The sequence below is a fragment of the Anomaloglossus baeobatrachus genome, chromosome 9 (assembly GCF_048569485.1).
Source record: "Anomaloglossus baeobatrachus isolate aAnoBae1 chromosome 9, aAnoBae1.hap1, whole genome shotgun sequence".
NCBI classification, from domain to species: domain Eukaryota; kingdom Metazoa; phylum Chordata; class Amphibia; order Anura; family Aromobatidae; genus Anomaloglossus; species Anomaloglossus baeobatrachus.
The window spans coordinates 70,079,484-70,151,572 of record NC_134361.1 but is presented as its reverse complement, the minus strand read 5'-3'; positions in this window follow the sequence as shown (position 1 = coordinate 70,151,572).

The window sequence follows — 72,089 nt, the reverse complement described above, 5'->3', positions numbered from 1 at the left end:
ACGGGGAACATAACCACCCAAAAGGACAGAGGTCCCTATGTAGCTTCAAGTCACAAGGACTCACACAACAGAGTGCAGGGAGGAAGGACTCATAAGGTATCCCTCCGGTACCGGCCCCCGAACTATCCGGGATCATCTGTAGCCCATCACAGTGGAGTCTGGCAGTCCAACGGCTGGAAAAACTCAGTGAGTAAACATCTTAAATTACAACTGCTGTGTCATCTGATCCTTACTGCGAATGCGCTTCCACACTGGGGTGGACTATTACTCTCAACATCCTACCTAAGGCCTAGCTCTACCTGTGAAGAGCTGCAACATCTAAGCTGCATTACCATCCATCCCAGCAGAGATTGACCCACCGCAGCAGCAACTCTTATATCCGCATACCACAGGTGGCGTCATGAAAGACAATTACTCCCAATGTCACCACCATCCCCTCCATCATTTTGGTTGACACCGCGGGATCACGGAGCCGGGCCAGGCCACTGTGACAACCCAAACCAGCCCAGTGATGAGTAATTCCCCAAGACCCCGTGGGTGCCTCATAAGTGCCAGACATAGAAATGCCCACACTAACACATTGGCTAACAAAAAAAGACAGTTGCACTCTGAAATGCTAAAGCATGCAAACAATGAATGCCTAAATATAGATATGCATTACTGCTTATGGAAATCTAAGAAAAAATTGAGATGTTTAGCATACAAAAATGGCCATTTCATTATCTGTCCAGTAGCCACATAAAGGCATAGCTCGTTAGTGGAAAATTCACTGAACTGAATTCTCTCTCTGGGTTACAAATGTGTATGGGCATGTAGAATTTCCTTAAGCAGTAATGCATATCTATACTCTTGCATTCATTGTTTGTATGCTTAGCATTACAGAGTGCAACTGTCTTTTTTTGTTATTATATGTCATGCTCAGTTTTGCACCTGTTCAGACTGCATTTTGGGAGTGCCGTCAGCCTTTTTATCTAACACATTGGCTGCTATCAATGAGATTATGGTCATCTAGGGAACTTTCCACCCCAGTGAATACACTTCAGCATACTAATCATCAAAATCCACTGCTGGAAGTTCCATTTGCAGTTGCCCAACAATGATGACCCAGACAAGCTTAAAAGGAAACAAGCCAGCCAACACTAGAGGCCATACATGCATGCTCAAGCTATGCAGGTTGCTTACAGTTGCACAAGCAGCATGTAGCTTGAGGTAATCACGTTGCTCCAGAGACACTTTTGAGAAATGACTATACCACTAGATTCATGACTAAACCAATGTAATGCAGAGCTGTATTACACCTGTAAAGAAGACCTAAGAGGTCCAGCTCAATCCTAGAAGAAGGATGGGTGTTTGCCTATTGAAGGTATCTTCTTGTTGTTTCCCATATGTTTTCCCTATCATTTCATCCAAGACGAAAGTAGATCTCAGCACTTAAGAGGACAGATCTGAATTCCAGCCTCCATAGTCAACTTACCCTGCATCACAATAGCCTTTGAGAGCAGTGGCATGAAGTGAATGTGTGACGCCCTGGGCAAGCCAGGGGTCACAGGTCACAACACCACACGCACCCCACATTCCCTGCAGGTACACCGAAGTCAAAACTAAAATCCTTGTTGCCTTCCTCCAGGGGCTGGTGTCCACACCAGGGGGTGGGCCAGGCGGTTGGCTCCACCCACCGAGGAGTTCACAGCTCTGGAGGCGGGAAAACCAGGCAGTTGAGTCTAGTGAAGAGTTGAGAGTAGAAGGAAATGGTAAAGGAGCAAGTGACAGTAGTGGAAGTGACAAGAGAAAAGAGACAGCAAGAAGCCTGAAGTTGGTCCGGGTGTGTGCCCCAGACTGAGACAGCAAGGTTGACAGACGGCGGTGACCGTCTGCAGGAGAGATTGCGCGGAGGTTGCCGAAAGGACCGTGGGCAGGTGGTGACCCGGCGGTACCAGAGCGGTATACAAAGAACACTCAGCATCAGGGCAGGGGCCTTTCGGATCCCGGCAAGGCTAGGAGTCGCCATAATTTGCCAAATCCGTCAGTGAAGGGGACCTCTGTCTCCCAACAACCAAGTCCCGTTTGAAGGCAACAGTCCGACCGTTAAGGGGAGACACCGCCACCGCCAAGGCACCAGTTTCCCAGGGCCAGCGCCTGCGGGCAAGAGAGGGGCTCCTCCGGCTCATATCCAAGCTGGGGAGCGGGTTACCGGTGGGAATCCATCGCTACCAACAGACTACACATAGGTGCAGGGAAGAGACCGTCACCGTCAACTGCAGGGAATATCAGCACCGTGGCCGTCCGAGGGACCCGTCCAACCAGCCGTTTGTTTACCGAGAACTGAGAACTGTGTCGTGTTTACTGGCTGAGTGAGTACCTCCGTGCCATGCGGCACAGCGCTGCCCCTGCGCCCCTGCACTTCCACAGGCCCCATAACCCGCCTGTCCGCCATCCCAACCCCATCACTGGGCCCCGGGACCACCAAACCCCCTACCCACGGAGGGGCAAATCAACAACTGGCTGCTCCATACCACCACTCCCGAGATCCCCAGCCAGAGCAGCGGTGGTGTCCACATAATCACCACAACCGTGGGTGGCGTCACGGACAATAAACAATCCCCACAACCAAACCCCTTTCACTCACGGGCGAGGAGCGCCGCTCGAGTCCCCGGGATCCGGCCCATCGCTCGAGCCACCGAGCAGCAGCAGGCCGCAGCCGCAGCCGCAGCCGGACCCGAGCAGTGGGAGAGCGCGGCGTCCCCTCCTCCGCCCGCGACAACTGGAACATCTGTAACTCAATGTCTTGCTCATAGGCAATATCATTAAATGTCCTGTGATGATTTGATAGGTTTGCAAGGGTTAAATGGTATGAAAAGTAAGAGGTGATTTTTATACAATTTCAATCGCTGAACTCAGTAAAAATCCCCTCATGTAAAGTTTCTTGACAAACATTGGCTCCGTAGGCCCACGAGCCACAACTCTGTCACAGCTCAAATTAAACAATTGGACATAGACCTTCCTAAATATCCTGCAGAACTTTTAGGTTCTAGACTAGAGGAAAAGAACCTATTAGCTCCTTGTACCTGTTTTTCATGGTACAGAAGTAGAAAAAAGGAATTCCTTCCACACTTTTCTCATGACGGGCTCTAGTGTATTGCAGTGATGTTCCTGGGCGGATGTAAACATTTTATATCAAGTACAATGTTTGTGAGTGGAGACTCTTTATTGATTCATCCAAAAAAAGTCTGAAAGCTGCTGCTGACAAAGCATAAATAAAATACATAAGAATCAATCACTAGGTCTTAATACATTTTCATTAATCCAAATTTTGCCTACCTTTGTTATTGCAGACATGATTTTGACACCTTGGATTTCTATGGGATGTCCAATTTAACCCCTTCACGACCTTGGACGGATCTATCCGTCCAGGATCGTGTCCCGTTAAGCCCCGCCCCCTGCCGCGGGCAGGCGGCGTGGATCGGCACATATATCAGCTGTTTTCAACAGCTGACATGTGTGCCTGCTAGCCGCGGGTGGAATCGCTTCCACCCGCGGCCATTAACCCCTTAAATCTTGCTGCCAAAGTCTGGCAGCAAGATTTAAATGCGCGCGGCCATGTTTGATACTCACCGCAGCCCCCACCGGAAGTCACGTGTGTTATCACGTGACTATCGGTGGTTGCCATCGTAGCATAGGGTCATGTGATGACGCCTGCTGCTACGATGTTTCACTTTCATTTTCCCTCGGCCGAGAGCAGAGGGAAAACCAAAGTGACTGAATCTGCTGATTACAGCGGTATAGCTGTGATCAGCAGATAGCGATCAGCAATCGGATTGCTGATCGCTATAGCCCCCTAGGGGGACTAGTAAAATAAAAAAAAAAAGTAAAAAAAAAAGTTTTAAAAAATAAAAAAAAAAACAAAAAACCTAAAAGTTCAAATCACCCACCTTTCCCCCCATTGAAAATTAAAGGGTTAAAAAATAAATAAATATACACATATTTGGTATCGCCACGTTCAGAAATGCCCGATCTATCAAAATATAAAATCAATTAATCTGACTGGTAAACGGCGTAGTCGCAAAAAAATTCCAAACGCCAAAATTACGTTTTTTGGTCGCCGCAAGTTTTACGCAAAATGCAATAACAGGCGATCAAAACGTAGCATCTGCGCAAAAATAGTACCATTATAAACGTCAGCTCGAGACGCAAAAAATAAGCCATCACTGAGCCATAGATACTTAAAAATAAGAACGCTACGTGTTTCGGAAAATGGCGCAAAACGTGCGCCACTTTTATTGGACAAACTTGTGAATTTTTTTTAGCCCCTTAAATACAAGTAAACCTATACATGTTTGGTGTCTACAAACTCGCACCGACCTGAGGCATCACATAGATACCTCAGTTTTACCATATAGTAAACACAGTGAATAAAATATCCCAAAAACTATTGTACGATCACACTTTTTTTGCAATTTTTCCGCACTTGGAATTTTTTTGCCGTTTTCCAGTACACTATATGGTAAAACTTATGGTTTCATTTAAAAGTACAACTCGTCCCGCAAAAAACAAGCCCTCATATGGCAAGATTGATGGAAAAATAAAAATGTTACGCCTCTCAGAAGAAGGGGAGCAAAAAACAAAAACGCAAAAACGGAAAGTGCCCGGGGGCTGAAGGGGTTAACTTGCAACGCAAAAGGAAGCATTCATAGAGCCAATGGTATAGCCATTTCTCCTAAGTAGTCTAAGAGCCAATTTTCATCATGACAATGTCAGCAGGTTTTAAGATCCCAAAGATACCTCATCAGAGTAAAGTATGTGTACAGTGATGATAATTACAGTACTTCCCTTCTTCTTTATTATTAGTCTGTGTCTCTGTTGTCCCATAAATTATGAGTCATATTCCATAAGCAAATTCTTACACTAATGAGTTCACAAGTGTAGAGGCTTGAGCTGAGCTTACAAATCTCTAGCCTACTTGTAAAACTTCAGTTTTCTTCTGGCAGCCACCTGCCAGTGATTGACAGGTTACTCCTTTCTTTGACCTGCACCTACAGCTAACATCTTACAGGGGGTGTCATCATTCCCAAGGGTGGTATCTGTGCAGTAGCTTCTTCATGATGTTGCAATAGCCGGATTATGCATGTCTATTAGTCCCCCTTCACATGTCAGTGATTCCGGTACATATGGCGTCTTGTTTATATGTACCAGAATCATGGACATACGCAGACCCATTAAAATCAATGGGTCTGCGCATACATCAGTGATTTATCATGGACCATGTGTCTGTGTGGCACACATGTGTTTTGCATGGAGACAGGTCCGTTTTTCTCTGGCAGCACTGATGTCACATGGACAACACAGTGGTGTGATCCATGTGACACATACCGGAGAAAACACGTCTTTGAAATAAACTGAACTTCTATACTCACCTGACTCCAGCAATGCTATCTTCGGTGCTCCTGTCACTTGCTTCAGGGCCTGCTCATTATGCTCATTGCATATGCACTGCACCGCATTGCTGGGGACATCACAACCATGGACAGCAGCACTGGGGACAGGTAAGGAAAAAGTTCCTGATCTCCATGTGCTATCATGAATAGCATACAGAAAACACGTGTGCCAAAATAATGGCACACGGAAGGCCATACGCACCTTCAATATGTCTGTGAAAAAAATGTCTGTTTGCCATGGAGGTACTTTATTGGGATTATGTCACTATGGGGACCAAAAAGCAAATGACAGGTTTTCTTAAAAGTGGATGGAATTGCTTTAAAAAAGTAATTGCAGTAATGTCTCTCTCTTTCCCAATATTGTGCATTTTTCCTCTTTTCTTATTCATTAAAGAGGCATTGTCATGCTCCGTCTTGTGCCATCCCCGACCTTGGACCCCACTGGCCATGGGGACCGGGGGCGTCTTCGCAGTGTCACCAGGGCTGGAACAGGTTCTGTTTGTTCTGTACTTACCATTTCCGGTAAGCTGACACAGCCCACGTGCGCGCCCTGCTTTCATATATCCACAGTGGCACTGATGAGCCCTGCATGCACTAGGGATCATGTGATCTCTGACTCCTCCCCTCCCTCTGACATCATTGCAGGTCCTGTTAGTACAGTGCTGTTTTGAGTGCAATTCCATCTTAGCCTATTACTGAGCAGCTCTGTGTATATAAAGCACCCTCCCCTTATGGGAAGTGCTTGGGCAACATTTCCTATCTGTAGGTATGTTGTCAGTGTAGAGGTCGCGCTGCGTACCTCTTCCGGTGCCTCTTACTAATGTGTCCTTTCCTAACCTTAGGTTTCCTCTTGTTTGCTGAGCCTCTGGAGCTGCTGCTTCTGTGTTGCCAAAGGGACCCGCAAGCTGTGCCTCCTTCCTGGTCTCCAGCTCCACTCTTGGTTCCACATCTACTGAGCCTTGTTGTAACAGCGGTGTCACATCCGGAGGAGCCACTTCCACTTCCTTCACATTTGCTGTGTCTTCGCACATTGTGCAGTGCCAATGCCGGGTTACACTAACCTGAGACTTTGCTATTTTCTTGTGACGCGGTGAGTCATTACCACTGTCTGGGAGATCATGTATTTAGGCCCCCTGGGGTTGGACCAGACAGCCCCTGTATAGGGGTTTGCTCTCGGTTGCTCCTCCAGGGGAGTCCGGTGCATGGTCCGGTGGAGCCTCACTCTGTCACCTTCGCACTCCTTTTCTATTTAAGGATTGTCAATAAACCCAGTCTATTGCTCACCATCTATGCTCTATCGTGTCCTGCTTGTGGTCAACTACCGCAGCTCCGCTGTGGTCTAGTGGGTTCACACGTCCACGCTCACTGTGAGCGTTATAGGCATCTGCAAAAGTCATTTAGTGCTCTTGTCTCCATGTCTCTGTTATTGATTACTTTAGTGTACCCATTTAGTAATAATAGCATGTGTAGCCACCTTTTACAATAGTTGCATCAGCTGCCCTACACAAAAAAGTGCTTAAACATAAGTGTTGTGCGAGCGTTATCACCATAGCTCGTTACTTAATCGAGCTTTGAGCATGTGAGTTTGAAAAAGCTTGAGTTTAACATTGATTTTAATTAGGCTCGGTGCTCGAGTTGCGTTGGAGAAACCCGATGCTCAAACGAGTAATGAGCAGTCTCGAGCATGTCTACTCATCACTTGTTATATAAGAAAAAAAGGAATTTATACAAAATGTAAATTTTGAATTTAAGCTTCAGCCCTTGCATGAGCCATACTGTGATAGTGCATATTGTAATTCTGAATTTATAGCAGGGAATTAACAAGACAATCACTGTTAATTAGCAACTAAGAATTATGTTGTAGTGCTCTGGAGATGACAGCAGACTCAGAAGACAACACATTTTATCTGCTTAATATGAAGAAAGTTGACAGAATGTGGAAAAGTAATTCTTCTCTGGATAAGGACTCATGCAGAAGAAAGTACAGTCTTTTCTATTAATTTGATGAAGCACTCATCAGAAACGGGTTAGAACTCAAGAACTGACATGTATGTGAACCTTAAAGAGGCTTTCCACATTTGGCAAAATGTTCAGCAAATGTTTTCTGCAATATAACTTAGCAAAGCCAAATGGTTCTCACCCTACCCCGATTCTGCATTGTTTCCACACTGCTGCTACTGTTTCTATGTTTTTTTATGTCATAATGGCTGAACCCATCATAATTGCAACTAATCACTGAACTTGGTGGCTTGTACCGCTCAGCTCAGTGATTGACTGCAGCCATATTCCCTCTGTGGGCGGTGCTGGTTATAGAGGAGTTGTCGAAACCCAAAGCACTAGATGATGCAGGCTATGTCCATCCATAGAGGTTAGAGTGGCTGGGTCCTGCAGTGCAGTCCAGTCTGACCTTGTGGGTGTGTGCAATGCAACTCAAGTCATCAGCTCCATGCTTCAACCAATTAGAAAGCACCACATCCCCCTGCCAGTTATACTTTTGTACTTCTGAACCTTGTCGTACGCCCAAACAGTAGTTTAACACTGCATATGTGGTACTGGCATACTCAGTAGAATTTGCACAACAAACTGGTTTATTTTCTCCTGTTACCCTTGTGAAAATGCAAAAAATGGGGCTAAAAAAATAATTTTTATGTGAAAATGTAGATTTATTTTTATTTTCTCCACTTAATCTTACAGTTAAAAAATCTGCGTCTGTGATTATGATTAAACCTTCTTTCCTCTAGACATAGTGGATGCTCCCTTGTCCTTGTCACAGGCCTAGGTGTAAAAAATCAATAGAGAGCGCTCTCTACGGTCCCCTCATAATTTCTACATTGCAATAAGATTGTCCCTAAATCTTCATTTTCTCAAATGGAATAACCCCAAGTTTAATAACCTATCTTGGTATTAAAGTCCATCCATTCCTTTAATAAGCTCTTCTAGAGCTCTTCTTCTCTTCACCCGCTCTAGTTCAGCTTTGTCCTTCTTATAATTTAGGTCTTTTAAGACCAATATTGTACACAGTATTCTTAGTGTGGTCTCACTAGTAACTTGTATAGGAGTAAAAATATTTTCTTCTCATGAGCATATATGCTTCTTTTAATGTGTCCAGTTATTTTATGAGCTTTGGCAGCAGCTGCACGACACTGGTCAATAAAGTTGAGTTTCTCATCCACCCATACCCCCAAGTCTTTTCAGTGATCGTTTTGCCCAGTGTTTTACAATTAAATACATAGTTCTAAATGTTATTACCTCTACGCAAATGTCTGACTTTACATTTCTCCACATTAAACTTCAATTGCCATCTCTCAGCCTTAGCCATCAGTGTATACACATCCTTCTGTAATGCTAAATTATCATCCTCTGTATTGCTTACTTGGCAGAGTTTTGTTCGATGATCACTGTCTTTGCAATAGATTGCCCTATCTGTTCCCCTATGGAGTCCCCCACTACCTGCACCTGTCTGGCTTTCCATGCACTCCTGTTGTCCCCCTTACTGAAGCAGACACTCTTCTGACTTTCGGAGGAGGTGTCTTGCTGCAGCTGTGCTATACCTGTACTGACACCCCCTCATCTGCAAACTTAGCCAACTTACTAGGGTGTGCCAAATCAGAACTAGCCTTCCTGGCGCTCTTCCCTCTACCCCACATTCTTACTGTGATTTAGCTAGCGGTCTCACCGGCAGCTCCATACTACTATCCTCACCCACATCTACCCCAGTGAGCACCTGCTCATTGAGCAGCAAATTCCTTTCTATATTGTCAATGGATCTCAGTGTTCCAGTTGCTCATATAGATCCAGTTCCTGGGCTTCCAAATGCACACCATGAACACATCACACTCAGCAGTATGCACTGGAAAACAATTGTTCCAGGATTGTATACATGCAACAAGATGTATACTGGAAGGCATTGTCAATAATGGAGTGCATTTTCCCAATGTGGATTGCACAAAATCCCTCCCATTAAAGGCTCCATTACACGCAATGACGTATCTAACGATATATCGCCGGGATCACGGATTCCGTGATGCACATCCGGCATCGTTAGCGATGTCGTTGCGTGTGATACCAACGAGCGGCCGTTAACAATGGAAAATACTCACCAAATCGTCCATCGTTGACACGTCGTTCATTTTTAAAAAATCGTTGATTGTTGAGGACGCAGGTTGTTTGTTGTTCCTGAGGCAGCACACATCGCTATGTGTGACACCTCGGGAATGACGAAATACAGCTTACTAGGTGGTGGGCGGGATGTTACGGCCGCTCATTTCCACCCCTCCGCTTCTATTGGGTGGCCGCTCAGTAATGCCTCTGTGACGCCGCACGAACCGCCCCTTTAGAAAGGAGGCGGTTTGCCGGCCACAACGACGTCGCTAGGCAGGTAAGTCCGTGTGACGGCTCCAAACGATATTGAGCGCCACAGGCAGCAATTTGCCCATGATGCACAAACAATGAATCAGTGATGGTAGGAAGAGGCTTGTTATTTGAGAATTCACAGCTAAAAAAAGTCCATTTTTTTGAGAGAACATTCAGAATGAGATAGACATAAATAAACGATAAATTTTATCAAAATTCTCTTGTCTATGACTTTTAAACCCTGAATTCAGATCTTAAATACTTTATTATTAACAGCCGCATTTAGGGTTCAAACTTTCCATCTATATTTACCACTTTAATCGACTTGGAGATTGTCTCTGCATTGCACCTATTATGCTGTATAACTTTTGAAATACTTGTAAACTGATTATATTATTTTTTGACAATGCATCCATAACAGTGCTATTATCAGCTCATATGTATCATCTCACATTGTCCTTCACATTGCCTATATAACAATAATTGCTGAGGTATAAATCATGCATCAGATTTATTTGCAATAATGGAAAAGAACCAGTTCACCCCTTCTAAGATACAGTGATCATCAGCACGAAATGGAGCCCTCCTGATAAAATTTCCACTGCAGGTATCCAATAGAAAATTCCTCCAGCCATATCTCCAGGTAAAAAAAAAATATAGCTTTAATTCAAAGTAATTCTAAGAGAAAAATACATCTTCAAAAAAACATCTGTGAAAAAAGTATGAGTGTCCTACAAGATTAAAGAAGAACTCTCATCAAAGTTTTTATCCTCTTAACCCCTCCACAACCGCAGACAGTAAAATAACACCCTATTTGTATGTGACTTAACGATCAAAGACGTAATTTTACTACCTAAAATTAATTTAATTGCTGTGGCCATAACAACAGCTTTCAAATGATGCCCCCTGCTGTTTCTTACAAAAGGGGACCTTTGCATCGCCACCCCCCCATCAATGATTGCTGTGATTGGTTGTTCAAATCTACACAGCCAATCATAGGGATAGTAGGTTTTTGGCTAAAAACATGCCCCAAGCAGTGAGATCCATGGAAATCCAGCTATGATTTGCTGTAGCAGCAGCAGATCATAGGTTTGAGGCCAGCAAACACGGTGCCCCCCTTAAAGCACTGATTGGAGCGATCATGCTATGACGCGCAATCGTTCCAATCAGCATGTAGGAGGAGCGATGTGATCTGGCAGTGATTGCCCTCCCCAGGTTTGTTTTGGCCTAGAGAGCCCTCCCACAGCATGTCTGCACCGTGCCCTGCTGATACTTGTAGTACCATGCCACCACCGCTGTCCAATCGGTGCTCCTGCATCCTGCTGCCACTGTGAGTATTGCGTGCTGCCCCTGAACACTCCCGTACTGCCCCTGCATGCTTCCATGCTGCCTCTGCATGCTCCTATGCTGCCCCTTGCCAAACTGCGATCTATCCACCCATGACCTCTCTATCTGCCCCCACCTGCATGCCTTGCACCTGCTGGTACTTGTAATACCACGCCACCCCCGCTGTCCAACTGCTGCCCCTGCATCCTGCTGCCCCTGCGCACACCCGTGCTTCCCCCTGCCAATCTGATATCTCTCTATCTCCCTCACGATCTGCAATCTCTCTATCTTCCTCTGTCCCCCCCTCGGCATCTGCTGTCCCCCTCTGACATCCCGTACCTGCTGCCACTGGGTAGTCTGAGGTCTTCATTAGTCCAATCGCATCTGCCTCCATTGCAGAATCCTTCTTGAGTCCTCGGTGAGCTGTCCATCTTACTGCCTGCTGCTGCGTCCTGTAATAAGCTGCCCATCTTTCTGCCTGCTTTTTCTTCTGCAATTGCTCTTATCAGTAATCCTCCTGCTGCTCCTCTGGTCCTTTGAGTATCATTTTTTTTCCCTCATTCTCTGTCCATATTTGGACCTTATCCGTTTGTGTGTCCTGCGAGTGGCAATCCGTGACGCACATCACGCATCGGCGTCTGTGTTCAATTTTTGGCAGGATTTTTCTTTTCTTTGTCCTTATTCCCCTTTTTGCACTCATCTGTGTGTGCATCCTGCAGCGGTCAATCAGTGATGCACATCACTGATCGGCATCCGTGCATTTGAAAAGTCAAATGATGCTCTTTGCCTTCTGAGCTCTACCGTGCACTTAAACAGTTGATTTCTACCATATATGAGTTATCTGCGTACTCAGGAGAAGTTATACAATAAATTTTATGTTGCATTTTTCCTGATACCCTTGTGAAAAAAGGCTACCGTGTTGAAATAACAATTTTGTGGTAAAATATTTTTTTTATTTTCATGGCTTATGAACTTCTGGGAGGCCCCCAGGGGTTCAAGGTGCTCTACCTCCAGATAAATTCCTTGAGGGGCTTAGTTTCCAAAATGGGGTGACTTGTTGGGGAGATTGATTGTTTAGTCACCTCAAGGGTCTCCAAACGCGACAGTGCGTCCGCTAATGAGTCCAGCTAATTTTGCTTTCAAAAATTTGAATGGCACTCCTTCCCTTCCTAAATTTTATGGTGCATTTTTTCATGATACCCTTGTAAAGATGCAAAATTTTATGGCTAAATTAATATTTTTGTGTAAAAAAGTAAAATTTTCATTTTTTTTCCTTCCACATTGCTTTGGTTCTTGTGAAGAACCTAAAGGGTTAATTAACTTCTTGGATGTGGTTTTGAGCAGTTTGGGGGGTGCAGTTTTAGAGGGGTGTCACTTTGAGGTATTTTCTGTCACCTAGGCCTCTCAAAGTATTTCAAATGTGATGTGGTCCCTAAAAAAATGGTTTTGTAAATTTTGTTGGAAAAATGAGAAATTGCTGATGAACTTTGACCCCCTTCTAACATCCTAACGAAAAAAAAAATTGTTTCCAAAATTGAGCTGGTGTAAAGTAGACATGTTGGAAATGTTATTTATTAATTATTTTGTGTGACATAACTCTCAGATTTATGAGCATACAATTTTAAAGTTTGAAAATGACAAGATTTTCAAAACTTTTGCCAAATTTCCAAAATGTTCACAAGTAAAAGTAAAAACCAATGGCCTACATTTATCCCTATCATGAAGTACAATATGTCATGAAAAAACAATGTTAGAATCATTGGGATCCCTTGATGTGCTCCAGAGTTATAACCTGTCAAAATGATACTGGTCAGAATTGCCAAAAATGGCCTGGTCATTAGGGTGTTTTAGTGGCCGGGGGTGAAGGGGTTAATATATTGCAGTCTTAATATTGTATAGCACTGTTAACTTTCAATTGCTCAATTTGCATTGCTACCATGTTAATGCTTCTCTTTTCTCTTCTCTTTGTTCTATGAACAAACATGAAGTCATTTTTTGCTCATGAGTCATCCCTCTCTTGAACTCCTGACCCAGCTGCTGTGCTTCTCCCTCTTCCTTTGAGCTTGTTTTAAGTCCCGTGATATCATTGAACTAATGAAAAAGAGAAGAATTAACTGGTTATGAGGGAAAAATGAGTAATTTTAAGTACAAAACGCTATATACAGTAACATGATGACCACAATATAGTTAGAGGATAAAAATTTTGATGGGAGTGCTTCCTTACAGACTGATTTACAGTCTGAAATATGTAGGAAATTCATACACTGTTGAAGTATGTATTTGGGAAATATCTTTTCCTCTTTTAATCACTTCGGAATAAAGTTCTATTTTTTTTCCAGGTCATATGGCTGGAGAAGTTTTGCATTGAATCACACTAAGGCTGCTTCCACTCTACGTTTTTTTAGCATGCGTCATGAACGTTTTTTTGCTGCAAAAGCGGATCCTGTTTTTGCAAAGACAAACGCATGCAAACGCATGTGTTACTTTGTAGGATCCTGTCACTTTAAGTTTATGGGCGGGCATTGGAGTCATGTAATCGGGAGTGAGGGGAACTGAACGGGAAATACTGGGAGCCGACATCTGACAGCTGTTGAGGCTCGTAACCAAGGTAAACATCGGGTAACTTGCTTGGATACCCGATATTTACATTGGTTAGAAGCGTCTGCAGCTGCTAGGAGCCGGTTCCCTGCACACGTAACCAAGATAAACATCGGGTAACTAAGACCGCGGTTACCTGATGTTTACCTTGGTTATGAGCGTCCTCCGCTCTCAGGCAGGGGACAGTGGAGAGAGGGAGAGGGAGGGAGGGAGAGACTGATCACCCGAGGCTGGTTTCTGTACATGCTCAGTAGAGCAAGCAGGATCCTGTCTATCAGCATGCCAGCGTTCACATGCGTTTGCATGCTGTTTAGTCAGGATCTAGCAATTTGCAGTATTTGGACGCAGCTCAAAAACGCTACAAGTAGCGTTTTTGAAAAAAGTTAAAAAACGGCAAGTCGCTAGATCCTTACTATAACGCACGCAAACGCAGGTGAACGCATGTTGACGCGAGTCCATTGCAAATGCATTGAGATGAAAACGCATTTGCACTGGATCTGTTCTTGCGTTAAAAAAACGTTCATGACGGATGTTAAAAAAACGTAGTGTGAAAGCAGCCTTAACGCTACTTTAACCACTGCGATATCGGTCCCGATATCGCTAGTGTGGGTACCCGCCCCCATCTGTTGCGCGACACGGGCAAATCGCTGCCCGTGTCGCACAACAGCCGTCACACATACTTACCTGTCCGGCGACGTCGCTGTGACGGGCGAACCACCTCCTTTCTAAGGGGGCGGTCCGTGCGGCGTCACAGCGACGTCACTGAAGCGTCACTGAATCGCCGCCCAATAGCAGCGGAGGGGCGGAGCTGAGCGGGACGTAACATCTCGCCCACCTCCTTCCTTCCGCATAGCGGCCGGGAGGCAGGTAAGGGGAGCTTCCTCGTTCCTGCGGTGTCACACGCAGCGATGTGTGCTGCCGCAGGAACGAGGAACAACTTCGTTACTGCTGCAGTAACGATTTTTAAGAATGGACCCCCATGTCGCCGATTAGCGATTTTGCACGTTTTTGCAATGAGGCAAAATCGCTTATCGGTGTCACATGCAGCAACATCGCTAATGCGGCCGGATGTGCGTCACAAATTCCGTGACCCCAACAACTCCGCATTAGCGATGTCGCAGCGTGTAAAGCCCGCTTTACTGTATTTTTTTTTGTTTTATAAGATGCAGCAGATTATAAGACGCACCCCAAATTTGAAGGAGGAAAATAGGACAAAAATAATGTTTACTGTTAAAATGAGGTCTTATAATCCAGGTGCCTCTTATTTTAACTCCCCAGGGGGAGTGGCGGTGGTGGAGCGGCTCAGGAAGTTCACAGGAGGCAGGGTAGGTGATTATGCAGGCTTGGCTGAGGGGGTGTCGTGGCTCCAGTGGGTCAGTGTGTGGCAGCGGAGGGTCGGCGATACTGCCGGCTCTTGGGGTGTCGCAGCGGCGAGCACCATTGATCTGCGAGCAGACTGCGAGCTTTATTGACTGACCGGCCATTGACGAGATGAACTTCAAGAAAATGGCTGCGGAGGCGGCGTGTGCGCAGATCGGACTCGACAGCAATTTTCTTGAAGTCAATCGCATCAACTGCTGGCAATTCAAAGCAACCCAGAGATCAATGGCACCTGCCGTCGTGACACCTCATGAGCCCACAGTATCAGCGACCATCCACTGCCACAAACTAACCCTCCTGAGTTGCTCCACTGAAGTGACACCCCCTCCGAGCCCTCCATATCGCTGACCCTGTGCCAGCACTACCGCCCTAATAAGCCATATTCGGTTTGTAAGACACACCCCCATTTCCCCCCCAGTTTTGAGGGAAAGAAGTGCATCTTACAAACTGGAAAATATGATATTTGCCCAACGTTTTTTTATATAGTGTAATTTCTTTAAATCCATGTTCATGTCAAGAAGTAACTAATATCTTACAATTTCCCAAAAACTTTATAAAAATCTAATGTGTCTAAAATGTATAAATATTTATTCTGGGAATTAATTTACTATTATGAATCTTTTTCTGTACACGGTATATTTGGATATCATTAATGATTTATGATGAAAGGTTGCAAAATGTTTTGTGAGTTGGGCTATAATAAAGCAGCTTTTAGTATTTAGAGGGCAAAAGGAAATGTTTAGCCTATAGCAAGACAACTCTTCCTAACAAGCATGCCTTTAGGCTCATCACTTATCACTTACCTAGTCAGTAAAAGTACATCATAACAAGGAGAGGAAATAGAACAGAAATGAGAAATAAAACCCATAGAAAATACATAACGAAAATCAGATCCATCAGGTCTTTATCCACCTCTTGATGAACAGTTAAGCCTCTCAGTTTTTAATTATATTACTAGCTTAAATAACCGCTAGGTTTCTGTTCTAATTCTGCATATATATTGCAGTCTGCTGTTGTAGGAATGTATGTACTATCAGGAATATGAAACTCTTTATTGTACTCTCCTGACATGTCCCTCAAAGTCTTTCTATAATAAATGGGGGCAATTGAAGAATAGCCCAAACTGTAAGGACTTGAAGCCGCCATAATAACTCTGAGCATGTCTTTCCAACAGATGTTTGCTATCCACATGAATGCACACTTTTTTCAAATCCGACAAGAACCAAATCTAAATTTCCACTCAATGTTTCTCTGCTGGATCTGATACACCAGTAATGGTTATTTATGTTTGTAGCAGCACAAAACAGTCTTCAAGAAATATCCCTGCCCACCGGCACACTTTGTGCAGTCAAAGGCGAGTGGACTGTCAAAGGTTGTAAATGTTTTAACTTGCGGCTTTCATCTGACAAATCAAACCTTGCTTGTTCTTGAAAAGCCCTCGTTTTGTCATTCTAGCAATGAAGGCTCCATGTCAACACTTTAGAAACTATATATACAAGGGAAACAAAACAGCAGATACATCTATCTGTATCACAACTTTTCCATTTTTTTCCTTTATGGCTCCTAGTAATAGTTAAAAAAAACAATACCATACATATTCTCAGCATTTATTTTGTTAACTCCTACATAACCACTTTACATAAAGACATTAGTGACTTTAAAAGTGCATTACATACAGATCCAGACTAGCACATTCAAGGAGATTCCGGGTGGGTTGCCCACTCCATCCCCACAACTCCTGGTCCATTAACATTGCCAAAGACCACTTCTATAGTGAATACAATACTCTACTTTGGAACCACCTGACATAGTGCATCAAAATGTTTGGTTGGGTTGGTTTCACCCTTTGCCTAGAGACTCTGCCAATTAGTGCAGTCAATACCAGTGAACAGTCTATGCAGCTGCTCATGGGTCTATAGGTTGAAGGGGTGACTGATGAACCTACAGAAAGACATTTGAAAAAAAAATGCTTTGAATCCACTGGAATAGGGACAATTGCATAGTTACATTTTTATGCAGAGCCTATAGATTGGGTCAGAGCATACTACTGACATGACCTCCTTACTAACCAGAATCACACAATGTCTGTCTGCTATTTTATCCTTTTTTTCTGCTCAATTTCTAAAACTGAATATGGACAAAGCAGAATTCATTATCTTTTCTCCTCCTCACTCAACCCCCCCTACTGATCTATCCATCAAAGTCAATGGGTGCTCATTTTCCCCTGTTCCACATGTTTGCTGCCTTGGAGTAACTCTAGATCTGCTCTCTCTTTCAAGCCACACATCCAAGCCCTTTTCACCTTCTGCCACCTCCAACTCAAAAATATTTCTCAGATTCTTACATTCTTTTCCCAACAAGCTTCGAAAACTCTACTGCATACCCTTATTATCTCCCGCCTGGACTATTGCAACCTCCTGCTCTATGACCTTTCTTCTAACAGTCTTGCACCCCTACAATCTGTTCTAAACTATACTGTCCAACTAATCCACCTGTCCCCCCACTACTCCCTGACCATTCCTCTTTGCCAATCCCTTCACTGGCTTCCCATTGCCCAACGATTCCAGTTCAAAACCCTAACCATGACCTTCAATACTATCCACAACCTGTCTCCTCCATACATCTATGACTTAATCTCCAGGTACTTACCCGCACGTAACCTTCGATCCTCACAAAATCTCCTTCTCTACTCCTCTCTCATCTCTTCTTCCCACCACTGAATACACGATTTCTCATGTGCATCCCCCATACTCTGAAATGCTCTGCCACAACATATCACACACTCGCCTACCTTGACAAGCTTCAAAAAGAACCTGAAGACACACCTCTTCCAGCAAGCCTACAACCTGCAGTAACCCTCAGTCTACTATAGCACTGCACTATCAGCTCTACCCTCACCTACTGTATCCTCACCCATCCCTTGTAGACTGTGAGCCCTCGCGGGCAGAGTCCTGTCTCTTCCTGTACCTGTTTTGTGTATTATTCTTGCGTATGTCTCTACTATGTCTACCCCTTTTCACATGTAAATCGACATGGAATACAGTAAATGGCGCTATAATAATTAATAATAATATTATCTGAAAAATGGAGCTGGTTAGAGATTAGCAGTGGATGTGGTAATTATTCATAACATAATTGACATCTGTGGTTTGGGCAGTAATATTTTGGTGTTTGCTGTGTTATATTATGTGACGTGTGCATGATGTTTGTGTGACAAGTGTGCTGCACATGTGTGGTGTGTGCTGTGCTTGTGTGACGTGTGCACTATGCATGTGTGAGATTTGCATGGTGCTTGTGTGATGTGCACTGTGATTGTGTGACGGGCATTTGCATGGCCGAAACTCATGTTATGCTGCTGTTATAATGCACTGTAAAGTTAGTTAATGATATACAATTGCAGAACCAAAGCATAAAAGAGGAAAAACATAATTATTTGGATTTATCTCAATCTCAATTATAGTATTCACTTATTTTCTAGAGCATTGTATAAGCAGCATAACACCATATTCTGAAGTGTGATATCTTACACTAAAATAGTATTTCCCCCTTCTGACAAGAAAGTCATCATAACCAAAAATGCCATGGTGGTGGGTACGTACATGCCTAGAATAGAAGATGACATTCTTGTTAGGTGTACGGTTGCTAAAATGGACTAGTAAAACTAGTATTCAATAAGTTAAAGTTTTTAATTTTAAACACTATTCCCCTCCCACCTTCTCGCTTGACAAAAAAAGCCATAAACAAGAATGCTACAGTATATTGCTTGATAAGTAAATGCTTGGAAACGAAGATGTGGCAACAGCCCGCATTATTGTTCACTTGTGTATAGTTGCAAACAAGTATGCAAAATGTTAAAAAGGTTATCCTTGTTATTCTGCTTATTCTTATGATTTCACTGTTGGGCTACATTGGGGCATGTAAGTAGATAGTAACTACCCACCTGCCCTGCTGTCAGAACCTCTCCCCCGGCTCAGAGCGGTCATATGACTTCTCCTGCCAGGATTTTGCTGCTTCCTGTGATGTCATGTCTCCAGGGACAGGAGCTTTTGCTCGCCTTGTAGATGGGCATTACAGCCGACGTCATGTAGCCTCCCTGCTGGCCAGGTACAGTGTGCCAGAGTCCCCACCCCTCCTCCTCCGCACCCTCCCCACATTTCGTGCTCTCCCAACAACCTCCCACACCACTGCTGTTGGGCCCATGAGCTGGGGGAGGGGCCTGGCGGTGGCAGTCACCGCTAGCACCGAGCCCCCTGTTCAGGATCACAAGTTCAAATGTATCGACATCACAGATGCCAATATATTTGAAAGCAAGATGGGAGGCAGCGCTGTGGTGCTTCTCATGATGGTCCTGCTGTCTGTGCTCTTTGACAGTTCAGTACAGCGGTGACGTCACTACTGTGCTGATATGGCCAGAGCATAGACAGCGAGAGAACAAGGAGCAGCGGCGGGGACCGAGGAAAGATGCGTATGTATTCCCTACATGGTGGTGGCTGTAATGGGCTGCAGAGCGATGTGTGGGGGGTTGCAGAGTGATTTCTGTGGGGGGGTGCAGAGCGATGTGTGAGGGGTGTGTACAGCATGATGTGTATTTAGGGGGGTACAGAGCCCTGTGTGAGGGGTGCAAAGCGATGTGGGGAGGTGCAGAGCTCTATGTGGTGGGGTCTGCAGAGCCCTATGTGGTGGGGTCTGCTAAGCCCTATGTGGTGGGGTCTGCAGAGCCCTATGTGGTGGGGTGCAGAGCCCTATGTGGTGGGGTGCAGAGCTCTATGTGGTGGGGTGCAGAGCTCTATGTAGGGCTGTTTTTTCCAATGCTGTAGTGATGAGAGGTCAGTCCTGGGCAGAATACTGACAGCCAATGAGTGTGCAGAGGGCGGGGCTAGACACTGAGGCTGGGCGGTGCAAGCTCTGACTGTGAGGTTTCGCATAGGAAGATTTCATGTTTGGTTGAACTGCAGGTAAATAAAGTGTCTGGAGAGAATAAAGGGATAATTCAAGAGAAACAAAAGTTAGAAAACAAAAAAACAAAGAAAAATAATGTAGGGGTGTTTTATATGACAATACAGCACAGAATAGCTTAAAAAAACATTTGGAGTTTATGTTGGACAACTCCTTTAAACTTTTTTTTCTAATATTATGGGTTTTTTTTGTTTTTGTGAGTTTATATTAGGATTGTATGTGAAATACGAACACAAAGTTGCATGTATTTGTAAAGTGTAAAGGAACTGATACAGGGTTTTCTAAAAAGTTCTGCTTGGGTCTTATATTACCAGAGGATCTTCTTCCACATGACATGTAGGGGACACAGCTAGAATATGGAAGAAGGTGTTCTAGTCAGATAAGACAAAAGTAGAACTTCTCATGCTAAATGCAAAATGCTAAATGGGGTAGAAAACGAACACTGCACATTGCCCTGGAAACACCATCACCACTGTCAAACATGGTGGTGGCAACATTATGCTTTAAGAAGGCTTTTCTATAGCAGGGATAAGATAACTGGTCAGAGTAGATGGGAAGATACATATAGCTAAATACAGGGCAATTCTGGAAGAAAACATGTTAGATGCTGCCAAAGACTTGAGACTGGGACTTAGATTTACCTTCCAGCAGGAAAATAACCCTGAACATACTGCCAGAGCTACAATGGAATGTTTTAGATAAAAGCATTTTCATGTATTTGAATGGCCCAATCACAGCACAGACCTAAATCTCTTTGAGAATCTGTGACAAGACTTGAAAATTGCTTTTCACAGATGCCACCATACAATCTAACTGAGCTAGAGTTATTTTACAAAGAAGCATGGGCAGACATTTTAGCCTCTAGATGTTGAAATCTGTTAGAGTGACCCCAAAACACTTGCAGCAGTAATTACAGCAAAAGGTGGTCTTAAAAAGTATTGACTCCGAGAGTCTGAATGCAAATGCATGGCACAAAACTCATATGCGGATTTGAGTCCGGTAAGGATGAGCCAACACAGTCTCTGCAGGTTCAGGGTGTAGTTTACTCAAAACTTCAGGTGCCAACCCAGTCGCACTGGTCACCACCGTTATGGGCTCCAGTCAATCTTTGGCAGTAAGGGCCAACACTGGTGTTTTGAGAGAGAAGGAGAGTGAGTCCTTTTTCTAGGGTTTCCCCCTTCGCCGTTAGATATTCTGGCTAAGCTCCTGATCCAAGTCCCGGGCCTAATAAAGTCCAAATTTTCCAGAGAAGTGTTGTCAGAACTATGGTCCTGACAGATCTGTTTTTGATGTGAGTGTGTTGCGCCTATTTCTACCCCCAGGTGGAACCCACCCCCCAGGTGACTGGCTTCAGTGACCGGGGAAGTTCCATGATCGTGATGGCCACCCTTCTGCCTACCCTGAGCCATCCCACTCTGTGTGAAGGCTCCTAAGCTGTACGTAGTGTGTGAATGTGGAACACTGGTGATTAAACCCCCCTTACCTGAGATAGATACCGCACCTTAATTGAGGTGCAGTACCTTGTGGCGACCAGAGCCTCAGGGGTGCTACACTAGCCTCACCTCTGCACTAATATGATACCAGGAAAGGTAAGACAAACAGGCGGAAACAGCAACAATAAAGGATGAAATCTGACTTCTGGAACACTCCTAGACAGGACCTTCCACCAAGGTGGCCAGAATACAAAGGGTTTGCATCTTCAGAAAGGATTGCTGGGAAACACCACTACTTAAAGCTGACGGGGCATGGCTACAAAGCAGCTGCAGGTGAAACAATCAGTTAGGAACTGCTGGACAATAAAACTGACATTAACTCATAATTCATTGAAGGAAATGAAACCACATTTAAACGTAGAGTCCCAGATATAAATGAGGGATTCCAACCCTGAATTGGTCACAAGTCTCCAAAAATATGACAGGCAGTTTAGCAATGAAAAAAAATGGTGTAATTAAATTGACAGGCAGCTGAAAAAAGTACTGATATATCACAAATGAATCAATTTATAGTCACACAGAATCTGCAGCTCCTGCACCTCTCATGCCTCAATCTTCCTTAATTAGTTGAATCTGTCTTATCATTCACAGACAATCACATCCATTTTTCTATATTTCCCAGTACTGTAGTAGTACACTACACTGTTTACAATAGTTCTTTATTTTTTATGTCTTTCTTTCCCCACTTCTAATGATGAGCTATGCTCTCTAATCTTCACTCTCGTGGTTGTAAAACTCCAATGTCATGCTGTACAAAGGGCTAGTAAGATGTAGTACAGCGTATTCCCCACTAGGTGGAAGCAGAGTAATGAAGGAGAGACCAAGTCTTATTGTAACAGAAAGGCAGCTGAAGTACAGCAGAGTAACTTCAGCAGGCAGTTAACAGGCGAATCATCGGGGGCAATAGAGTAGTCAAACAGTCAGGGTCTAGCCAGAAAAGTCAAGTCACTGCAAAGGGAGTATCACAATCAAGTGAGAAAACAAAACCGAATCAGAAGCGAGGAGAGCAGGTATACAGAGGGAAACACAAACAACTGACAGGAGAGGGAAGTCAGGGCCCGGGACAGGCAGATGAATGCGGAAGGGTATAAGTCAGGACATAGGAGCAGTGAGGCAGGACAGATCGGGAACACTCACCAGAGCCAGTATACAAAGGCAGAAATATCACTGGCACTGAACCATAGGTAGAGAGGCAAGATATAGCATTCTGGAATCCAGAATCAGGCAAGGGAAGTTAACCCCTGATATTACCAGGCCAGAGCTGGGTGTAACCACAGCAGAGAAAAGCCAGTCTGGATCACGACACCTAATAGCCACACTTAATTAGTAAGAATTTATTATTTTTTCTAATTAATATTGATAAATTTTCAAAAGTACTGCCAAAAATGGTTTTATTTTTTATATATACAGTACATATTGTAAGCGTTTGCCTGCTCACGTGATGGGGGACACTCACTTGGCTGCATTTCCGAGGTAACATAGGAACACAAAGTTTTAAAAAGTCCAAACGGTTTATTAAAAAAATCCAGCATAAACCGCTTCTTCAAACAAAATAACAAACAATATACAGTCAACCCGGAAACCAGTCCGTTATCTCCAGAGAGGTTTCTGTGCCTCATTCTCTGAGTCCAACAGCCCCTTTACCTCTTGCCAGCTGTTCCCCCAGGAGCACAGATTTCAGGTCCGTCTTTTTTGCGGACCACCCGCTCAAGTTTGGACATTTCCAGTGTCAGAGTGGAGCTCCCTCAGCCTCCACTCACTCAGTTCAAAATGGTTGAAGGCAACCCACGCTTCCTTAGGTGAGTTCCTTCCAGACGCCAACCTCTCTGAGAAAAACAGCCTCTTTACCTGTCAGAGGCTGCTTCTCATGCAGTGCTGTTCCACACACTGCTTCACACTCACTGACTCCATGTACCAAACAAGCTAATTAGGACCTGTGTCAGACACACCCATAGGCAGGGGTATGTGGATGGGCACTCCCACCAATCTCTTAGCCGTCCATAATCCTGGCCCATTCAATACTATAGGAAGTTGTGGTACTACATGTACCAGAAAGAACTCCCAGGATTACACCACTTCCGTGGTACATACCTGTCATTCACAATATAACCGGTTGCCTTGTCACAATATATACAGTGTGTCCACCCATATCCTGTTCACCACCGTTAACTTGAGAACGGTGGCATCTATAGGCATAGAAGTGGTGTCTAGGTATAGTAAAGTAGCCATGCGCTACACAATGAAACCATCTATAGCGCCACCTGGTGGAAAACAACGGAGTTAGCATTTTTATCTCAAAAATGGAACAAGACAGACAAAAAAAGTGAATTAAAAAATTGTAGGGCATCATCAATTCAATACAAATCGACACCTTGCATACAGAAATGCTATGATATGAAACCCATGACCCCCCAAAACATTGAATGCTGGTCATGCATATGGCACTCATTTAACTTTGATGCTGAAAGTGGCCACCGTCAGCTGCAATGCACATCTAGACTCTGGACAGCATACTGTATCTTGCTGCACGTTGTGCAATGTGGTAGGTGACACGTTTGCACAAGCATCTGTGATACGTCGTCGTAGGTCCTGCAATGTTGGATGAGGGGTCGCATACACCTGCTGTTTGATGTGACCTCACAGAAAGAAGTCCAATGGGGTCAGGTCAGGTGAGCATGGAGGCCACTCCACGCAGCCACCATACCCAATGACTTGTAGGAAGGTCTCCATGAAGTATCGCTTCACATCCGCAGCCTTGTGAGTTTTACACGCTCCAATCATAGCATTTCTGTATGCAAGGTGTCAAGTCGTATTGAATTGATGATGCCCAACAACTTTGTAATTCCCTTTTTTTCTCTATCTTGTTCCATTTTCTGCCTTGTTACATTTTTGAGATAAAAATACTAACTCCGTTGTTTTCTACCAGGTGGCGCTATAGGTGGTTTCATTGCATAGCGCATGGCCACTGTACTATACCTAGACACCACTTCTATGCTCATAGCTGCCACCGTTCTCAAGTAAATGGTGATGAACAGGATATGGGTAGACACACTAATATATATATATATATATATATATATATATATATATTTATATATTTATATATATTTATTTATCATGGAAGCGCCAATCGACTGGTATAGTGGTTATTTTTATGGAAGTACAAGGTAAACATACTCTTGTAAAATTAATATCACGAATATGAAAGTAGATTCAATTATATAACAAATATCAAAGAAAATTATCTATTTAAGATATTAAGTGTGAATTTCAAAAATGAATCTATCCTTTTTACTTTTATGTATGTTCCACAAATACCTAGTCTCCTATCCTCAAAGGAGTTAATTAGTGACTGACATTTTTTTGCTTAGAGCATTAAACTTACAACACACTATTTCTAGCTCTAGGGATCTGCCCCAACTATGTGTTTTTGGAACATTTGCAAGATTTTCAGTTATTTTCTTGGAAATATACAAAACTAGAAGAACAAATATGTTCCCTGCAATAATGCTTTTACTTTGCCTTACCATTTATTACTTAAAAACAACTATTAGTTAACCTTATATTGTTGTGATAAACGTAACTAATTTTTTTTAACAGCAATAATATAGGATGTTATACATACCTACAAGTGATGAGAATCAGGGTGCTAGGCCATCTTTGTTACTTGGCCAAGTATAGCAAGTGCTAGAGTGCTATGCTCGATTCCCCGCCCCTCATGTTTAGTGGTTGTTAGGTAGCTAATACACTTATGGGGAAATGCCTGTTTGCTACTGCCATTACCAAGATTGGCCAGCCACATTGCATCATCGGGTCTTATATGAAATTCGGGAGTGCAATGCTTGGAGTACTGTCCTCTGGAAGCAATTTAAGGAGAGTTGATGTAAGAGAAAAAGCTTTGATTACAGGAAGGTCTGTACATTTGCACCCTTTAGATCCTTTCATTTGGCATTATAGGGTGTTTTTAGACTTGTTTAATTTAATAAATAATTAGAAAAAGACTGCTTAGAGTTCCATCTATTTTTGATAACCAGCCAAGGTAAAGCAGACAGGTGTGGACTGATATTATCAGACTGGGAAGGTCCATGGATATTGGCCCCCTACTAGCTTAAAAATAGCAGCCTGCAGCTGTCCCAGAATTGGCCCATCACATTAGATGTGTCAATTCTGGTATTTTGCCCAGGTCTTCCTGATTGCCCTGGTGCATTGGTGCATTATAAGTAAATATATTGTGTTTTGCCTAACAGTAAAACAGTAGAAATAGTTAGAGTTAATATTTGGGACTAGCCCAGAGTGGAAGGGGTTAAAGTGAAGGGATCAAAGCAGTTTCCTGTCAGCAGACCTAAACTCTGGCCAGTGAGGAGAGCCAAATGATTTGGGTGTCTCTGATGTGAGAGGAGACCAAGACCATGGATAGCGTGATCCTGAGTAATTAGAGAAAATTGACCGAAGGACAGAATGATTGACTGGAGATGGGTCCTGGAATGTGGCAATGTGGCACCAAGCGGGATAACTCCGAGTTTACAAGTTACAAAGGTAACGGGCCAGGAGGGAACAGGTAACGTGAGATGAAGAGACTGCCCTGAGTTGGAATTGTAAAGTGTCAGGAAAAGAGAATTTTTTTTCATACATATTGATAAAATAATATCTTCAAAAGGAAGAATTGTTGGTTGACAATGGGACACTCACTAACTGGACTGTAATACTAAGCTGGGTTGTGGTGAAGGAACGCCAATTCATTAAGGTAGTGACAAGGGGAACGGAGGAAGTAAAGAGATTGTGTATTGAGAAGTAAAAAGACTGTGCATGAAAATGATCCATGTTGCAAGGGAAGCATTTGTGAAGCTTTTCATCTAGTATGTACTGTATATAATCCCCACCAAGTTGCCGCTTGATAAAAATACTTTATTTTTGACGTTTCTCTCATTGAACTGTGTAACATCTGTCTTGACCAGCTGAAGTCACCGGCATCATGTGGCCTGCATAGGCATAGTGCCAACATAGCAAAAATCCTCACACCCAACCAGGACCCCCACCTTCATGTAATGTTCCAGGATTTAAGAGATGAGCACCTCATCCATGCTTACCAGCCATGCAATAGTGCTAAAACAGAGATGCCCCAACACTCACGGAAGGTAAAAACTTATATCTTTATTACATCACACTGATACTGATCCAACTGAATGTTTCAGCCCATTCTGAGCTTTACAAAGACAAATCACATACTGGTGTGGAGAGCTCAGGATGAGCTGCAACATTTAATTTGATCAGCGTTATGTAATAAGGATAAAAGGTTATAGCTCCGTGAGTGCCAGGACAACTCTGATTTTGCTAATTTAAATGACAAACTCTTGCACATTAATTTTCTTCTTTTTATTTAGAAAGAAGGGAGTAAGGTTTTGAAACTGTAATTTTAATGTTTTGGTGTCTGTTCAATGCAGTTATGTGATTAAATACTATTCTCCTGTTCAAAGATTTGTATGAGAAAAGTGGTTTCTGGATTCCACAGTGATTGCGTGGGTTACAAAAGATATTATTTGGTGCCACAAGGGCTAAAATGGGGTTGAAAATAGGTGAATATGCCAACAGATGAGTATATAACTACCGTATTTTTCAGATTATAAGACGCACTTTTCCTTCCAAAAAGCTGCCAGCACTGACCTGCCACTGCCAGCACTGACCCACAACCACTGTGAACACTGACCCGCCACCGTTGCGAGCACTGACCCGCCATCACTGTGAGCACAGCCTCTGCCTCCTGTGACCCCGCTCTGCCACCGCTGCCGCCCCCCTCTGGTAAGACAACACTGAAGTATGAGATGGATCCCATTTTTTTTTTTTAAAATCTCTAAAGTTGAGGTGTGTCTTATAATCCGGTACGTCTTATAAAAGGAAAAATACGGTTATATGTATCACCCTTATATTATTTTTGATCCCTAACAAAGGGATAGAAAAAAAAAGATAATTTGGAGTGTTACTTTAAAGTACACTTCACCATACTTATCTCTATGTCAAAGGTGGCAATTTTTTGGGGGGGAGGGAGTGTGGCCTGAAGGTTCAGAGAGATGGACACACCCTTCTGAAGCTCTAGTGCCATTAAGCCTGGAATGTCCTATTAAAGATTTACTAGATAACCTTATTGTAACCTTTCATGCCTTAGACCTTCAAGAACCTTCCTGAATTATTGTGGAAAAAATTGGACACCATTGGATTTCAAAATGTCTAAAAGCAGGAAGAAAGGAAAGAAGACCTCCTCTTTGTCACCGCTGAGAGACTCCAGCTATGCAAACACTATCTCCTTTCATAAAGCAGCAATGTCTACAAGTGATGAACCAAACCACCAAACTGCTGCAGGGACATACCCCAAAGACTCAAAGGGACTCCCCACCAGATGTGAGTAGAAAAGAGACACCCTTTGGGAGAAGAGACACAGTGATAGCCACAAGTGATGAAGGAGCTGCAGCGGAGAGTACAATTCTTCTACCTAAGTCCAGCTCATCACAATCTAAAAGTAGCACAGGCAGCTCTGATGTCACTCAAAAGAAGGTCTCCTCACATTGCCCAGAGGAGTCCCTGCAGTTAGGCAAACCCTTTGAGGGGTCAGTGAGTGGCACATCATATGCGGGCTTCACTATAGATGTGGTCCTGGCAACTAAAAACAGCTCTCAGACATGTATGGAAACTGGTTTAAAGGAACATTAGAGATACTGATGATACTAGATTAACAGCTAAAATGTGTATAAGCCATACAGATCTCAACATGACAATCTTATCTGAGGACTCTACAATCAGAAATTTCATAACATTTAAGCAATGTTCCAGACTTGATATAATGAGCCCACCTAGCTTGATCTCAAATCTCACAACACATGTCAGTGACAAAAATGTCCAATTCAAACTAACAACCAGGGAATCTATCCATCCCAGAGAAATATGTATCACACCTTTTCACCTTTCCAATTCAATAATTAAGCATAAATATAAATACAAAGTCTCATGCTCTGTAGACCTCCCTGGATGAAATTAACCAAAAAATTACTAATATGGATAAAAAAAAGTTGAATCTGTGTCTTCTAAAACTGTCTTAGAAAAATATGGCTAACAAAGACAGCAACATTTGAGATCTAGAGTTATCTCTTTAAAAATACAGGCTTGAGTTATAATAATTCAAAAATCTAGCCAAAAATTTTGCAACCTTTTAGTCATCATTATGTAATTTAAAGAAGGAGTCAAATACCCCCAAACCCAATCTTGAAGAAATACACTAACGTTTATCAAATGTTAACCTGCCTGATTTAAATGAAGACTACATTAATTTTTTTAAATGTTTCCTTTTCTGTAGATAAAACAGAAGCAACAATTCAAAAACCAAAAGAAAAGAAATCACCTGGCCTTCCTAACATAGACTGCGGAAAGACCACTTCTCTCTTTCCTTGAAGACTATGTTTAGCTATGCTACTAATGAAACTTCCTTTCCAAAATAATCATTACACATGACTACACATAGCGATCTGGAAATGACCTCGAACTATAGACCTCTTTCACTCTTAAAATCGGATGTGAAATTTTTTTCAAGACTGATTTTGAAGAGGTTATTAAAGATTATCCTACAACTAGTATAGTCAGACCAAGATGGTTTTGTCAAAAGATAACAGGTCTCAGATGGAAAAAAGAGAATTCTGAATTAGATAACATCTGTAGAAAAAGAAAAGACTGCCTCTATAATTCTGTTCACAAAAAAGGCATTCAACTGAATTAATTGGAACTTCTTGTTTGCTAAATTAACAAAGCTTGGATTCCATGGGAAGGTATTGAAATGCAATATCCACTTTATACTTTCATCCATCAGCAAATGTTTCAGTTAAGGTCCAGTCACACTAAACAACTTACCAGCGATCCCAACAATGATAGGGATCGCTGGTAAGTTGCTAGAAGGTTGCTGGTGAGATGTCACACTGTGACGCTCCAGCGATCCCACCAGCAACCTGACCTGGCAGGGATCGCTGGAGCGTCGCTGCACGAGTTGCTGGTGAGCTCTCCAGCAACCAGTGACCAGCCCCCAGCGCCGCGTGGAAGATGCTGCGCTTGGTAACTAAGGTAAATATCGGGTAACCAACCCGATATTTACCTTGGTTACCAGCGCACGCAGCTACACGTGCAGAGAGCAGGGAGCAGCGCACACTGAGCGCTGGCTCCCTGCTCTCCTAGTTACAGAACACATCGGGTTAATTACCCGATGTGTGCTGCAGCTAAATGTGCACAGAGCAGGGAGCAGCGCACACCGGGTGCAGCTGCACAGGGTACATATATAGGGTAAAGGGTACAGGGTGCAGCTGCACAGAGCAGGGAGCAGCGCACACCGCTTAGCGCTGGCTCCTTGCTCTCCTAGTTACAGCACACATCGGGTTAATTAACCCGATGTGTACTGCAGCTAAATGTGCACAGAGCAGGGAGCAGCGCCCAATGCTTTGCGCTGGCTCCCTGCTCTCCTAGCTACAGCACACATCGGGTTAATTAACCCGATGTGTCCTGCAGCTACATGTGCACAGAGCAGGAGCCGGCACTGACAGTGAGAGCGGCGGAGGCTGGTAACAAAGGTAAATATCGGGTAACCAAGGACAGGGCTTCTTGGTTACCCGATGTTTACTGTGGTTACCAGCCTCCGCAGAAGCCGGCTCCTGCTGCCTGCACATTTAGTTGTTGCTGTCTCGCTGTCACACACAGCGATCTGTGCTTCACAGCGGGGGAGCAACAACTAAAAAATGGCCCAGGACATTCAGCAACAACCAACGACCTCACTGCAGGGGCCAGGTTGTTGCTGGATGTCACACACAGCGACATCACTAGCAACATCGCTGCTACGTCACAAACGTTCGTTAACAGCGATGTTGCTAGCGATGTTGCTTAGTGTGACGGGGCCTTTAACAACCAATTGTACAATAACTTGAATTTTAACGGTATCCACCAAAGCTGCTTGTGTTATAGTAAGTTAGTAAACTGCAGTATAAATCCTCCGACATCAGAGGTCACTATAGACTCATGTAAAGATTCTGTTAGCATGAAATGAAATTCTGATAAAAGTAGATGGAACTTGGAGGCGGGTTACTCTCTGAGATGGAAATGATTGACAGGAAGTAGGAGGTTGGCCAAAGTGTGTGGGGGCAGAGTACGTGGAGTTTTGTTATCCAGTGCCATCCTTGGAGAAAGTAGCCCTTGGTCACCATGAAACTATTACGTGAGTAGCTGTTCCTGTTCCAGTTTGGTTTGTTTCTGAGAGAGAGAGCTTCATTGGGGATGACTATGGTGGAAGCAGAGTTGGATTCCCCAGAATCCATCCGCTGTGACTCATTTGGAGAGACTCTGTTAGTCTCACGGCCAATCCACCCTTCTGTTGAAAAGTGGATTATTTTCTGCTTGGCTTCTCTGCTGCACTCCTTAACCCTCCGTCACATACAATATCAGTTCTAACGAGTTCACATACAATGTGACTGTCAGGCGCAGGCTAGAAAAATACCTATATTATCTAATGTTTGCAATTTCAGTGCTCTAAAAGTGATCAGTGACCTTCATAGGGATGTAATAAAAGAGACTACACATAATCAGGTGCAAAAAAAAACCCCATTTACTTAACATAAAACTAATAACTCTGAAATACAAACATTTCAAAACTCCCACCAAATAGTCCCCAGTTTGACTCTGTCAAAAAACTCTACAAAGAAAATTTATGGAAACAAACTTAATTTTAAGGTACTTTAAGTGCTATTAAACACATATTCAATCAGAATTAGATCCTGAAGTTTCCCCAGAAAAATTACACTTGCAGAGCATGTGATGAATAAAAACATAAAATACCAACCTTATTGAGTGTGACGTGTTCACATACAATGAGCCTGACAGATTAGCGCAGTTATATCTGTCCTCCTGAAGCTGTGCAATCCAACTGTGGTATGAGGTTTCACAGAGCTGCTAGAGACAGGAGACTACCTGGAGGGAGGGGATTTCCTCACAATCTGGTGAGGAAGGAGAAATGAAAGTAAAAGAGATGTGCCTGTCAGGCCTATTGTATGTGACGGAGGGTTAAGAAAGATCACCCTTTCTCTTCAGTGACCAGGTTGCAGTCCGTAAGTCCTGAGCTTAGGCCCCACTAAAGTGATCATGGTGGCAGCATGTACACAGACTTAGTGAGTTTGGTGCCAAAGTCTTTCAAGAATAGACATTGTGTGATAATAGTATTCTATGAACTTAGCTTATGGAGCTCACAGTCTTATTGAGACTGAAACATATATAGTTTCCAAGACCCTTCATTTGGAGAATTACCATTGGGGTGGGAGAAAAGGAAAGTAGAGTTTTGATAAGTTTGTGAGCTGCTGTGCTGTACCACTAAAGTTGGCTCTTGTACTTAGTTATTGCATTGTTTTCATCTTGGATTAGATCTCAGCTACAGCATTAGGCAGAAGCATCGGTAGGCTAATTATAATAGCTTTGATAGAACATCTTGGCCTTTAAGGTTGCGCCGCACAGAGGGTCTAATCGTCTCTGACTAGGTGTATATGAAATTCTTTTGTGTTCTTGTACATATTGTTTATGAAGTATTCTACAGTCAACTTTTAGTAAAGAAACATATTTTGGCACGTTATATCTGGTCATGTTCCTATCCATGGTCTGCTGTATTCTGGGCAGCTTATCCTGGCACATAGGTTATATGCAATACAATACAGAATTGCAATATTTGCTGACAATATTTTAATTACAATTACAGACCCCAGTAACTCATTGAGAGCAGTCTCATCAGTAATTAATGCCTTTACTTCAGTTTCTTACTACAAAGTCAATGTTATGAAATCAAAGATATTATGTTTTTTCCTGGACTCTCTTTTTTTAAATTATTCAATAAAGAGATAATTCCCTTTTTTTATGATAAACGTCTCCATGTCTTATTTGGTTATTAGTATTACAAACTTGATAAATACAATTTTAGATCAGAATCTTTCTAGCATCCTTAAATTGATCCAAAAAACTAATGACAAATTTAATAAAATAATGTTTTGTGAGTGAGCAGAACAATTATTTACAATATGATTATCCTACCCAAATGACAATGCATATTCAGTAGAGATGAGCTATCCTTATCGGCAAAGATCTGAAAATGTTAAAATCATACGATCTTTGGCCAGATTGGATTGGGATCGGATATCCGATCATTTACCGCAAAAGTCCGTGATCTTGCTAAGGTAAATGTTTAAATGTCAAAAACCATCGTCTTCCTGCACATCACAGCTATGTCAAGTATTGTATGGCTGTGACTGACCACTGTAAAAAAAAAAAAAGAAGAAAAAGGGTTAAATCAGTACATACTCACTGAGTGTCCCTGTAACTGCTCCCATGGCTGTAACTGCTCCCCAGGCTGTACTTCTGGGGCCAATAATTATTCCTTATCAAAATTCCCTGCTTTCTCCATTCACTGGTGTCTCAGATTGGCTGCTGTCAGATCCCATCTCCAGACAGCGTCTGTGATTGGTTGGAATCACAGGCGCTGTATGCGGGTCTCTATTGTGGTATAAAATAAATAAATAAAACAATTGTTGCAGGGTCCCCATCTATTTGAACCAGCAGAGATAAAGCTCATGTTTACAGGCTGCTGCCCCCAGCCGTACGCTTATCTTGGCTATGTATCTAAATAAAAGGAACTGCATGCAGTTTTTTTTTTTAATTATTTAAATAAATAATTTTTAAAAAATGATGTGCACCCCTCAATTTTTATACCCAGCCATGATAAAGCCTGACAGCTGAAGGCTGGCGTTCCATGGCTTGGCGGACTGATGCTTATTTGGTCCCACAGCCTAAAAAAAGTAGCCTGCAATCACCCAAGATTACCGCATCTATTAGATGTGACTATCCAGAACTTTACCTGGCTCTTTTCAATAGTTCTGATACAGTGGCAACTCAGGTAATAAGAGGTTCATGGCAGCTCACAGCTACCACTAAGCCTTAGATTAGTTATGGTAGGTGTTTATGAGACACCCCCCATTACTAATCTGTAAGTGAAAAGAAATAAATACAAATACTGAAAATTCCTTTATTTGAAATAAAATACAAAAAAACTGCCTCTTTCATCACTTTATTAACTCCCAAAACATTCGGTCTGACATAATCTACGCAAGGTCCCACAATAATTGCAGCTCTGCTACATCTGAACTAACAGTGTGCGGCATTTTTAGGCAGAGACTAAAGGTGGCTTTAAATGCTACAATTTCGCTAAAGCGATCTCTTTGGGGTCACGGAATTTGTGACGCACATCCAGCCGCTTTAGCGATGTCGTTGTGTGTGACACCTATGAGCGATTTTGAATCATCGTAAAAACGTTCAAAATCACTCATCGGTGACATGGCCTCCTCTTCGCAATTATCGCTGCTAGTGCAGTAACGATGTTGTTTGTCATTCCTGTGGCAGCACACATCGATATGTGTGACACCACTGGAACGACATATAATTCTAGTGAGTTTTAGATCAAGGAGATATCAAAGCTTAATGCTTCAAGCCTGGAATTATTTCTGTGCTTGTATTTCTTAGGTATGGTTAGTGTTTCCTTAACGTCAGTTCGGCTGTATAGTTTGTCGGTGATTGGACTCTAGTCATGGGTTCCATTTGGTGAGGTACTTGGTTTGAGTATTTTTTTATGGCATATTAGTGCTCTAAAGTATAATGTAGAGTTAGTTTCTCCTTAGCTTTTTGAATATTAGCAGCTTTCTCACTTTTCCATTTGTATGCAATGAGATTAGTGGAAACTAGTAGAATATGTATTACTATTGGCCTAAAGTGTTTAGGTATCACTTCAATGTTTAAGAGAAGAGGAACTTATTCTGGAGTTAGAGTTACATCTAGCTGTGTTATGGACCTTATAAATGATTGAATGTCTCTCCAGAATTTCTTAATTTTTGGACTTGACCAAAATATGTGAGTTATGTTACCTGAATTTCCACAGTTTCTCAAGGATTTGTTTGAGTTATCTGGGTTAATTAAATGCAATTTATGGGGTGTGTAATACCAGCGAGTTATTATCTTATAATTGGTTTCTATAAGAGCAACGCAAGGTATATTTTTGTAGACAGTGGCCAATGACTTTTGAAATCTTTCTTCGAATTGATTTTCTGGGATTTTTAACTCGATTTTCCACTTTTCCAAGTGTTTTAAATTAAGGAGATTTGTGTCTTCGTTATAAATTTGGTGGATATATTTGGTTCTCCAAGTGTTTTGATTTGGAGAAATTTCCAATCATAATATTCCAAGCAGTTTTACCTAATTTCCCATTGGAGAAATGGGAAAAATCTTGGTATTCTTAACTGTTCTTGACTCATTAAAGGTACCAAATGAGATACTATTATTAATTTAAAACTGTTGAAATACTCTTATAACTTAACGAATAAGGAATTTTACAATTTTCTACATCTCAGGAAATAAATCAGGAATAAATTATCTATTTCGCTTGTTCTTCCAAAAGCTATAATTATACTTTTAGAGAATGTCACAAATGACCTTATATGGAAGGAAGACAAAAAATGTATATGCTTTATTTAATTTGCATGTAACCTTTGAAAACTCAAACCATTTGTCAAAATGAGAAGAGGATTTAAATATGTCTTTTGGGTTAGTAAAATGGGAAAAATATATAGATTTAACTTACAAATTTAATTATAAGGATAACTTGCATGAAAATTATTTCAAGTTTTTAACCCGATGAATTTTTCTCCAGGTAGACTTAGAGTAATTTTTGCACACCAATCCGATCTATGCTGAAGAAATTGTGGAGAAAGTGGCAATCTCTTACAGATTTTTTGAGCATGTCCAAAAATAACCCCTCTTTGGAGAGATATTGTTTTATTGTTGAAAAAAAATCAATATCTCACTATTAAAAATTTTCCCTCATCTACTTCTCCTATCACTTGATGCAGAATTGCTCTCCAAGGAAATTGAATATATTTCCTTACACATATTCGCAGTTACGAAATCTGTTATTGCATCAAAGTGAAAATCAGTAGATGTTCCTTCCCTTTCAGATGTTATTGATAAAATATTCACTCTAAATCCTTTTGCCCTGAGAAATATGACTCTGAAAAATTATCATTCTCAATGGTCCTCTTGGAACTCAATCTATACCTCGAACAGAAATAGCCTTGTTACATTAATGTTTGGTTTTTCTAATAGTCAGAATTCCTTACAATTTCTTGTTATTATTACATAGTGTTTGAAACTATTCTTCCCATGGTCTTACAAAATAAGATGATCTTTGTCTGTACCCTTTCCAACCTGCCTTTATACTTCCCCTCATTTTATTTCCTTCATTTTCTTTCCCCTGCTTTTTTCTATTGTTTTTCTCTCACCCTGTTCTATTTCCCTTCCTTTACTCCTTTGTCCCTTCCCCCAATTCCTTTTGCCTACCCTATTCACCCTTGTCCATCCCCTTTCTCTTTTGCTGGGACTCTTTCTAGTTAGTTCCCCACTCCTTTCTATACTTTCCTTTCTTCAGCTTTATATTTAGAGCTGATCACACATGTTGCAATATTTTATTATCTTCCCCATTGCTTCTCTTGCTTTACTCCTTTGTCACCTCCCCATCTCCTTTTGCCTACCCTATTAACCCTTCTCCCTCCCCTTACCTTTTTGCTGGGACTCTTTCTAGTTAGTTCCCCACTCCTTTCTTCTCTTTCCTTTCTTGAGCTTTATATTTAGAGCTGATCACACATGTTGCAATATTTTATTCTCTTTCCCATTGTTTCTCTTCCTTTACTCCTTTGTCACCTCCCCATCTCCTTTTGTCTACCATATGCACCCTTCTTTCTCCCCTTCCCCTTTTGCTTGGTCTCTTTCTGGATAATTTCCTACTCCCTTCTTCCTTTTTCTTTCTTTATTTTTATATTTAGACCTGATCACACATGTGTAATATTGTATTCTTTTCTTTCATTGTTTCTCTTCATTTACTCCTTTTTCCCCTCCACATCTCCTTTTGCCTACCCTATTCATCCTTCTCCCTTCCCTTCCCCTTTTGTTTGTACTCTTTCTGGATAATTCCCCACTCCCTTTTTCCCTTTTCTTTCTTTCTTTTTATATTTAGACCTGATCACACATGTGTAATATTTTATTCTTGTTGCCCTTCCCCCATTGTAAAAATCCCTTAATAAAGATATATAGAAATAAAAGTGGCAGTTTTCACTCTTATTTTTTTTTCTGATGTTCCCCGGAGTATATTTTTTAAAGTTCACTGAATAATGTTTAAAGAAATATAAACCTTTTTATATTGTGCACTGAATATCCCGATATTTAAAGTTTTTTCAAAGAGGGCATTTCTCAAAGAATAATTATACAGAGGAGCAAAAAGATATGAACCCAAAGAATACTGTTAGTATTGTCCCCTAGTAAGGTCTCTAAAAATTAGAAAAGGCCATAGCTCTGGAACTGTATGATGGATTATAGAGAAAAAAATAGGTTGAAAAATAGCAAGAATAAAATGGGAGCAAAAATTGGCCACTTTTAATTTAAAGAAAGGTACTCTTTAAAGCCTCCTTCACACGTCAGTGATTCTGGTACATATGTTGCAGTTTTTATATGTACCAGAATCACGGACATACACAGACCCATTAAAATCAATGGGTCTGCACACACATCAGTGATTTCTCACTTATGTGTTTCTATGCGATGCACACACGTATCCGTGTGTTCCGCACAGAGACAAGTCCATATTTTTTTTGGCATCTCTGATGTCCCATGGACCACACCAGAAAAAACACGTACATTTAAAATAAGCTTTTTAAACTCACCCGTCTCCAGCGATGCTGTCTCCGGCCGCTGCTGTCTCCTGCTTCCATGCCGGCTAATTAGGCTCATACATATGCACTGTAAAGCCGACCCAGAAGTAACAGCAGAGGGGAGACAGCGGTGGCCAGACACAGCATCACGGGAGATATCAGCAGGAGTGTGGACAGGTGAGTATAAGTGCCTGATTTCCATGTATTATCATAGATAGCACATGGAGATCAAACGTGTGCCAAAATCACAGTGCAAAGGGGGTCGTACGCACTTTTATCAGATCAGTGAAAAATGTGTGTGTTTTTCACTGATCTGTGAAAGAGGCCTAAATAATTAATGCCTCCTTCACATAAGGATACAGTATGTGGATTTGTCTACTTTTGTCATAACTCAAGAATGCTGGTAGGGAGATGATATCAGAACTGATACAGCTTTCCTACAAAAAATTGTAATAAATTATTTCCGGCTCAAGAATTTAACTGGTGGCGGGAAACTTCAGATACATGTTAAACTAGACTGACATAACATAACTTTTTCATCTTAGGCTCATATATTTCTATAACAAATAAGGACACATTTTCAGGAAGTAATTCATTGATGCCGCATTTGCTTTTCTATAGAGTTAATGTTTTCAAATAAACTTTTCATCTTAGGCTGATATCTGAATGTAGCAAATAAGGACACATTTTTCAGAAAGTAATTTATTGATACAGCATTTTACTTTCTAAAGAGTTAATGGATTGCAAAGTTCATATGAGTATCAAAGCTTGCACCACAAATCAATTTTTTAAGATTGCTAACGTACTTATCTCTAATGCACATAGTGTATAAGAACAAAGGGCTAAGTCCTTGGAGATATATAAAAGAACAACACAATATTCTCAGTAGAACTAGTGTTATATGAGGTAACCATTTTTTCATGTCCAGAGGAACATTTGGGATGAAATTGTACATAGCAGAATTATTATTATTATTATTGCAGAATTGCAGAATTGTTGCAGCTGACTGCAATTCAGATCCATTTATCTAAATAGAGTTGTTTTAGTGACAAACACATTGGTTCCCTCAAGTCTTGTACAGATGATTTAGTAACAGAACTCTCTGCAATTAATACACAAATCAAGAAAGGCTAAAGCCATTGCAGTAAAGCCCGCTTTACACGCTACAAGATATCTTACGATATGTCGGCGGGGTCACGTCGTAAGTGACGCACATCCGGCATCGTAAGGTATGTTGTAGCATGTGACAGCGACGTGCAATTGCGATTGAATGAAAAACTGTTCATCGCATGCACGTCGTTCATTCCTGACGAATTGAACGTCAGATTGTTCATCGTACCCGGGGTAGCGCACATCGCAGTGTGTGACACCCCGGGAACGATGATCAGATCTCACCTGCCTCCTGTGGCTCCCGGCCCACAATGCAGAAGGAAGGAGGTGGGTGAGATGTTTACGTCCTGCTCAGCTCCGCCCCTCCGCTTCTATTGGCCGGCTGCCGCGTGACCTCGATGTGATGCCAAACGTTCCTCCCACTCCAGGAAGTGGACGTTCACCGCCCACATCGAGGTCGTATGGAAGGTAAGTATGTGTGGGGTTAATCGTTTGTGCGGCATGTTCAACAAATTGAACGTGCTGCACATACGATGGGGGCGTTGCAAATCGCATACTATATCGTATGCAAAATTACAACGTGTAAAGCAGGCTTAAGACACCACACTCTAGTCACAATAGATTGCCATTGATTTATGCCTTTTTTTCCCCTCATCTACCTCTATTTATGAGCTGTGTGCTTGGACTTCCTCTCCTTAGTCTATAAAATTATAAACTAGCTAGAGCTTTCCCAATTTCATATTTTATTGTGGCTTTTCGGGTCTCTTACTGATGAGCTGAAAGACAAAAACACCTTAAGGGTTGGGTTACACGTGTTACTGTGACATTGAGATTGCAGTGTTACATTTTAATTAGGGATGAGGGATCCTAAACAGTAAAGTTCTGAGGTCGTGCATGATTTTGGAGTTTGGGTACTGTTTGTATCCTAATAAAAGTTGTTGAAAGTCTGCAATACAGCCAATCAACAAGCGGATGATGACTGTATGCAGCTGTGAACAACAAATGAAGGAAAAAAAATATGTGAGCTTTCGCCTATTTTTGATGACTAGTGCAGGTAAATCAGACAGCCATGAGCTGCAATCCTCAGCTGTCAGCTTTGCTTTGCCTGGTTATAAAAATACAGGTGATCCCAGGTCACTTTAAGATTATTTAATCAAATAATTTAAAAAAAAAGCATAGGCTCTTCCCTGTTTTTGATAACCAGTCTCGGTAAAGAAAAAAGCTGGGGGCTGTTATTATCAGGCTAGGAAGGCCCATGGTTGTTTGGCCCTTCCCAGCCTAAAAATGGCATTCCACAGACACCCCAGAAGTGGTGGATTCATTAGATGCCCCAATTCGGGTGCTTTCCCTGTCTCTTCCCAATTGCCCTGGTGGGGTGCCAATTGGGTTACTACTTTTGGAGTAGATGTCAGCTGTGAATTGACAGCCTGGCATGAAGCCCAGGAGTTAGTAATGGATATAAAGATGTATATTATTAACCTAGGAAGTGTAGAGTTAAAAAGCACACACAGGGAAAAAAAAGTTGTTTAACCCCTTAACAACCGCGGGCAGCAATATTACGTCCTAGCGGTCATAATTTTCCTGCCCATGGTCTGCCGCCGGCAGCATGCCATGATCGGCGCACAACTTAACTGATTTTCACAGCTGAGATGTGTGCCTGCTAGGCACGAGCAGAAACGTTATCTGAACGTGTCGTTTAACCCCTTAAATGGTGCTGTCAATATGTGACAGCGCCATTAAAATGGCATTCGTAGTAAACTTTTACTTACCGGCCGATACCGGAAGTAACGTGATGTGATGTTGTCATAGTAGTACAGGGTCATGTGATGACTCCTGTACTACACATGAATTACTTTCAATTTCACTCGGCCCGGAGCCGATTGAAGCAGAAAGTGAGCGTATCTGCTGTTTACAGCTGTATAGCTGTGATCAGCAGATAGCGCGATCGGATTGCTGATCGCTATAGGGGGACTCGCAAAATAAAAAAAAAAGTAAAAAAAAAAGTTTTAAAAAATTAAAAAAAACCAAGAAAACTAAAAGTTCAAATCAATCCCTTTTCACACCATTGAAAAATAAAGGATTAAAAAAATAAAAAATATACACACATTTGATATCGCCGCGTTCAGAAACGCCTGATCTATCAAAATATAAAATCAATTAATCTGATCAGTAAATGGCGTAGCGGCAAAAAAATTCCAAACGCCAAAATTACGGTTTTTGTCACCACAACTTTTGCGCAAAATGCAATAACAGGCGATCAAAAAGTAACATCTGCGCAAAAATGGTATAGTTAAAAACGTCAGCTCGAGATGCAAAAAATAAGCTGTCACTCAGCCATATATCCCAAAAAATGAAAACGCTATGGGTCATGGAATATGGCGTAAAACGTGCGCCACTTTTTTCAGACAAATTTCCGATTTTTTTTTTACCCTTTATATAAAAGTAAACCTATACATGTTTGGTGTCTACGAACTCGCACTGACCTGAGGCACCACACCCATGCATCAGTTTTACCACATAGTGAACACAGTGAATAAATATCTCAAAAACAATAGTGCTATCGCACTTTTTTTTGCAATTTTTTTGCATTTGGAAGATTTGCTGTTTTCCAGTACACTATATGGTAAAATATTTTGTTTCATTTTAACCTACAGATCTTTCTGCAAAAAAGAGCCCTCACATGACCATATTGACTGAAAAATAAAAAAGTTTTGTCTCTCAGAAGAAGAATGGCGAAAAAAAGAAACGGAAAGCGAAAAATTCGGCCAGTCGTGAAGGGGTTAAATAAAGACTCCCCCACACTCTCTCATTCAACAATATATTACCTCAAAGGAAATCCTGAAAGTTCTAATGTAATCCAATGGTATATTGTCCCACAATATACATCGATTCCAATGGAGCTTTGTTGTATGAACGTTCTTAGAAAGAGGCTCAATAGGTCACTCCAGGTTAGTGGTGAGTACTGAATTTCTCACAAATGTCTCTGTAGTGAGATAGTGTGATAAGTAGAGAACAAAAATCTAAACATTTAGATAAGTAAAGATTACAAAAAAAACAGACCACTGTCCCTAATAAAGACTCTGGCAAACAAAATATTTGACAGGGCATCTGCAATATAGTAATACAAACATATTACATCCTCATTATAATAGTTCATCCATCAGGTGATAACAAGATGGAGTAGAAGAGCAATACCTTTCTTTTTATAAAGACACGCCTATTTCCTTAAAGATTTTTTTTGCACGCAGGGACCTCACTCGTCTTCTTTGAATTATAGATTAAAAGTATGTGTTAAGGGGGCTTTACACGCAGCGATATCGCTGGTGAAAGCACCTGCCCCCGTCATTTGTGCGTCGCGGGCAAATCGCTGCCTGTAGTGCACAAAATCGTTAGGAGCTGTCACACGGACTTACCTGCCTAGCGACGTCGCTGTTGCTGGCGAACCGCCTCCTTTCTAAGGGGGAGGTTTTTGTGGCGTCACATCGGCGTCACTAAGCGGCCACCCAATAGAAGCGGAGGGGTGGAGATGCTGTAACATTCCGCCCACCTCCTTCCTTCCTCATTGCCGGTGGCCACAGGTAAGCTGCAGTTCATTGTTCCCGAGGTGTCACACGTAGCGATGTATGCTGCCTCGGGAACGACGAGCAACCTGTGTCCTCAACAATCAATAATTTTTTTAAAACAAACAACATGTCAACGATGGACGATTTGGTGAGTATTTTCCATCATTAATGGTCGTTCGTTGGTGTCACACGCAACGACGTCGCTAACGATGCCGGATGTGCGGCACGGAATCCGTGACACCGGCGATATATCGTTAGATACGTCGTTGCGTGTAACAGGGGCCTTTAGTCTGTAATATTCAATATTTATACATGTACTGTTAAGGAAAGAATAAATGAATGAATGAATGAATGAATGAATGATTTAACCTTTGTCAGGCTGCATAATTTTGCCAAAATTTGTCGACCCCTTATCTCGGAAGGGGGTGGAGATATTTTATTGAAATTTGGCCAATATATTCTGGACCAAAACTGCTGAGATGCCACAAAATTTAAGCCCTCTACGGCTTTTCGAAAAAAAAATTATTGCAATTTAAAAAGGGAATAGTTTCAATTGTACCTATTTAGCCGGACAAAGGTTAAAAAACCCACAGAGGAGGAACATAACTGGTAATTTACTCTTAAGGGATCTTAATTTTATTCTTGTCGGCTGTTTAGTAAGAGTAATTGCACTTATTGCTTTAAGTGCCAGAAAAAGATGCCTGTTCCATTTACTGGTTTCCTGTACATTTCTATATAATCACCAAAAGTATGTATCAACAAAAATACATAGTATTCTGTTTTTTTCAATTGCTGCAGTCAAGAACATAATATAAGCAAACATAACATCAATTCAATAGAATTCCTATGCCATTTAATTTGCAGTTTCTATCTTTGTGTCTTTCTATTTTATTTTGGCAATTGACTCCCTATAAGATAAAAATAAGCAATTTGCTGAGTTCTAAACTGTTTTATACAATTCTTCTGGGAATTTATCTGGATAGGGATAATTTTAATTGCCTTTCTAATCTCTACAGAATTAATCGCAACAAGTCAAGGTTTTGTTGATCATTAATATACGAAAAAAAATAATTGATCATTTCAGCATGTCGCCGTTTGCCGATTGTGCATTTATTTTTTGAGTAATAGGTAAACTTGCTGTGCCAAGGACTTGGAAGAAGCTCATGTTAATTGCATTCCAAAGTGTACTGAGCTCAAAATAAGTTAACTTCTCGATGCCTTTAAAGTGCCATTTTCCCCTTGCAGGCAAACAAGATGACATCAAAGAGTGCATTCCTTTTTTTACATAACTTCAAAGTCCCTAGTTTTATAATTAAACTACAGCAGCGTCAAACCTTGCAAACATCTGATTAATTGTCAAATTTGATTTTAATTCAATAAAAAATAATTTAAGTCTTTCCATTTTTAAATATTTATTTATCAAAAAGAAAACATGTTTTCTTTTTCAGTTTTTACTATAAAAAAGTAAGAAGAGGTGACCAAGTAAGAGAGTTTTCCATTTCATCGAAGCCTATGAAAGTTTTTTAGATCATTGTAAGTTGAACAAGTAACTTACAAGAATTTGTATCACTATTAAGATTGGTGCAGGATTCCATGGTAAGATGAATCCAAAGAAGGGAGGAAGGCGGCACATCACAGTGGGGTTCTGCAGTTTTCAATGTGCAATCATATGATTATTGGACCCGTGGAAGCACTTAGCCTCAGTGCGAAACAGCCATTGTCCGGCGCACCTGCACTCCGCCTTCCCCACCTATGTAACTTTCATATGATTGCACATTTAAAACTGCAGAACCCCACTGTGAAGTGCCGCCTTCCTCCCTTCTTTGGATTCATCTGACTTCTCCTGAAACATTGGCTGAGCACCACCGTGGACTACTGGAAGTCCGTTATTCAGTAGAACAACGATCTGTGAGTACCTACCTGCGGCTGCAGTGCCCAGCTGCCTCCATTTATCTTTGATTCCATGGTAAGACTCATGGCTATTAAAGTTTAAAGAGATCCTGTCACCAGATTTGGCCTCTATAAGCTGTGGTCATCACCAGTGAGCTCTTTTATACAGCATTCCAGAATAATGTATACAATTGCCCGGGCCACTGTGTAGAATGTAAAAAATTCTATAGATGGGACTTTTTATAAAAAATCCTCAAAAACCAGCGCTAGAAAAGGGTTATAACATTTTAAAATATTTATTATCAATTTGTTGCTATCCTTGTTCTAGATAGGATAAGAATAATAAATCACAGTACATAGATACATAAAAGAAAAATAATAAATAATAATAATAGTGAATAAAAATATTAATATTAATATATCAAATTATCACAGCAGGCTTTCTCTGAATAGTCTGTTGTAATGCCCCGGCCGGTGGCAAAACAACCAACTATAATAGTATGGTATAATGGTGGTGTAAAACAGATACCATAAAAAGCCGGATCAAACTAACGCTGTAATCTGTAGAGGGTCCAGAATTATTTAATAGCAATTTGCAGTATATGCATATAGTTTGCAACGTTCCAGGTGCCTCCAGATAAAGTGGAGAGACCGCTCTCCGGTCAGTCTAAGCCAGCAATGTGGTAGGGCACCGGTTCATACAGTTATTCCAACAAGGTTTTTTACCTGCAGCTTGATTTGGGCAGGAATCCCTGCAGATTTAGTTGCTGCACACACCTCCTTTGTAACTGGAGCCATTTTAATGCAGGATTCCCCTGTCAGAGCTCCAAGAGCGAGCAGTGCAGAGCCGGTGAACCGCAATATAGTGCTGGCTCTAAGGAGGGGTATAGTTGGTGCAGATGTCCCCTATGAGCCGACAACTTTAAGCAGAGCTGGCTCTAATGAGAGATGTAAAATAAGCAGTCCAGGAGTCTCCTATTAGCGCTTCCAGAGCGAGCGGAGCAGAGCCAACAAAGCACTATATGGTGCTGGCTCCAAGGGGGAATATAATTTAAGCACAAAATGCAGCTTCTCTAACTCTTCAAGTGGCAGCCTGGGCAGTCACCTTAATAGGCTGACCTGATCCACACGAGGGAGAAGTCACTAGAAAAAGTGTCGCCACACAAGATGAGCTGAGCAAAGTCCAAATCCGACGCGCATTTCGGGGGCATTACCGGTCCCCTTCCTCAAGGAATCCTTGAGGAAGGGGACCGGTAACCATATAGTGCTTTGTCGGCTTTGCTCCGCTCGCTCTGGAAGCGCTAATAGGAGACTCCTGGACTGCTTATTTTACATCTCTCATTAGAGCTAGCTCTGCTTAACGTTGTCGGCTCTGCTCAGTTTGCTCTGGAAGCGGTAATAGGGGACATCTGCACCAACTGTACCCCTCCTTAGAGCCAGCACTATATTGCGGTTCACCGGCTCTGCACTGCTCGCTCTGGAAGTTCTGACAGGGGAATCCTGCATTGAAACGGCTCCAGTTACAAAGGAGATGTGTGCAGCAACTAAATCTGCGGGGATTCCTGCCCAAATCAAGCTGCAGGTAAAAAACCTTGTTGGAATAACTGTATGAACCGGTGCCCTACCACATTGCCGGCTTAGACTGACCGGAGAGCGGTCTCTCCACTTTATCTGGAGGCACCTGGAACGTTGCAAACTATATGCATATACTGCAAATTGCTATTAAATAATTCTGGACCCTCTACAGATTACAGCGTTAGTTTGATCCGGCTTTATATGGTATCTGTTTTACACCACCATTATACCATACTATTATAGTTGGTTGTTTTGCCACCGGCCGGGGCATTACAACAGACTATTCAGAGAAAGCCTGCTGTGATAATTTGATATATTAATATTAATATTTTTATTCACTATTATTATTATTTATTATTTTTCTTTTATGTTTCTATGTACTGTGTTTTATTATTCTTATCCTATCTAGAACAAGGATAGCAACAAATTGATAATAAAAATTTTAAAATGTTATAACCCTTTTCTAGCGCTGGTTTTTGAGGATTTTTTATAAAAAGTCCCATCTATAGAATTTGTGATATTAGGCAAATTGAAGGGGTCATTTTGTCATTTAACCTAGCTGCAAGAGTATAAGGGTTATTAGGTCAAGCGCTGACAATTGCCTACGGGCAGTTTACATTAAACAGAATGTAAAAAACACTTTTATGATACTTACCTAGGGAGTGGTCCGGTGTGATGGGTGTCACTGCTTTCCGGTCCGGCGCCTCTTCTCTACGGCGATCGCTGTCTTCCTTCATCTGAGGCCCGTGTGCATGACGCATCGTACATCATCCACACTAGACGGCATTGAGGTCCTGCACAGGCGCACTTTGATCTGCCCTGCTTTTTGTAGTGCACATGTGCAAGCAGACTTTAACCTTTCCTTGTGACTATACATTACAGTACTTTGATGTGCCCTCAGCAGGGCAGATCAAAGTGAGCAATGCCGGTCAGTGTGGATGACATAGGACATGTCATCCATACTAGGCTGGGTAGAACGGGAATGGAGATTGCAGCAGAGTGGAGGCGCAGGACTGGAGGCCAGAACCAGACTGCCGCTTAGGTGAGTATTATAAAAGTGTTTTCTTATGTTATACAGAGCAGCCTGGGCTCTTATATACAGTATTCTAGAATGCAGTATATAAGAGCTCACTGTTGCTGGCCACAGCTTATAGACACCAAATCTGGTGACAGTTTTCCTTTAATATCTATCCTGTGGATTGTTAATGACAATTGTGGGAAAACCTCCTATTTACCCATTGGAGATTTGGTAAAAATGTTCCCCAATATTTTGAAGCCAAAACATTGGCTTTTTATTTCACTTAGCCAATTACTCTCATACTTTCCAACAGGGATAATTTATCCTTAAGTTTTTTAATAAAATGAAATCAATCTTATCTGCTCATATACATGTTTATACTTTACAAAGCTCAACTTAAATTTAGGAGGAAGATATTAAACATTACAAGTTATTATGCCACAAGCCATTTTATTATACTGGGATACTAAATGGATTCTAGCTGTGAATATTAATTTTTTAAAGTCGATGCAAATGTGACAGAAACTTTACAGCTTATTATAAACAAGAATGCTCATAATGAATGGTACTGTATATATTGTTCCAAAATCTGACTCTTTCTGATATAGCTAATTTATCATATAATGTAATATTTGTGTATAATATTGTCAAGTCACAGAAGATTCTTGTCTGAGTGACACAGTTGATACTGTTACAGATGAACAGAAACTTTATTCTTCATAGATTCTTAGGGCGGCTTTGCACGTTGCAACATCGCACGTGCGATGTCGGTGGGGTCAAATCGAAAGTGACGCACTTCCGGCGTCACTTTCGAGATCGTAGTGTGTAAATGCTAGATGATACGGTTAACGAGCGCAAAAGCGTCATTATCGTATCATTGTTGCAGGCTCCGACTTTTTCATTATTATGCTGCAGCGACAGGTGCGATGTAGTTCCTCGCTCCTGCGGCTGCACACATCGCTGCGTGTAACGCCGCAGGAGCGAGGAACATCAGCTTACCTGCCGCCGGCGGATGTGCGGAAGAAAGGAGGTGGGCGGGATGTTTACATCCTGCTCATCTCCGCCCCTCCACCGCTATTGGCCGCCTGCCGTGTGACGTCGCTATGACGCCGCACGACCCGCCCCCTTAGGAAGGAGGCGGGTCGCCGGCCAGAATGACGGTTGCAGGACAGGTGAGTGCATGTGAAGCTGGCGTAACGATAATTTTCGCTACGCCAGCTATCACAAGATATCGTACCTGCGACGGGGGGCGGGGACTATCGTGTGCAACATCGCAGCATCGGCTTGCGATGTCGCAACGTACAAAGCCCGCCTTAGCCTTCCTTAGCGATTTGTAAACCAATGTCAAGTCCTTGCACTCATTGGATGCCCAACGAGACAGTTTGCTATCAGTTTGACCTTCTGTGCTGATATGAGTTTTGTTTTATAGGCTGGTATTTTACTTATGCAATTCACTTGATTGTATCAGTCAGTTTGTATGCACTGGCTTTTAAGCTATGTCCAAATGAAAGTTATGGCTCTACTAGTCCCAGAATTTCAACTGTACTTGGTTGCAAGTGTGCCACTTGAACATCTTGTAATAATCCTTTCAATATATAAACATGGTACTCAGGTAGGAGAATGGCAAATACATAGTAAAATCATTTTGCAAACTGGTACTGTCTTTTTCAGGGACAGGTTAAATAGAATGAAGAAACAATGCAACAGTTACATTGTCTCTTCAGGGATAAAGGAGACAAACTCTAGCGCCACCTATTGGAAGAAGTAGCAATTCTAAAAGTCAAACGTGGCCTTTTAATAAGCCTTTTCCTAAGACTTAGGCGGGCTTTGCACACTACGACATCGCAGTCAAATCAAAAGTGACGCACTTCCTGCGTCGCAGTCGACATCGCAGTATGTGAATCCTTTTACATACGATTAACGAGCGCAAAAGCGTCATAATCGCATGATCGGTGTAGGGTCCGACATTTCAAAAATAGTGAAGTTCGATCATGTGATTTTAGTGTTATCGTCAAAGTCTTTCATCGGATCGCTGCGTGTAAAGTCTAGAATGATGTTTTGTTTTTTTTCTTCATTTGGATTTATTTCAAGTTTGCCCTACACACCTCATTAGGAAAACGGCTTCTGCGTGTTAATTGGTCTATGCATCAGCGTATAGGAGGTGCTTACATGCTTTATAAGGTTTTTTTTTAACCTATTCTGGTGGCATTCTGTCTTCCATATTTTGGATCCATTGCGTTAGCAATACAGGTGGCTATTAGTTATAGGTGTGAAACCCTGTCTATTATTTTTTATTTTTATTTATGAAATGAACGTTACAAAATTAACTTAACAAAAATCACATAAAAAGAAAAGTTCATTTTCATTACCTCTTAATTAGTGATGAGCGAGCATGCTTGTCACTACTCGGTACTCGCACGAGTATCGCTGTACTCGGGCTGCTCGGCGGGGACCGAGTAATCTCGCGATACTCGTGCTGTACTCGTGGTCTTCATTTCTGCATGTTGGCGCTCTTTTGAGAGCCAGCCCTCGTGCAGGGATTGGCTGGCAGACCACTGCAATGCCACAGCCCTGTTAGTTGTGGAATTGCAGTGATTGGCCGGCCTGCACAGCGTGACCGAGCCTTTATATCGGCCGGCGCGCTGTGCTCTGCTCACAACTATCCAGACAGTCAGTGCAGGGAGAGTGTCGCTGATTCAGGGAAAGCTTTGCGGCCCTTTATAGTTAGTTCCGGAGCAGGGCTGCAAACAGTGTGACCAGAAGTCCTTCTCAGGACTATTCTAGTTGTATACAGGCAGGCAGGGTATAGCCAGGTCGGAGTACAGGAGCAGAGTCCTTCTCAGGACTATTGTTGCTATATACAGGCAGGGTATAGCCAGGTCGGAATACAGGCTAGTGACCAGAAGAGTCCTTGTCAGGACTATTGTAGCAGTATACAGGCAGGCAGGCAGGCAGGCAGGCAGGGTAGTGGTGACCGTATACCAGCCTTCATCATATCTGGGGCTGGTGTACACAGTGTAAAACAGTCCAGATAGTGTCAGACTTCTCAGTAATTGTCGCTCCTAAAAACCAGTTAGGTTCTTATTGCGTCCGTGCTTGCATTTAAAAACAGCACGTGTGTGGCAGTCAGTGGCAGCGTACAGGTGCGCGTTTTGCACAAACTATTATATAACGCACAAGTCTAGTGTATAATACACGTCAGTCAGCAGTGTCTGATAGTGTCAGACTTCTCAGTAATTGTCGCTCCTAAAAACCAGTTAGGTTCTTATTGCGTCCGTGCTTGCATTTAAAAACAGCACGTGTGTGGCAGTCGGTGGCAGCGTACAGGTGCGCGTTTTGCACAAACTATTATATAACGCACAAGTCTAGTGTATAATACACGTCAGTCAGCAGTGTCTGATAGTGTCAGACTTCTCAGTAATTGTCGCTCCTAAAAACCAGTTAGGTTCTTATTGCGTCCGTGCTTGCATTTAAAAACAGCACGTGTGTGGCAGTCGGTGGCAGCGTACAGGTGCGCGTTTTGCACAAACTATTATATAACGCACAAGTCTAGTGTATAATACACGTCAGTCAGCAGTGTCTGATAGTGTCAGACTTCTCAGTAATTGTCGCTCCTAAAAACCAGTTAGGTTCTTATTGCGTCCGTGCTTGCATTTAAAAACAGCACGTGTGTGGCAGTCGGTGGCAGCGTACAGGTGCGCGTTTTGCACAAACTATTATATAACGCACAAGTCTAGTGTATAATACACGTCAGTCAGCAGTGTCTGATAGTGTCAGACTTCTCAGTAATTGTCGCTCCTAAAAACCAGTTAGGTTCTTATTGCGTCCGTGCTTGCATTTAAAAACAGCACGTGTGTGGCAGTCGGTGGCAGCGTACAGGTGCGCGTTTTGCACAAACTATTATATAACGCACAAGTCTAGTGTATAATACACGTCAGTCAGCAGTGTCTGATAGTGTCAGACTTCTCAGTAATTGTCGCTCCTAAAAACCAGTTAGGTTCTTATTGCGTCCGTGCTTGCATTTAAAAACAGCACGTGTGTGGCAGTCAGTGGCAGCGTACAGGTGCGCGTTTTGCACAAACTATTATATAACGCACAAGTCTAGTGTATAATACACATCAGTCAGCAGTGTCTGATAGTGTCAGACTTCTCAGTAATTGTCGCTCCTAAAAACCAGTTAGGTTCTTATTGCGTCCGTGCTTGCATTTAAAAACAGCATGTGTGTGGCAGTCGGTGGCAGCGTACAGGTGCGCGTTTTGCACAAACTATTATATAACGCACAAGTCTAGTGTATAATACACGTCAGTCAGCAGTGTCTGATAGTGTCAGACTTCTCAGTAATTGTCGCTCCTAAAAACCAGTTAGGTTCTTATTGCGTCCGTGCTTGCATTTAAAAACAGCACGTGTGTGGCAGTCGGTGACAGCGTACAGGTGCGCGTTTTGCACAAACTATTATATAACGCACAAGTCTAGTGTATAATACACGTCAGTCAGCAGTGTCTGATAGTGTCAGACTTCTCAGTAATTGTCGCTCCTAAAAACCAGTTAGGTTCTTATTGCGTCCGTGCTTGCATTTAAAAACAGCACGTGTGTGGCAGTCGGTGGCAGCGTACAGGTGCGCGTTTTGCACAAACTATTATATAACGCACAAGTCTAGTGTATAATACACGTCAGTCAGCAGTGTCTGATAGTGTCAGACTTCTCAGTAATTGTCGCTCCTAAAAACCAGTTAGGTTCTTATTGCGTCCGTGCTTGCATTTAAAAACCGCACGTGTGTGGCAGTCGGTGGCAGCGTACAGGTGCGCGTTTTGCACAAACTATTATATAACGCACAAGTCTAGTGTATAATACACGTCAGTCAGCAGTGTCTGATAGTGTCAGACTTCTCAGTAATTGTCGCTCCTAAAAACCAGTTAGGTTCTTATTGCGTCCGTGCTTGCATTTAAAAACAGCATGTGTGTGGCAGTCGGTGGCAGGGTACAGGTGCGCGTTTTGCACAAACTATTATATAACGCACAAGTCTAGTGTATAATACACGTCAGTCAGCAGTGTCTGATAGTGTCAGACTTCTCAGTAATTGTCGCTCCTAAAAACCAGTTAGGTTCTTATTGCGTCCGTGCTTGCATTTAAAAACAGCATGTGTGTGGCAGTCAGTGGCAGTGTCAGGCTCCATATTGTCCCTGGATAGAGACGTGCATAAGGGCCTGTAAACATGAAGTGCCCATTGTAAGTAAGTGGGTTTATTGTAGTATAGCCCTTAGGCAGGGCAGCCAAAAATTGGGAGGCTCCACGTTGTCCCTGGATAGAGACGTGCATGAGGGCCTGTAAACCTGAAGTACCCATTGGAAGGAAGTGGGTCTATTGTAGTATAGCCCTTAGGCAGGGCAGCCAAAAATTGGGAGGCTCCACGTTGTCCCTGGGTAGAGACGTGCATGAGGGCCTCAAAACATTGTTCCCATTGCAAAGGAGCGGGTCTCCTGTCGTTGTAATGTCCATTCTGCAAAGAATGGGCGAAAAAATTTACCACTGGGGGTATACCTGAAACAAAGGCCTAAGTATTGCAATTTGTAACGGTCATCATCATGGTGGCGCATGAGGAGAAGGAGGAGCAGTCCAGCGATTATCCAAAGTCCAGAAGTGTGTACCCATGGGTGAGTGGAGGTACATGGCAAACTTTAAATTACGCTCTCATTTGCTGGTGGTGTGGTGAAGTCTGGCCCAATCCAACCCTTGTTCATCTTGATCAGAGTCAGCCTGTCAGCATTTTCAGTTGACAGGCGGGTGCGTTTATCTGTAATGATTCCACCTGCGGCACTAAAAACACGCTCTGACAAAACGCTAGCAGCAGGGCAGGCCAGGCCTTCCAAGGCGTAGAGAGCCAATTCATGCCACGTGTCCAGCTTGGATACCCAATAATTGTAAGGCACAGAGGAATGTCGGAGTACAGTTGTTCGATCTGCAAGGTACTCCTTCAGCATCTGGGCAAACTTAGGATTTCTTGTGGCACTACCCCACACCTCAGGGGCTGTGGTACGTGAGGGGCTGAGAAAACTGTCCCACATCTTAAAGACTGTTCCCCTACCTCTGGCGGATTGGACTTGTGCCTCTCTCGGCTGTACGCCTCGGTTGTCCACTGATTCATGACCTATGCCGCTAGCGTTTTGTGAGGGGAATGCTTTGCCTACTTCCGTGACTATGGCCTTCTGGAACTGCTGCATTTTGCCTGACCTCTCCGCCTCGGGAATAAGAGACATAAAGTTCTCCTTTTAGCGTGGGTCTAACAGTGTTACCAACCAGTAATGATTGTCGGCCAAGATGTTCTTAACGCGAGGGTCACGAGACAGGCAGCTTACCATAAAGTCAGCCATGTGTGCCAGACTCTTAACAGCCATCACTTCAGTATCCTGACCAACACGATGACTGAACATGCTGTCCTCCTCCTCCTCCTCCTCATCATCTACCCTGTCCTCTGGCCAGCCACGCTGAACCGAGGATATGACTGCATGTCATATCCTCAATTTGGCCAGAGAGTTGCTCCATGTCTTCATCCTCCTCCTCGTCATAGTCCTCCACTGCACGTTGTGATGAGACGAGGCTGGGCTGTGTGTTATCATCACCCACACCCACTACTGTTTCTTGCTCAAACTCATCGCGCTCCGCCTGCAATGCATCATGGTTGTTTTTTGAGCAGAGACCATTTTAGAAGGCAGAGAAGCGGTATGGTGACGCTAATAATGTCGTCATCGCCGCTCACCATCTTGGTGGAGTCCTCAAAGTTTTGGCGGATGGTGCATAGGTCGGACATCCATCTCCACTCCTCAGGTGTTATGTGTGGAGTTTGACCCATTTCCCGACGGCTTAGGTGATGCAGGTACTCAACAACTGCCCTCTTCTGCTCACATATCCTGACCAACTTGTGCAGAGTTGAATTCCAACGCATGGGGACATCACACACCAGTCTGTGTGCCGGAAGATGCAAACGGCGTCTTAAGCCGGCAAGGCCGGCTGAAGCAGTAGGTGACTTTCGAAAATGTGCAGACAGGCGGCGAACTTTTACCAGCAGATCAGACAGCATTGAGTATGACTTTAGAAACCGCTGAACCACGAGGTTGAGCACATGGGCCACGCATGGAACATGTGTCAGCTGGCCTCGCCTCAAAGCCGCCACCAGGTTCCGGCCATTGTCACACACGACCTTTCCTGGCTTTAGGTTCAGAGTTGTGAGCCAGTGATCTGCCTGCTGTTTCAGAGCTGTCCACACCTCTTCTGCATTGTGGGGTTTGTCACCTATGCAGATTAGCTTCAGCACTGCCTGTTGCCGCTTCGCCGAGGCAGTGCTGCAGTGCTTCTGTGTCGCCCTGGACAAGCCAGGGGCCACAGAGCACAACACTTAAACACCCCACACTCCCTGCAGGCATATCATAGTCAAAACACAAAATCCTTCTTGCCTTCCCCAGGGGCTGTTGTCCACACCAGGGTGTGGAGCCAGGCGGTTGGTCTCCACCCACCGAGGAGGAGGGAAAACACAGGCAGTGAGAGTTAAGCTAAGGAAGTGGAAGGAGGAAAGTAGTAGAGAGGAGAAAAGTGACAGCAAAGAGCCTGAAGTTGGTCCGGGTGTGTGGCCTGGACAGGACAGCAAGGTTGGCAGGATGTGGTGACCGTCTGCAGTGGAGGCCGATTGGAGTCTGCCGTAAGGACCGTGGACGGGTGGTGACCCGGCCGTACCGGACCGGTATACAAAGAGAAGCCAGCACCATTGGCAGAGGACTTTCGGATCCCGGCAAGGCTTGGTGTCGCCGTGAATTTGCCAAATCCGTTAGTGAAGGGGACCTCAGGGTTTCCAAACAGCCAAGTCCAGATAGAAGGCAACCGTACAACCGTGAAGGGGAGACACAGCCACCGCCAAGGGCAACAGTCTCCCAGTGCCATCGCCTGTGGGCAAAAGGGGCTCCTCCGGCCCATATCCAGGTCAGGGAGCGGGTTACCGTTGGGAAACCATCACTACCAACACTTAACTTAGGTGCCGGGAGAGACAGTCATCACTAACCTGCAGGGAGGAACAACCGCAGCCGTCCGAGTGACCCGTCCATCCAGCCACTTGTTTTACCGTGAACTGTGTCATCATCATTGGGCTGAGTGAGTACCTCCGTGCCGTGCGGCACAGCGCTGCCCCTGCGACCCTGCACTTCATCAGGCCCCGCAACCCGCCTGTCATCCATCTCTACCCCATCACCAGGCCCCGGGACAACCAACCCCCCTACCCACGGAGGGGAGAAATAACAACAAAGCTGCTCCCTGTCACAGGCTCCCGGGATCCCCGTCCAGAGCAGCGGTGGTGTCCACACAATCACCACAACCGTGGGTGGCGTCACGGACAATATCCCCAAAACCCAAACCACCCCTTTTCACTCACGGGCGAGTAGCGCCGCTCGAGTCCCCGGGATCCGGCCATCGCTCGAGCCAACGAGCAGCAGCAGCCGTAGAGCTGCGTCAGCCGGACCCGAGCAGTGGGAGAGCGCACCGTCCCCTCCTCCGCCCGCGACACTTCCAGCTTGGGACTGGTGTGGAGGGTAAAGTGGATCAGGATGCGCAGGAGGAGGAGGAGGCTGAGGAGCATGACATTCCGGAGCTGTAGAGTGTGTGTGAAACCCTGACTGAGGTAGGGCCTGGAAAACTTGGTGTGTGAAGGACGTGTTCCGTCCCTCACTCAGACTGGGTCCCAGCTTGCACAATATTAACCCAGTGTGACGTCAACGAGATGTAGCGGCCTTGCCCACATGCACTTGTCCACGTGTCTGTGGTTAGGTGGACTTTGGCTGAAACAGCGTTGTTCAGGGCACGTGTGATGTTTTGTGACACGTGGTTAGTTATGCAATGCGGGGACGGCACACCGGGAGAAATAGTGGCGGCTGTGGACCGAGTAACGTGGGACAGCTGCCACCATCAGGTCGCGGAATGCTTCTGTCTCAACCAGCCTAAAAGGCAACATTTCCAGCGCAAGCAGTCGCGAAATGTTAGCATTTAGAACTGTGGCATGTGGGGTGTTGGCAGTGTATTTGCGCCTGCGTTCAAAGGTTTGCTGAATGGATAACTGAACGTTGCGCTGGGACAAGGACGTGCTTGATGATGGTGTTCTTTCTGCGTAGGCAACTGCAGGTGCAGGAGTGGAGGAGGCTTGTTCGCAGGCAGCATGGACAGGGGATTGGCTCGCATGCACAACCAGCGAAGACGTAGCAGTGACATCAGCAAGCACTGCTCCTCGACTCTGTTGTACTTCCCACAAAGTCGGGTGCTTGGCTGACATGTGCCTGATCATGCTGGTGGTGGTCAGGCTGCTAGTTTTGGTACCCCTGCTGATGCTGGCATGGCAGGTGTTGCAAATGGCCTTTTTAGAATCATCTGGAGCCAACTTAAAAAACTGCCAGTGTCAGAGTTCCGGGTTTTCCAGTTTTCTTTTGAAAGAGCTTGCCCTTTGTTAACATGGAGTTTTCTGTTCTGTTGCCCTACTTCCTGTCCATCTGTTTAAAAGCCGCCCCTAAAGCTTAGTCCAGTGCCTGAGTATACTGCTTCCTGTGTGCTCCTGCCCTGCTGCTTTTGGTTCCTGATTGTTATTCGGATCCTCTTGGAAAACAACCGACACCGACTCTGGACTTCATCTGGTATCATCTAGCTGTGCCTGGACTCCGTTTGCCGTCTTTGGTCGGCACTTCTGCCCGGTTCCTTCCGTTTAATACCACTCTGGACTCACATCACGTACGGACATTTTTGGACTTACCTATTGCCCTTTTGTGTCCCGGCTGCTGCGCATTTAGGGCTTCTGGGGTGATTGCCAGACAGTCCCTGTATAGGGGTTCGCTCTTGGTGGTCTCCCTGGGGGAGTCCGGTGCGCGGTCCCGGGAATTCCCTTTCGCTCAGTCCCTGGAAGGTATTTCCTGTATTTATGTTCTACTGTGTTTTTGTTCCGTTTATGTACATATTTGCTGGTTGCATATTATAAACGTCTTGCACCAAGAACTCGTCTCTGGTTGTCATTGCCCTAACGCAATCGAAATCCTCAATACATACAATAGTATTACAGCCAGACTCGGGAAGACCTAACATTTGTACAGGCACCTTGTGTCGTGTTGTTCCGGGGAACAGTTGCCTGACGTCTGCCTGGGGCCACCACTCTGCTTCTTACTGCCTGTTGTGATGCTACGCCTCCCTCCCCCTGTGCACTGCTGTCCTCGCTCTGCATATCCTCCTGCCAGGTTGGGTCAGTTACTGGATCATCCACCACGTCGTCTTCCTCTTCCGCACCCTGCTCCTCCTCCTGACTTCCTGACAATTGTGTCTCATCATCGTCCACCCCTTGTTGAGACACGTTGCCAACTTCGTGAGAACGTGGCTGCTCAAATATTTGGGCATCTGTACATACAATCTCGTCATGGCCCACTTCAACAGGAGCTGGCGAGAGGCCAGAATTTGTGAATGGAAACGTGAACGAACAGCTCTTCCGAGTGTCCAAGTGTGGGATCAGTAATGTCCGTGGACGTGTACTCGGCCTGGTGGTAGGAAGGAGGATCAGGTTCTGAAATGTGCGGTGCAGTATCACAGCTACTGACACTTGACCGTGTGGAAGACAGAGTGTTTGTGGTGGTGCCAATCTGACTGGAAGCATTATCCGCTATCCAACTAACAACCTGTTGACACTGGTCTTGGTTCAAGAGCGGTGTACTGCTGCGGTCCCCAAGAATTTGGGACAGGACGTGCGAGCGACTAGATATGGCCCTTTGTTGTGGCGAAATTAGAGCTTGCACACAACCTCGGTCTCTGCCTGCACCACCATCACGTCCACTTCCTTGTTCGTTGACAACGCCCTTGCGCATTTTGCAATGCTGTGCTGATGTGTATTCACTAGACTTGTGCGTTATATCCAAGTTTTTGCAAAACTCACACAAATGCAGCGGAAAGCTGCCACCAACAGGCACACACGTGCGGTTTTTAAATGCAAGCACGGAGGCACTAAGAACCTAACAGGTCTCTATCCAGGGACAACGTGGAGCCTCCCAATTTTTGGCTGCCCTGCCTAAGGGCTATACTACAATAGACCCACTTCCTTACAATGGGCACTTCAGGTTTACAGGCCCTCATGCACGTCTCTATCCAGGGACAACGTGGAGCCTCCCAATTTTTGGCTGCCCTGCCTAAGGGCTATACTACAATAGACCCACTTCCTTACAATGGGCACTTCAGGTTTACAGGCCATCATGCACGTCTCTATCCAGGGACAATGTGGAGCCTCCCAATTTTTGGCTGCCCTGCCTAAGGGCTATACTACAATAGACCCACTTCCTTACAATGGGCACTTCAGGTTTACAGGCCCTCATGCACGTCTCTATCCAGGGACAACGTGGAGCCTCCCAATTTTTGGCTGCCCTGCCTAAGGGCTATACTACAATAGACCCACTTCCTTACAATGGGCACTTCAGGTTTACAGGCCCTCATGCACGTCTCTATCCAGGGACAACGTGGAGCCTCCCAATTTTTGGCTGCCCTGCCTAAGGGCTATACTACAATAGACCCACTTCCTTACAATGGGCACTTCAGGTTTACAGGCCATCATGCACGTCTCTATCCAGGGACAATGTGGAGCCTCCCAATTTTTGGCTGCCCTGCCTAAGGGCTACACTACAATAGACCCACTTCCTTACAATGGGCACTTCAGGTTTACAGGCCCTCATGCACGTCTCTATCCAGGGACAACGTGGAGCCTCCCAATTTTTGGCTGCCCTGGCAAAGGAAAATACTACAAAGACTCACTTCCTCAAAATGGGCACATTAGACTCAAGAGGCCTTCATGTACGTCTCTTCTCAGGGACATCGGAGTGCCACACAATGTTTTCACGTAAAATCTTTCATGTATTAATCTCAAAAAGTAACATACACCAGCTCTATCTCACTATTGGGTATGTGCCCTTAACATTTCCGCCATGAAAAATAATTTTGGGGTCATTTTGGAAGGTTTTCTGGTGAGTCCGTAAAAATGGCGTAAAACGCGGACAAAATTGTTCACAGCTGTGACTTTTGAGTGATAAATGCTTCAAGGGGTCTTCCCCATGCTGTTGCCATGTCATTTAAGCACTCTTCTGAGACTTTTGTGCCATTTTTAGGGTTTCTCCATGCTGCCGGGGGGTCATTTCACAAAAATACTCGGGTCTCCCATAGGATAACATTGGGCTCGTTGCTCGGCCCGAGTACACGAGTATCTTGGGAGGCTCGGCCCGAGCTTCGAGCACCCGAGCTTTTTAGTACTCGCTCATCACTACTCTTAATCAAACAATTGCTTAAGAAAATAGCACTATACACACTTATTAAACAACCTTACATTTGAACATAACATACTTACCACACGTGCGGCCGAAAACAAACACACACAAGCAGGTGTGGAAGACACATCCGCACAATAAATACTACATGGAGACCAATCAAAAACAAGGAGTCGACATGCTCATTTAAAGAAAGCAATGCATGAACGGAAGTAGAACGAGGCTATAAATGATGGTATGGATGTCATAAAAAGTACACGAGCAAAGGTATGGAAAAGAGACAAGGACCGGTATATCATGAAAGATCTATGAGAGATTTCATACAATCACACAGTTGCCCTTAGGAATCGTACAACAATCCAACGTCATTTGTATGGTCGTTAAAATCACAACAGCAGTTGTGTAATGTGAAACAAAATAGACAATCACGGTGCGATCAAAGGATATCGCACCTGCGATGGGGCGTGTCTAATACTTCTGCGTCGGTAAGACATTGTTACCGATATCGCAACGTGCAAAGCCCGCCTTAGGATTTATGCCAGATCAGAACCTCAATTTGCAGACTCGGTGTTTTGGGGTGATTGCCCCTCGTCAGTGCAAAGTTTGAGATAGGATCTGGCTGTATGAGAAGATCTAGTGGGGTCCAAGGGGAAAACCTTTCACATTATGGAGACCTGACAAACTAGTCTGGCTGCCAGTGAGGAGACTTATAGCTAAAATGCTCCTCTGGGAAATATTAAAGGGAAGAAGGAGACAGACTCTAGTACCACTTATTGGAAGTAGCAATCCTAAAAGTCAAAAGTGGCCTTTTAACAAGCCAATAGGTGGCTCTAGAGTTCATCTCCTTCCTCTCTGAAAAAAACTTTTGAATATTTCCCAGAGGTTCATTGTAGCTTTAAGACTCCATACTGGCAGCCAGACTGGTTTGTCAGGTCTCTACAAGGAGAGAAGTTTTCCCCTTGTAACCCACTAGAGCTTCTCATACAGCCAGATCATATCTCATACTTTGCACTGATGGGGGACAATCACCTCAAAACACCGTGTCTGCAAATTGAGGTTCTGATCTGGCATAAATCCTAAGTCTTATGAAAAGGCTTCTTAAAGGGCCACTTTTGACTTTTAGGATTGTTACTTCCAATAGGTGGCTCTAGAGTTCATCTCCTTCCTCTTTGAGGAGACAATTTGAATATTTCCCAGAGGAGCATTGTAGCTATAAGACTTCTCACTGGCAGCCAGACTGGTTTGTCAGGTCTCTGTAAGTTTTCCCCTTAGTGCAACAGTTACTAAAGCGGGCTTTACATGCTACGATATTGCTAGCAGTTGCTAGCGATATCGTACGCAAAATCACCCGCCCCTGTTGTGCCTACAATTTCGTTTGATCACTGCAGCAGCGAACATTATCGCTACGGCAGCGTCACACGCACTTACCTGGTCGGCGTCGTTGATGTGACTGCCCAACAATCCCTCCCTCAAGGGGGAGGGACGTTCGGCATCACAGCGATGTCACCGCGATGTCACTAGGTGGCCGGCAATCAAAGCGGAGGGGCGGAGATGAGTGGGACGTAACATCCCGCCCACCTCCTTCCTTACACATTGCGGCCGGCGGCAGATAAGGAGACGTTCCTCGCTCCTGCGGTGTCACACACAGCGATGTGTGCTGCCACAGGAGCGACAAACAACATCAATAATCAACCATTACTGATTTTTGGTTTTGGGATGACCTCTCCATGGTGAATGATTTTCACCATTTTTGAGGTCACTTAAGGTTGCTGATAAGTGTCACACGCTGCGATATCATTAATGACGCCGGATGTGCGTCACTAACAACGTGACCTCGACGATAAAACATTAACGATATCGTAGCATGTAAAGCCCCCTTAACACTGGATCCTTAAAAATTTTGTACAGCAAAATCAAGTTTCAATGACCCACAGAATAGCTGATAACTAGAGCTAAATAAGCACTAAAATGCTTGGGTGCTCTTTACTCAGGTTGAGCAGTTCAGACATTCTGAAAGAGCTCAACTTGAGTAACGAGTATTATGGAAGTCAATGATTGGGCAGCTCGGCTCTCCGCACACATACAGCCAGCCGTATACAGATCATTTCTGAGGGAAGGGAGTGAGGATGGGGTATTTTTTTGTTTTTTTCTTGACACACTACATATAAAAATATTCTTTTTATTCACCATGAGAGCCATTCAGACACTGCAAATGACACACACACACACTTTAATGCAATCTCACATTTTTCAGAGAAAGGAGCCAACTCTTAAGAGCGATTTATACACAGCGACATTGCTAGCGATGTCACTGGTAAAGCACCCACCCCCGTCGGTTGTGCGTCACGGGCAAATCGCTGCCCGTGGCACACAACATCGCTAACACCCGTTACACGGACTTACCTGCCTAGCGACGTCACTGTGGCCGGCGAACTGCCTCCTTTCTAAGGAGGCAGTTCGTTCGGCGTCACAGCGGCTTCACTAATTGGCCGCCCAATAGCAGCGGAGGGGCGGAGATGAGCAGGCCAAACATCCCACCCACCTCCTTCCTTCCTCATTGCCGGCGGCCACAGGTACGGTGATGTTCATTGTTCCTGCGGTGTCACACATAGCAATATGTGCTGCCGCTAGAACGACGAACAACCTGCATCATGCAACAGCAACGATATTCGAGGAAAGGAACGACGTGTCAATGATCAACGATTAGGTAAGTAGTTTTGATTGTTAACGGTCGTTCCTGCGTTCAACATGCAACGATGTAGCTAACAAGGCCGAATGTGCGTCACGAATTCCATGACCCCAACGACATCTCGTTAGCGATGTCGCTGTGTGTGAAGCTCACTTTAGTCTTGTTTCACCAATGACACATCCAAGCACCTGTGATACTCAGCCAAGCACTACAAGTATCCGAGCACCCTGATGCTTGATCTAGAATTGAGCAATGGTAAGCAAGCTCACTCATTACTAGTGATAACTTACTGATTGATGGATATCCCAGTGCTGAGTTCACACCAGTCAGCAAATGTTGTATTAAAAATGTAAATACTTATTACAAAATTTGATGGTAGGTAATACTGTTGATCACCAATCCATTCTCTATAGGGCTGCTGGATAAAAATAGCACATTTCTCAGCAGCCCCATAGGAAATGAATAAGCAGTGGTTGAGCGTGTACATTGATTGACCTAAAAGAGCTAAAAGTTCTTTATTTTCTTGAACATTCTGGAAAAAAAATGTAAGTATGCCACTGATCAACAAGCAATCATCTATATTGTTATAGGTACCTTGTTTTCAATGGAAAAAGCTCTAAAAATGTAAATGAATTTTCAATAACTTTTAAGAATAAGCTATGTTTTATGTGTATAAGAGGCATAATACGACCTATGGCCATTATATGATTTGCATTATGGATGCACTAGGATGTTGAATGTAAGCATACTATTTTTGTTCAGCGATTGGATGTTTTATTTAAGAAATATGTGGAAGTTTCAGCAATGCACTGCTATTTGATTTACAGGTGCAACAGGAAGGGAATATGTGGGTTGGGTCTTGCTATCTATTCCCACCCCTATCCTTTGTCTAGTCTATCATCTGCTCTTTAGCGCACAGAGAAGTTTATTCAGCACATCTTACATGCTAAAGAGTTACCGCTTCCCATCATATCCAACAAATGTGTCCAATTCACATCCAGAGCTACCTGTAAGCTTTTCAATGTAACCCTGGACTTTTCTTCTGCTTACCATCCTGTTACGAACCGGCGCCGCCATAGCCGCAAGCAGCCTGCTGCGGTTCCTGTTGCGCCCAGGCGCCGGCTGCCGTTCTTGGCCGTGCCTCGGGTCGTCCAGTTGGCTGTTCCTTCCACCACGTCTAAGTGTGGAGAGGCGGGTAGTGCGCATGCATGCGCCGATTTACCCCAGCCAGAGTCTAAGCCCGGTGTTTTGCCTAGTGAGCATGCTCAGCCTGTTTGTGTTATGTCTGAGACTAAGTCCTCAGTTCAGGCTACTGAGCATGCTCCCACAATTAACCCTAACAGCCTCTTTGCACAGGTACTTGGACTTTGTGCTGTGTCTAAGTTCTGGGATGTGCCTACTGAGCATGCTCAAACTAATAGTCTGCTTTCTAAGCCTGTGGCTCAGGCTACTGAGCATGCTCAGGCACTTAGTGCATCAGAGGCTAGGTCCGGTAAGGACCTCACTGAGCATGTCCGTGAGGTGGCAGGCCCTGATAGGGCAGAGGGTGTCAGGTGTCCTGATGACGTGGCAACTCCGGACTGGCTCGCAGAGGCCCGCCCCTATGATCTGGCACCTCAGTATTGGTCGTCAGACGATGACTGGTGAAGTGTTTGGGGCGTGGCTGCCATGAGGTCATCAATGACGTGGCGGTTCCGGATAGGTCGCATGTGACGTCACTGATGACATGGCACACTGCTATTGGACCTTGGTGGTTCCACCCTGGGTTTGGGGCGGACCCAGGTTATAAAAGGGGCTGGAGACAACATGGAGGTGCGCAGTCTTCACTTTTGCTCAGTCAGAGCACACCTCCATATTAGAGCCTCATTGCGGCATAAGCCTATGTTGGGAAGCGGTAGGTAGGGTTAGGCGAACGGTGCCTGTCACGCCAAGATTCGTGGCTCGGCACATCAGGGTCAGGCGCCGTGCTTCCCTCCTGCCGTTCCAGTCTTGCTATAGCAGCCCAGTGGCGTTAACTGGGCTGCAGCTGCTGTGCTTTCTGTCCGATTGTGCCCCCTACGCACACGGACAACGCACCTGCTGCGCCACCTGTCCGATTGTGCCCCCTACGCACACGGACAACGCACCTGCTGCGCCACCTGTCCGGTTGTGCCCCCTACGCGCACGGACAGCATACGCCAGGACCCCTGTGGAGTTAACAGGGTGTTCCTTATTTTCCTCGGCTTCCCGGTCAACGCTACTGGTGTACCCATCTGGCCTGACGTGTCCTACACACACGTGGCCAGTCGAGAGGTGGCCAAAAACGCTAATCGGAGGACCGCTCGGCCTGACGTGTCCTACACACGTGGCCGACAGGGCGCTTTCGTGGCGGTCTTCCGGTCAACGCTACCTGGTTACCACCCGGCCTGACGTGTTTCCTGCACACGTGGTTGGTGTAGCGCTAGGTGCACCAAAACGCTAATCGGGTTGTCGTCCGGTCTGACGTGTCCCAACACATGTGACCGGTTCCCAGAGTTCCTGGGTTATCTCAGAGCCATCCAGCTCTATAGTCTCCACCTAACCCTCAGGTGCCAGCAGCTCCATTGTCATCTGGAGCACGGTGGGCCCCGACTGGCGATTAGGATATATACCCCCTGGTCCTAATCTGCCGGTTCCCCCGTAACACATCCTTAGTTCAATCGTTAAGTGGAGCGGATCAACTAGATCTTGACTAATTTCTTGCAACTTTTTACCAATGTACACCACGATGACTAGATCAATCTTTTACTGTGGGCACAGTTCTCATATAACAACTATCTAAGTGATTTCTCTGATTTCATTGTGTATGGTCCACAGCACAATTTGCCATTTTCTGTGACTACTACTTTTGGCATACCTGTGGCCGATGCACTCACTAAAACCTTCTCCAGAATCTGGGAGGACATCAAAGCCACTCTTGTGAATTTGTCCTTGGCATGCAAACAAGAGACGCTTGGCTCCGTCTTGTTTTAATCCAGGAGACAAGGTGTGGTTTTTCTTATGATACATCCATCTCAAAATGACATCTTCCAAGCTGGGTCCTCCTTTGCTGGTCCTAGGTCCTTAATGCTGTGTCCTACAAGCTGAGGTTTCCAGTCTTGTTACGCATACCTAATTCCATCTATGCATTTCTCGTAAAGCCAGTCATTCTGAGCTGCTTCCTTAAGAATGCTAGTGCCACACCTTTGCCTGTCTGCTTGAAGAACATATTTAAAGTGAAGAACAACCTGGCCAAGAAGAAGGTTTGGAGGAAAACCCTATTTGTATTAGGCCCCCTTCACAAGTCCGTGAAAATCAGCACGTTTTTCACAGACGTGTCAGAGGTGTGTATTGTCCTTCTTGTGCCATTTTTATGGCACAACGTTTGTTCTTCATGTGTTATCCGTGATAACACACGGAGAACGGGAACTCTCTGCTCACCTGTCCCTGGCGTTGCTGTCTTTGGTGCCGATATTCGGTCTCCGGTCCTGCCGACTTCCCGCTGCTGCTGCTTTTGGCCCGCAGTGGAGTAAATATTCAATGAGCATAATGAGTGGGGGTTGGAAGCAAGTGACAGTAGCGGGAGGGACAGCAGTGCTGGAGAGGGTGAGTTTAGAAATTATTTTCTTTTTACAAACACGTGTGTTTTCTCCAGTGCATGTCACACGGATCACATCCTTGCGGTCCCTGTGTGGACCGTGTGATACCCGTGATGCCGTAAAAAAATGCACATGTCTACGTGTGGCGCACATGAGCACACATATGCTCCACACGTACACACGGTCCATAGCAAAACACGCATGTGTGCGCAGACCCATTGATTTTAATAGCTCTATGTGTGCTCGTGTCTCCGACACGTGAGCAAACAAACCAAACACATACCAGAGACACAAGCGTGTGAAGGAGGCCTTAGACTGGAAGGGTTTTGACACCGAGAAGTGATTGTGAGAATCCAGGGATAATATTTATGCTCCTGTTCTCCTGAAGAGGTTTCTTTCGGGCTTGAAGAGGAAGGGGCATAAGGAAGGGGTACTCCAACATCACCATCCCAGTATGTTTACCTTTTATATATATATATATATACATATATATATATATATATATATATATATATATATATATATAAAAACCTTTTCATGGCCCTCATAGAGCATGACACCAACGAAAAGGAAATCAAACAGGACTCAGATGTCATACGAGTGTAGTCTGATGTTTTCCAAGCACCCATAGACTTGAATGAGTGAGTGGATTCTGATTTGTACAGTAAATTGCAATGCACTGCAGAATCTGTCAGTGAAAAAAACGGTTATCCGCTCTGCCCCCTGAATAACATTGGTCCGAGTGCTATCCGCAAAAAACATTTAATAGCATTTTTCCAATGTATACATTGTTTTGAGCAAGCCCTTATTGTGAGTTTCCCCACTGCAACAGTGGCACATGTATCCTGACATTTGTAAGGATGCCTCTATACAATGAGTAGGTGGTGAGGATGTACAGTATGTACTTGTTAACGTACATATGATTATGCACAAATTAGAGGACATAGGGAGAAGGATACATATTTCCGAACACTTTAAAATATGAAAACTAATTACGGTATACACTGTATGTATTTAAAAAAAAAAGAAAAAAAAAATTACATATGCAGCATTTTATATATATATATATATATATATATATATATATATATATATATATATATATATATATACTGTATATACGCAGTGTGTGTGTGGTTAAACAACATCTCTAGGAAGTGAATATATTTGTTAGCTACAAATCCTAATGAGTGCAGTGAGTTGCTTGTGCTGTTGACCCCCTATCCATCATAAGACTAATAACAGTATACAACTGTTCCATTTTCAACATGCATTTTTTTCAGGGCAGTTTGAATGTGTAAATGACCCTTCTGGGAATCTTGAGAATGGAGCTGCGGTGTCCTGTCATGGGTCACATTGGGCACAAATATCCCTAGCCTTCTCAGCAGTAGGTGGGGAGTGTTCATGGCACAAACATTGCACTGCACTTATCAAGTTTTATAGCTGACAAATAGAGAGGGGTCAGGATAAAAAGCATCCTCAGTGAGCCGCCATGTGCTGATAGTATGGATCCCAGCACACCAGCTGACTCACTGACAATACTTATGCTTCTTGTCTGAAGGAACATATATCAGGACACTAGTACAGGCTCAGCCATCATTCACTTGTGCTTGTGCTCCATATCAAACTCCCCCCAGACTCACCCCAGCACTTTTTCTGCTAAAAAGTGTTGACTAGTAATAATATGGCAGCAGAGCGGCTCAGTAGAGTTTGGTGGTGGATAGTCCGACCCTCCAGTGTCTTCCATTGGTGGCACTCTCTCAGGCTGCCTGTCATAATGACTCTCCTCCTCACTACTTCCTCCACAGAGTGTTCCTATTTGAAGTTAGAACTGTGTATTCACAGCAAGACCTTTAGAAGGAAACTTGGGCACCATGCCCCCATAGTTGATTTGCCGCATAGCAACCACATGGTCTGCTGCCATGAGCGGTACGCCCCTGTAGTTTTTACTGTACAAAAGAGAAAAAGTTGACCTAGCTAACTATAAAAACTTACATATAACAAAAGACAGAAAGAGATGACCCTGTTGGCTAAAGCGGGCTTTACACACAGCGACATCGCTAGCTAGCGATGTCACTGGTGAAAGCACCCGCCCCCATCGGTTGTGCGTCACGGGCAAATCGCTGCCCATGGCGCACAACATCGCTTACACCTGTCACTTACCTGCCTAGCGATGTCGCTGTGGCCGGCGAGCAGCTTCCTTTCTAAGGTGGCAGTTCATTTGACATCACAGCGGCATCATTAAGTGGCCGCCCAATAGAAGCGGAGGGGCGGAGATGAGCGGGCGGCCCACCTCCTTCATTCCTAATTGCGGGCGGCCGCAGGTACGGTGATGTTCCTCATTCCTGCAGTGTCACACATAGCGATTTGTGCTGCTGCAGGAATGACGAACAACTTGCGTCCTGCAACAGCAACAATAATCGGGAAAGGAACAACTGGTCAACGATCAATGATTTGGTAAGTAATTTTGATCGTTAATGGTCGTTCCTGCGTTTCACATGCAACGACGACGCTAACGAGGCCGGATGTGCGTCACAAATTCCGTGACCCCCAACGACATCTCGTTAGCGATGTTGTTGCGCATAAAGCCCGCTTAAGAGCATACCCTCTACAGAAGAGAGAGTTTCCCAGCGACTCTGGAGATGGAAAATTACTCTGCTGTTCATACATCGCTCCACTAGAAGCCTGATATCACAGATTGTTCAGGTACTGATCCCAACAGTACAAGATAGGATGATCCATAAGATGTCATATCTGCAGGATATTATGGGGAGACTAGCACACAATGCAAAATAATGATAACCCATTCTCTAATGCTTTAACAGCATGAGACATGGTGCCAAGCAAACACCTAATTGAATTTCAAAATGTTCAAATTTGCTTAGAACTGCATATGTTTCAGGAAATTATTCTCAAATACGACCTTCCATGGATCAATCCAATCATATCTACTGTTAACCCTTTAATATAACTTTCAATACCTGTCACTTGCACTTAACACGCAAAAAAAGATGATTGGCCACTGTGTTAATGGGGTAAGGGGCTAAGAAAACACAATTTTTGCAAATACATAGAAAGCTAATAATGTTGTCTTGAAGAGTGTGGTGATTTTCCTTTATGTGCTTTTTATTATGTTTTAGCCTGTAGAAGTTTACACATCAACATCACCTAAATTAGCAACACTTTGCAGTATACAAATAATCCTATCCTTCAAAAAGCAAGGTTTTTAATGTCAGAGTAAATTTATAGAATACTAAAAGCAGCTGTGAAAATAAAAAGTGACACCAGACTAAACGTGTGAAAATTGCCCTTATATTCCGCTGTCAGTTATGTCATTATTTTTCTTACCTTGATTCCCTGCTAATGCAAAAGAAAGATATGATGGACATGTTTTATTTCTCAAATAAAAATAAATAAGATGATTTAGACCGTTTGAGAAATTGTAAAAAAATAATTTATTCTTAAAATTAATTATAGTATTAAGCCTTTCCCATTAAACTCCATATAAATTAATGAGGTTGTTCTAGAATCAACAGTTTTAATCACCTATTCTAAAAAATGTAGGTCCATACGTGCTGCAAATCGGTAACAAAAGCATAAAGCAATAAATAAATAATAGTTTCAGGCGACGCGTTTTTGACCTGTTTGTCCTTAGCTGAGCTTAAAATGTGTGTCAAACCTTGGGAGGATGTACATTGTAACAGTTAGACAATATTTACAATAGCAAATAGCCAGAGTAAAGGGTAATTTTTATTGAAACAAATTAAAAAAAGGTGTAAACAAAGTGACTGATAGACACCACAAGAACAGCAGGGGGAGAAAAAGCTAAAGCAAGCAACCATACAGGACTGTAAATAAGGCTTCCGGTTACACGCTGCGTCACACCAACGATCCGACCTGGCAGGATCGCTGAAATGTTGCTACATGGTCGCTGGTGAGCTGTCAATCAGGCAGATCTCCACAGAGATCAGAGATCAGCCACCAGCTACCAGCGACCCGTGTAACAGCGGCTCCCTGCTGGCTACCGGAGGAATCTCCTGTAATGCCAGGCCTGGATTCAGTTGCCTGCTTTGCACTCCGGAGCTCTCAGCTTCAGCCTGGTCTGATCTCAGAGTTTACAGGACTGCACCGCGAGCACTGAGTTATTAATTCCCTGGTGATTGCGGTTCAGTTCATAACAGCTACAGACAGGCCAGGGTGCAATCCGAAGTTCAGGCAAGAGAGCAACGGAGATCAGCCTGGCATGTCTTCAGCTGTCAATAACTGAACCGCAATCGTCAGGGAATCAATCACTGTGCGCTTGCGGTGCAGTCTAGGCTGCACTCCGGAGCTCAGGTGAGAGCTCCGGAGTGCAATGCAGGTAACGGAATCCAGGCCTGGCATTACTGGAGATTCCTTCAGTAGCCAGTCCGACGCTGGGTGCTCGTTGGTCTCCCGCCGTCAAATACGCCGATGAGTGCTGCATAGCGGGAGACCAACGAGCAAAAAATGGTCCTGATCGTTTTGTCACGATCAGCGACCTTGCAGCAGGGGCCCGCTCGCTGCTGCTTTTCTCACACAACAATATCACTAGCGTTCTTGCTGTATCTGATGGGGGCTTTACACTACTCTTAAAACATCAAGGGGTTAATGAAATTAGTTACATGTGTGGATAACAGACCCTAATGACAAAGAGCAGCCAAGTGATAGATGTATAGATTCTGGGAAACATAAAGTTACAGAAAGGTGTCAGTAAACAGAAATTGTACATTACCTAGTGGCATCTCCTCTTGCTGGTGCCTGTACCCTACACGTGTTTCGGCTTTCAGGCCTTCATCAGGGTGCTATTTGCTATGTTTCCTTTTTGGTAATTTCGATTAATTGTATGGCACATAGCCTGGGCGGATTTGATTTCTGTCTTTGATAACATGCTTGGGTTCATTATTAAGCTTTGATTTATGTATAAGGAGTACTTTGCACACGACGATATCGCAGCTGCGATGTCGGTAGGGTCAAATCGAAACTGACGCACATCCGGCGTCGTTGTTGACATCGGAGTATGTGAATCGTTTATAATATGATTAACGAGCACAAGAGTGTTGAAATTGTATGATCGGTGTAGTGTCGGGCATTTCCATAATGTCGCTGCAGCGACAGGTACGATGTTGTTCCTCATTCCTGCTGTGCACTCCCCCCTCCCTCTTGCTATTTTAATGTACCACCTTGTGTTGAAATAAACTGGATTTCTTAGATACAGCAGCTGGTGAGTGCCCTCCTTTGCTCTTTTTTTGCTTTACCCAAAGACACAATTTGTTGACCCTGTTGTTTGGCCCTCCAAGTCAGGTTCTTTGATGACACGTGCCTGAGCATGCTGGTGGTGGTCAGGCTGATAGTGGTCAGGGCCCTACTGATCTTGCTACAGCATGATTGTTTTTTACTCTCCTCACTTTCTTTAAAAACTGCTAGACTTGGAAACACCTAACCCTTAATCTCACAATTTGCTGAGTGTGGGTGCTTTGTAGAACAAGTTTATGTATGAGATATTCAAGTTGATTGTCTATAAAATTATGGTAGTTTCAATTTCAATGCTGTAGTGGATGGTGAGATATGGAGCCTGAAAGTCCAAAGTTCAAAACATTGTTTGCTCATCAGTGTATATTCATGGATTTATGAGTTGTTGGTTTACAATCAACGAGACCAGTGCTGGACTATGATTTCACTACTCTACACACAACCACCTGCAAAATTTATTTTGCACAACTTCTTACTCTGGGCACAAGCTGGTTAGATTTTGTCCCATTTTAAAATCTTTAGGGCAACCTGAAAATCTATCTCCTCTAGGAAGACTACAATTTGTAATAATCCAGCTAGCCTCATACTTTTATACCTACTTTCATATTTGCTTTTCCTTTGTAAATTGTAGGCCCTGGATTATAGGATCCACTCTGCCTCTGTTGGAGTCTGCTTTTTTTTCAGCCATGTTTATTCGTATTTATTCTTACACCTGTGCTATTATACATATGGTATGTACACTAAAGCGGGATTTACACGCTGCGATCTTGGTAGCGAGATCGCAAGCGATCGTACCGGCCCTGTCGGTTGTGCAACACGGGCAAATCGCTGCCCGTTGCACACAACCTCGCTTAACCCCGTCTCACGGACTTACCTTCTCTGCGACGTCGCTCTGGCCGGCGAACTGCCTCCTTTCTAAGGGGAAAGTTCGTTCGGCGTCTCAGCGACGTCACACAGCAGGCATCCAATGGAAGTGGAGGGGCGGAGATGAGTGGGACGCATTGCCGGTGGATGCAGGTGAGGAGATGTTTGTCGCTCCTGCGGTGTCACACACAGTGATGTGTGGTGCCGCAGGAACGACGAACAACATCGCTAATACACAGAAAGCGATTTTTTGTTTGAGGACAACCTCTCCACGGCAAACGATTTTGACCGCTTTTGCGATCATTTAAGGTCGCTCATAAGTGTCACAGACTGCGATATCGTTAATGACGCCTAATGTGCGTCACAAGGAACGTGACCCCGACGATAATTTATTAACGATATCGTAGCGTGTAAAGCCCGCTTATGTCTGTCAATTGCAGAAACAAAGAAACATTATATTTATTCAGCTTGGTACATGGCTTGTTTCATACTCCAGATAAACTTTTAATTCCATGAAAACGGCTTAAGGGCAATTTGTGATTCTTAAACAAGTATTCATTATACATTACTGTCTTCAAAGCATTCATTAATCTCATTGAGATATTTACTGTTGCATAATTATTTTGTGTTTGATAGAATTTTATTTTGCAAACAGTTGGCTTTTCTATGGATGACAAACATTCACCTTTATTTGCAAATAGAATGTTGTCAGTTTGAGAAAAACACATATTTTGTATTCCTTTTTCCACAATGTAGTGTGAGAGTCCAAAATGGCCGCTGTCAGAGGCAGACGTGGATGTGGGAGCTCCTGAACTATCAACAGACATCCTGCTCCCCGACGGAAAATACACCCGTCTGGCTCCCCCA